Source organism: Quercus lobata, chromosome 8 (assembly GCF_001633185.2).
Source record: "Quercus lobata isolate SW786 chromosome 8, ValleyOak3.0 Primary Assembly, whole genome shotgun sequence".
Taxonomy (NCBI): Eukaryota; Viridiplantae; Streptophyta; class Magnoliopsida; order Fagales; family Fagaceae; genus Quercus; species Quercus lobata.
Genome location: NC_044911.1, coordinates 47,617,661 through 47,689,749, shown reverse-complemented (window position 1 = coordinate 47,689,749; position 72,089 = coordinate 47,617,661). Strand labels below are relative to the sequence as shown.

The 72,089-nt window shown below is 35.4% G+C and overlaps 2 protein-coding genes across 2 annotated transcripts; both read left to right on the top strand.

The window, feature by feature from the left end:
* Positions 1–24,054: 24,054 nt before the first annotated feature.
* On the top strand, positions 24,055–30,463 carry LOC115954999 (protein DMR6-LIKE OXYGENASE 2-like). The gene is made up of 4 exons (XM_031073017.1): positions 24,055–24,285; positions 24,399–24,646; positions 26,169–26,490; positions 30,212–30,463. The coding sequence occupies exons 1-4, from the start codon at positions 24,055–24,057 to the stop codon at positions 30,461–30,463; spliced, it is 1,053 nt and encodes a 350-aa protein (XP_030928877.1).
* A 12,271-nt stretch (positions 30,464–42,734) lies between these two features.
* Positions 42,735–63,291, top strand: LOC115954921 (caffeic acid 3-O-methyltransferase-like). Its single transcript, XM_031072920.1, has 4 exons — positions 42,735–43,242; positions 61,505–61,815; positions 62,012–62,076; positions 62,880–63,291. Exons 1-4 carry the CDS (start codon positions 42,812–42,814, stop codon positions 63,174–63,176), a joined length of 1,104 nt encoding a protein of 367 aa, XP_030928780.1. The 5' UTR covers positions 42,735–42,811; the 3' UTR covers positions 63,177–63,291.
* Positions 63,292–72,089: the final 8,798 nt, after the last annotated feature.

Here is a 72,089-nt window from a genome sequence, read left to right as displayed (position 1 = left end):
GAAAATTGTCTCCTCCGAGAGTAATTAATAAAGCCCAATTGGTGAGCTCCCTTCAATCCATACGGATTGATGTACATGCTCAAGCCCATTCCCAGACGGATGCAAACCCAAAGACGCTAAACGTGGATATTGCAAACTTTCGGGCTGGAAATGAAGTGGGCCAGGCCAAGCCCAATCATAAAGCTTCGGTTAAGGCCAAGAAGGCCCTTGCTCGTACCAGGTCATCCCAAGTTACTACAACAGGTGCCGCGGAGAGAAAACAGAGCAGCTCTGTTGTGCACGCCCAAAAGGTAAAGTTAAAGTCTATCCCTAGTGGTGACCAAGTGACCCATGGTGGAGAAGGCAAGATAAGATCAGGTGAAGAGTCAAATTCGAGAACTGCTTCGCAGATTCAGCTCTCAAGCATGCCATGGCCAGAGGAGGGGTATATGTTTGGAGAGGGTAGTAGTGGAGAATTCAGAGGTGGTGAGAGCAAAAATATGTGTAATTCTGGCGCGAGCCATGGGGCGATCCAGCAGCAATTAACGAAGGGCATGGAAGTGGATAGCTTCTCCGACAGCAGTGAGGGTAAGGATCGAAGGCATGATATTGACAGAACCGGTGTGGGTAGAGGTGGGGAGGCCATAGTGGCAACTCGCGGAGGTTGTGTCATTGATGGAGGAGGAGCAGCGGTTGTTTTGAAAATCTCCGTTACAGATTCCAACAGTACCTACGAAGCATTATCAAGTCGTTCAGCCAATTGTGATGGTCAGGGTGCTTGGAATGTTCTAGGAGATAGGGATGGGTGTGATTTAGCTCATTTAAAAGCTGATTACAGGGGAAGGGCAGATTCTGGTTATGCAGAAGCTGAGCGGATGGAATTTGAAGGAGGAGGCGAAGGCGACGCCTCCTGCTGACGAGTGCCCGCACCTTATCACTAGTTTTTAATGAATATCATAGTTTGGAATTGTCGGGGCCCGTTGAAGCCCTCCTTTCAGAGTCATATTTGAGAGCTGGTCCGTAATCATAATCCGGCAATGCTAGTGGTCATGGAAACTAAAGTGGGTGGTGACAGGGCGAGGGAGATAACAGACAGATTGTCCTTTGATGGTGCTATTCATACGGACACTGTTGGATATGCTGGTGGGTTGTGGTTGCTTTGGAACTCAGATAGAGTGGAGGTTACCCCACTCACGAGCACGGAGCAGGAGATTCATGTGACGGTCAAGGTAATAAATTCTAACCTGGACTGGTTATTTTCTGCAGTTTATGCTAGTCCTAGGAGTGCTGAAAGGCACATTTTGTGGAATAATCTTATTAAAGTTGCTGAGCTTCATAATATGCCTTGGGTCCTAGCGGGGGATTTTAATGAGCCTCTTCAGGGAGAAGATAAATTTGGGGGAAGGGCTGTTAGTGTAAATAGATCCTTATTGTTTAAGGAGTGTTTAGACAAGTGTAGCATGATTGACATTGGGTTTTCTGGGCCTCGGTTTACCTGGACTAATAGAAGGGAAGTGCAAGCTCTGATTCAGGAACGCATTGATAGAATTTTTGTTAATCCTAATTGGTGTCTTTTATATCCTGAAGCCAGAGTTGTGCACCTCACTAGGTGTCATTCTGATCATTGCCCGGTTATGCTTCAAGTTCTTCCTTGCATCCAAAGGCGAGGCAATAGGCCTTTTAAATTCCAGACTTGCTGGTTGTCGGACCCAAGTTTCCCCCATGTTGTTAACCAGGCTTGGAGGCATTCGGGTGCTCTTGAAGAGGCTATTAAGCACTTCAAAAGGGATGCCACCAAGTGGAACAAGGTGCAATTTGGTAATATTTTTGCTAGGAAGAAAAACATCATGGCAAGATTAGATGGTATTCAGCGTACCTTGTCAATTCGGCCTTCCAATTTTCTTTTGAATTTGGAAAATGCTCTTCTGGAGGAGCTTGATATGGTGCTGAATCAGGAGGAGGAGCTATGGGCTCTTAAGTCGAGAGTCAATTGGATGATACAAGGTGAAAAAAACACTGCCTTTTATCATGTTTCAACCTTAGTTAGGAGAAAGAGAAACCAGATTGTGGCAATTAAAGATGCTATGGGGGAGTGGTTGTCGGAAGAGGAGGAAGTCAAGGATTTTGTTAAGAATGGTTTTAATGATGTGTACACCACCTCGCTGCTTAGTGCCAGCAGGGCAGCCCCTGAAAGGTCTCAATGGCAAGCCAGCTTAACTGAGGAAGAGAAATTCAGCATTAGTGGAGCTGCTACAGAGGATGAGGTTAAAGCTGCTTTATGGTCTCTTAAAGCCTTTAAAGCACCGGGGCCGGATGGATTGCATGCAGGTTTTTTCCAGAGATTCTGGTTGATTGTAGGAAAGTCTGTTATTGAGGAAGTGAAGAAGGTGTTTTTTGAGAGGAGAGTTCCGGAATACTTAAACAGCACCCATATTACTCTTATTCCCAAGATTCAAGGCCCGGAAACCTTAGGAAATTACAGACCTATAAGCTTGTGTAACACCGGATACAAGATTGTAACCAAGATCATTGTTGCTAGATTGAGACCTTATTTGGATAAGCTAATCTCTCGCCTTCAAGCAGCGTTTATTCTGGGTAGGAAGGGAGTTGATAATGCCATAATAGTGCAGGAAGTTATTCATACGCTTAGTAAGAAGAGAGGGAAAGCTGGGTATATGGCTTTGAAGATTGATTTGGAGAAAGCGTATGATAAGCTAGAATGGAGCTTCATAAGGGAAACTCTTATTAGAGTTAACCTCCCTTCGGACCTCATTGATATCATTATGAGTTGTGTCTCAACGGTGTCAACGTCGGTGCTATTTAATGGAGAAGCTCTTGACCCAATATACCCCTCAAGAGGGATAAGGCAAGGTGATCCCTTATCCCCTTACCTTTTCATTTTGTGCATGGATTTCCTTGGCCATCTAATTGAGGAGAAATGCAGTCAAAACCTTTGGCAGCCTGTTAAGGCCTTTCGAAGTGGGCCAGCTTTCTCTCATTTGCTGTTTGCGGATGATCTTGTGTTCTTTGCTAAAGCGGATTATATTAATTGTTCAGCAATTAGAGATGTCCTTGATGATTTTTGTGCGGTGTCGGGCCAAACTATGAGTGAGGCGAAATCTAGAGTCTATTTTTCACCTAATGTTGATAGAGATACTAGAGAATCGCTTTGTGACATTCTTGGATTTGCCTCCACCCCAAAGCTTGGAAAGTACCTTGGCTTTCCTATCAAGCAGCTTGGAACGTCTCCACATGACTATAATTTCATCTTGAATAGGGTAAAGCAAAAATTAGCGGGTTGGAAAGCAAATATGCTTTCATTGGCTGGTCGTTCAGTTCTTATACAGGCCTCTTCAGCCACCATACCTGCCTATGTTATGCAGTGTACTCAACTTCCTGGGAAAATTCTTGAAGGCATTGACCAAGTAAATCGGAATTTCCTTTGGGGCTCTTCGGAGTTAGTCAGGAAGATGCACTGGATTGGGTGGAATAAGGTTACCAAACCTAAAGAGGAAGGTGGTCTGGGGCTGCAAATAGCAAAGGGGAAGAATATTGCTCTGTTGGCAAAGCTAAACTGGAGGCTGGCTACAGAAAAAGATGCTTTATGGGCTAAAGTGATAAGTCAGAAATACTGCAATCAGCAGAGGATGAATGCAGCAAATGCGGATAGGCTGCCATGCTCTCATATTTGGGCTGCGGTAAAAAAAGGAAAATAGGTGTTTAACAAAGGTAGCATGTGGACAGTTGGGAGGGAGAGTAATTTAAGCTTTTGGTCAGGGAATTGGATAAAAAAAGGGACCCTTCGGCAGCAAATTCAGGGGCCTTTAACTCAGGAAGCTTCTCAGTGGGCAGTGAAAGATATTATGGGGGATGCGGGATGGGATTGGGATCGAATTCCATTTGAGCTCCCTATGGATATCAAGTTGATGATTCAAGCTACTCCTATATCTATGACAGGTAGAGGTAAGGAGAGGTTAGTGTGGAAGGAGAATCCAAGGGGTGTTTTTGATCTGAAAAGTGCCTATCGTATTACTGAAAATTTTGATCCTTGTCCTCCCTTTGCTGCGGGTTGGATATGGAAAACTAAAACCCTTCCAAAAATAAAAACCTTCCTTTGAAGACGTGCCCATGAAAGTATTGGAGTTAAGGCTTGCCTGGTTAAAAGAGTATTGGGTGATGATGAGACTTGTCCTATCTGCAGAATGGAGGTGGAATCAGCTTTGCATGCCCTTAGAGATTGTGGCTGGGCTAAGGCCGTGTGGATGCAGCTGGGTGTTGGTAGCACTAACCATGGCTTTTGGATGACAGATTTACAAGAGTGGCTTACATGGAATGGAAAGATGAACCGTAGTCTAATTCCTAACCATCCCCCTTGGAAGATGATCTATCCTTTTGCCATTTGGAATATATGGAAAAGCAGGAATAATGTCATTTTCAATAAGAAGAATCCAAATCCAAGGCTGGTAGCAGACATCATTGCACAAACATGGGAGTTTATGTACTGTGTGTGCTCAAATAGAGGCCTAACCCGCTACATTGTGAAGGAAGTTAGATGGGAAAAACCGCCTGAAGGGTGGAGCAAATTGAACACAGATGGTTCAGTATTAGGCAGCACGGGTCTAGCTGGATGTGGGGGTATTGTGAGGAATAATCAAGGTGGCTGGGTTGCTGGGTTTTCTAGACGTATTGGGGTTTCTAATAGCTTTGTGGCGGAATTGTGGGGTCTGCGAGACGGGCTTATAGTGTGCTGCAACTTAAATATTACATCCATTATTGTTGAGTTGGATGCTAAAACTATTGTTGATATCTTTCAAAATTCAGACTATGAGAATGGTGTAGTTTCCCCTATTTTGGAGGACTGCAGACAGCTAATGGGCAGGTTTCAATGGATCCAATTCAAGCACTGTTTCCACCAGGCTAACCGCTGTGCTGATAAGCTTGCTAGGATGGCTGCTGATAGGAACTTAGATTTCATTTCTTTTGAAAGTCCGCCTGTGGACTTAGTTAATGTGTTGGAAGAAGATTCCAATGGCATGTATATGACCAGGCTCTACCTGGATCATGTTGTAGCTGTTTAGTCCTTTTGCAATATATCGTCTATGTTACCAAAAAATAAAAAAAAATAAAAAAAATAAAAAAATAAAAAACTGAAAAAAAAAATCTATATTAACAAAAAAATAAATAAACAATAATTACTATAAGTGTTGTGGGGGCCTTTTAATTAGGAGGTACTGTTAAATCTGTACTAATTGAGCCTATGGCCCAATCTGAGGACATTGGACTATCCAAAGATGTTTAGATGAAATTATAAAGGGAATGAAATAAAGAGAAGAGTAGAGATAATAAGAGATAAGTCCAACAAATGTCCGAGGAGAAAAGCCATCTCGGTAACAAGTGTCCGAGGTCAGTAAGAGTGTCATATCATCACAGACCTTCTTCAAAGTTGCATCACAACTAAGAGTTGGACATTGGACAAGAGGTAAGAAAAGAAAAGGGCAAACAAATATCTTCAAAAGCTGCTATCTCCGTATTAAATGCCTCTCAACCAACTCTTTGACCGCATTAATGTGGAAGTAATGCCTGAACAGTGATCAAGCAGCCTTACAGCTATTAGTTGATGGTTCTGGGAGGTGCTGGATAGGACAGGAAGGAGTTCCCTGAATCTAACCTACACGTGTGTCACAGGGTCAATTTTTCTTTTAGATTTTCTGTCTGTGATGGCACTAAGCCTACTGACTTAGTCTCAGCCCACTGACTTAGTCTCAGCCAATACTTCACACTCACACACAGCAGGAACACTATGAACAGAATTATCAAGAGAATGCACACACACACACACACACACACACACACAGCACACACAGTATTTACAGAGTACCAACCCCAACCTTCATTACTCAATATCAAGTACAAAGGAAGTCTGAGAATCCACACAAAATTCTCTAAGCAAAATAATACACTCTCTGCTGTTGACAACCCCAACAACCTAGGATAATATACAGAATAAACCGTCACAATAGTTACTTCCAAGTAACTGCCCCTTGTCTAGGACTTGCTGCCACATGTAGTTTGACTTAAGACACCTTCATTGATGCTGTCTAGGTCTGCCTTACACGTTTTCAGCCCTTGCCACTGCATGTTTGAAACACCACAAAGCCAGGAAACGTTGGTAACTGCCAATAATTGCTGCTACACACTTAGCACATGCCAGCCCATTACTCAGCACATCCTCATGGGTCTTCTGCCCATGTTCCAGCAACCCACACATGATAAGTTATACCACGTTTTTAGAAGCCTTGGCCCTCTGCCCAAGCCCTTCTCATCAGCATCACAGCTCACATAACATGTCTATCAGCAGCACACTAAGTAATTGCCATCAGCCCACTCATACAAGTCCATGCATTCAGCTAGCACCAACCAGCCCAACGTCTTGTACAGCATATCATCATCACAGCAGCCCAGCACTGCCTTGCACTCAAGCCACCAAGCTCACATACAAAGCAATCACTAACCAAGCCATCATGCCATGCACTACCACGTAGGGTCAGCACCACCTGCTGCTGCCCATCATCAACAATCCGTCTCTGCCCACCATGGCCCTCCTTTGCCATGACCTTGGGGCATCATGTGGAGCAAGGTGCCTCCACATGCTGCCCCTCATCATGCTCATCAATCAGCATCCAGCAGGGAAACTGGGCTTGTCCCCTTCAAAGAGCACTTAGAAGCTTTACTAGATAAGCATGAGGAGCCATTGGTGTCTTGAGAAAACATTGAGCCATGTGACTGGCCTGACATTGTCCAAGCACTCCACTTCCTCATGCCATCATCATCAACTTGTAAAACTCCTAACAATGTGTGTGGTAGGGATGATACCAAGATTGTAGTATATAACATGGGAAGATGTATTAAAAAAGGGGGATCGGGAAAAATCCAGTACTTTGAGAACAAAACTGCGAATTCTTGTATAATTTTATTGTTCAACAAGACAATATAATAAAAACTCCTCGAATTACTCCGAGGACAGATTTTCTCGTCCTACTTGTGTCTAACAGTCTTAAATTACCAAATTTTATCGTTTTTCTTTTGGAATAGATCTAGTTCTTTCATCCACGCTCTACAAATTTATTGTTTGGGCTGCTTGGGCTAGAACTCAATCCTATTTTGGGTCTAATCCGATTTCAGTCCTTACAAGTGTCATACAAGTTAAAATAAATTAATTTGAAAATATTAAAAGTGAAGCAATTTACTTGCAAAGTTGTATACACGTCTTATTGTCTTTTCTTGATTGTTTTTGAAACTATAGGTAAAATTCAACTTTCTATTCATTTTTCAAAGTTATTAAAATTTGTGTAAAATATAAGACTATCAATTTAAATGTCATGAGAAAGACACTAAAGAGCGTGATTATTATTATTATTATTATTATTGATTTATTGGGCATTAGGTAAACTTGCCATTTTCCCTTTATTTTTGTAGGATTAGGAAGCTTTTTTACAGATTTGTGTTTATTTTCTGCATCAAAGAGGGTAAAGCATTTAAAAAAATTTCTAATATTAGTATATATGAAATATTTTAGGAGGAATTAGGGGGGCACTTGCCCATTCTCCCCATCCACCCCGCACCCCCAAGGGCTCTACCCCTTAGTGGAAGTAAAGGTGGAGCCCCAAATTCCAACCACATACAAAGAGTATAAAAAAAGAAAAGAAATACCACTATCATTAGACTATTACTTGATCCTAAATTTGATTAGCACTATTGTTTAGTAAAATGAGTTTTTTTTTTTCTTTTTTCTTCTCCCTTTTGTCAGTTTACTCTCTTTCTCATCTTGTCTGTCTCTTAACTCTCACCCTTATCTTCATAAAAATTTTGTACCTCGTGTGCAAATCTCTCACTTTTGTAGGATTTAAGTGAGGTGATTGGTAAGTAATCTTACATTCAATTTATTTTGGAGAAGTTACTTTGCATGCATGAACTTTTGAGCTATTATTTTTGGTGGAAGACAGTTACCATTGCACTAAAGCCTAAACTCCCCCCCCCCCTTCTCTCTCTCTCTCTCTCTCTTTCTCTCTCTCTCTCTCACAATTGAAACATCTCTTTTTTCTTTCCATTGAGTTACGATTAAAGCCCCTCCCATTTCATGTTTTCTGTCTAACTTAAACATGGTTAAAGCTATTTGAGCTTAGTTATGACTGGCCCCCCCTCATCTTCTCCTTAGTTTCTTTGTCTAGCTCATCTTTAAACCATGGAACCGTGAGTTTAGGCATGAATAATTAGACATATAGGCTTGATTTGGATTTGTCTATGTGGGGGTTTCAATGATGAAGAATATAAGTCATAGGAGATGGTTGTTCAACCAAGAGGGGGCATTGATGACTTCTTTGTGGATTGGCCATAGTTGTTTAGGTTCAAGATGGGGTTTTAGCTGAGTTGTGGCTTGGTTGAGTAGGGTTTTAGATGGGGGTGATGTAGGATTGCTTGGGATTTTACCATCATCTATGGTGGCTACAAAAGTTGCTTAAAGTTTGTGGTTTGGTATAGATTGTGGCCATGGGTGGCAGTGGTGAATTTATGGGTTTACATGGCTAGTGACCATGGGTGGCATTGATGGTTTTGGGTGGTGGTTGCGGTGGCAGCAGCGATTGGTGGTGATTTTGGGTCTGTATTGCCAATAAGTAGAGAAAAAAAAATATATAAAACAAAAACTAAAAGAATATTTATTTAAAAATAAAGAAAAAATGAAGAGTTTTACGCAATTTAATGTGAAAACTAAAAAGTGGTTAACTAAAATAGATATAATGCTTTTTTGGGTTAAATTTGACTAAGGTTTGACACTTGGGTTTAGTGTGCTCTATTTTAGTTTAATATTTGCACAAGTATATTTACTCTTGTTTCAAGGATAAGTTTCTCTCTTATTCAATTTCATCTCAAACTAGATTATATATATATTCAAACTCATTTTTTCAGTTGAAATTACTCAATGGTGATAGTTAATTAATTTTTTATTTTTAGTTAAAGTAAATATCATTAATATATATTTTGTACTTTTTTTTGTTGTTGTAAAACTATACTAAGAATTTATTTATATTACATTGTTCGAATCAAAGATTCATTTTCAATTATGATTTTATAAAAACTAAATTGACAAATATAATTTTTTAACTAATTATATATTTTTGCTAATAAATTGAAAATTTTATCATTCTACAAATGAACATTCTGTAGCTATGATGCTAGCTAGTGTTGCCCTTGATATAAATGGAAAAGATCTACTATGAGATTCAGGTCTAAACCTAGCCATACAGCTTTGGTAGAATATAGATGGTACCAGTACATATGTTTCTCCTAGGCAGAACTATTTTTAATCGAAATTTTCACATAAAAACAATCAATTTATAAGGTAAGTAGAAGGACCAAAGATGCTTCCAATTGACACTTGGGATTCTATCTTCTCATCATTTTGCATAAAGAAGAACTCTCTCTCTCTCTCTCTCTCCATGGCAAATGCCTTTGTTTTGGGTTGATAGCTTGTGTGCTCAATGGACAATCTTAGTGTTGAAAATATTGAAAATGATCAAAATATAATGTGACTTTGAGACGTATTGGAAATGCTTACTTTAAAGTTATAATTACCCTCATTATAAAAAGTTAGTGATCGGATTAAGAGTAATTTACTTCTAGGATATAAAAAAGTAACCAATTGTAGACAACAAATGTAAATTTTCTTCCAAGAGAATTGCTTACTAAAATTTCATCTTTCATTTTTGATATTTGATTATGATTCAAGTTCTTAATTCATAAACAATGAAAAGTTATGACTCTTCATTTAAATTGACACATTTTCTAAATAATATGGCTTTTTAGAATAATTCATAACGTTTCAAAAAAATCAATTATCTTTTAAGTTCAGTTATTTTTTGTATCCAAAAATAACTTCCAGGAGTTTTGATCTAATTCATCTCATTTTATTTTAATAAAATAAGAATGAATTGTTTGATCTTCACACATTTCACACACACAAGTGTTAAGTGTGCTAGAGTACCACCCACCATATGTACTTGTGTGAGTGTTCTGGAGCCATACGTTCATAACTTCTATGGATTATTTTGTTAGGTAGTGTTTGTATTACTTTATAAACCCACAAAAAGCTTCTTAAACTTTCAATTTAAGACACCCCTAAAACAGCAACCCACTTCATTCCTTCCCTGTCCCAATCTATAAAAGATAGTTTTTTTTTTTTTTTTTCAAATTAAAAAAGATTAGTGGAGAAGGTCTTTTGCTTTCATTACGTCCTATTTGTTTGTTAAGCCCAGTACATACATGGGCACGGTGCACATGTCTCGTTACAATTTGATTAGAGCTTTTTGTTTCGGCCGCCTAACTAATGAAAGGCCAGGAAATTGCCATGCATGCTAGATGGTGCTGACTGCCAACTTTAAGTTAAGTGGGCTTGGGCGAGAGAAATAAGCCACTTGAATGGGCCAAAGCCAACTTGATAGGCCAGAAAAAATATTTCGGGTCAATTACTTTAACAATTGACCACTCTTGACTCTCTGAGTCACTGATCCACGGGAAAAATAAACAAAAAGAGGCTCCAAATTGAAAGAGATCCGTAAAAGCAGCTTGACCCAAAGAAAAAGGCCCATACATATAAATTGATTGGTTAGCAGGAAGAATAATTGTCAAGATATCCCTATTTTGTTGGTAACTAGCTTATAACCCCATGCATATACATGAATATACTTAAAAATATACAATAAAATACATAATATAATTCCTATATATATAATTTAAATACTATTGATAGTCATTTTTATATTTTGTTAATTCTTTAAAAAATTTTGTAAGGACATTATTATGTATAAAATATAAATTGTTCATGTTTTATTCTTTTAAAATTATTGTGAAGCTTTTTTTTTTTTTTACGATTCATTTATTCTAAACTTTTTTGTTTTTGTACTTAATAACTCACTTGGATGAATATTTATGATGTGGTCTTACATTTGATTTTAAAATTAAGAAATAAAACTCTTTAAGAATAAAAAATTTAGGACATATGGCATAAAATTAGAACTCTAATTTGGAATTCTAATTTGAGTTTCTCTCAATTTCACCTATTTTATATATATATATATATATAGATTCTCATATAAGATTGTCCTACAATTTAATCTCTTTGAAAATTCTAGTTTTTTTATCCAGTCTTTGAGATGGAGAATTCCACGTCCAAAAACAATGTAAATCCATATAAACACATAGAGAATAAATTCTATAAGGAATTGGTGTAAACCCTCTGGTTTACACCCTCCAATAAAGACATGTTACATTATTAAATTACTAAAATATAAATATATCTCACGTGATAACATCTCAATAAACATTATATTTTAAGTTTTAAGCAAAGGTCAAATGCTGTATTATTAGGTATCGTAGAATATATATTGATGTGACGATTTCTTATTAAATGGTATAAAATATGAGTTTTACACTTCATCCTTACAAAATTCGAACTTATAAACATATGTAGCAAATACGATCAATTTTAAATTTATAAAGTTTCTTAGCAAATCAAGTCAAACAAAGTAACATCGAGAGTAAGTCTAAGGTTTTATTAAAAATAAAACAAAAAATCAAGAGGAATAAACAAATAATTTATATGTTGTTTGACTTTGACCTTTCAAAATTGAAGACTTGCCACGGTAACAGCTTTAGTTGTTGCCAACTTGGCATTTCATAACTTTCATTGTAGCGTGAGAGATGCATGTCTTGGTGAAATTTAGGACCTAAATGTCAAGTGTTAATTGGTTTAGGGACTAAAAGTGGTAAAAACAAAATGTAGGGATCAAAATGGAAAAAGTGCAAAATGTAGGGACTAAAAGTGCATTTACGCCTTGATTTTTCCCATGCTTTGTACAAAGCATTTTCTTCCACACAGCTTGAATCAGTAAGAGTAGACGATTTCTCAGATCCAAGTGCTATATCAAGAGCCAGTACATCGAGGTGAAACTGAACCTGTTCTTTTCTAATTTAAGAAGTTTGTTCCATTTAGCATAGGAATAGACGAAGCATGCGAATGTAGTGAAACAAGAATTGATACTGCAAACAAAGTAATAATATATGCTCACTACATTAGTGCTAAGAGTTATCAATTAAGGAACAATAAACCAAAATGAAACACATATTTAAACAATGATAAATAGTATTACTGTGATCACCTTTGGGCTATTCTTATGGTAAACTATTAAATAATTATGGTGATTCCCTTTCACCTAATAGGACTAATTAATAAAATATTCATAATTAAGTTGGTCCGTTACCTTTGGGTATTTGTTCCAATCTCAACCATGAATATCCATCAACTATCCTATTCCAATTTATTAATCACTTGAAAGTGGTGCACCTTTGGGCCAACCTAATATTCTTGTGATTAAAAAAGTGTGATTTGCAAAGTCACTAATTTTTAACACCAGGGAATATGTGTTAAATTTCAGTTATTTTGACTTGTTATCTATGCGTCTTCCTGATTGGGCCACTTTGGTAACTACCAATACATATCAAAATACAGACTCCAAATCAAAATTAATGGCTTTACATATATAAACATTAAATTAATGGGATACATTATAGCAATACAGATATAAACATTTGTGCTATACATGTTTACATCAAAACAAATAAGTCCCTTCTTTTAAAAGACATCATTGAAATACTTGATAGAACAGTAAGTTATAGTCTTGATAATATTAGTAGTTTATTACAACATTAAATAAACAAAATTCAGCAATTCAACATTCATTGCATTTAAAAGAGTGAACATAAGGCGGAAAAATTAATAAAGGACAATAATTGACAATCTCAAAGTATAAAAGAGTTTGTACCATAACTATTCAAGAATGTCAGATGATATTATATTCTCAATTTAAGATTTGAGTTTTTAACATTAAACATTAAAGTTGTTAATCTTTAAATAAACAATTAAATAGGCTAGAACCAAATATCTCAAAAATTTGTAATGCCCCAAAGTTATTAACTAATGGAAAAACGAATTTCATATTATCCAAACATGAACATGATCATATAGAAGTCATTAATTGCTTTCACAAATCCAAAATCACAATCATGATAATGGAAACTATTATTATTTATAAATCTTTTAATGGAAAAATGTGATAATTCTAAAACACAAGCTCTGATACCACATGTAAATGTTTTCTTTATGTTGTTAGATTATAAACAACCATAATATAAATTCTAGGATCTTGAATTATCATGATTTCACAACTACACAAATTAATTATAAAACTTACCTTGATCCATTGTTGAACTTTTCTTAAGATCAAGTCTTAATATAAAAGACACTTAATTCTTATATAATTGGTTTCTCTCTCTTGACCATTTTTTCTCTTTAACTATTTAGTGTATGTGATGGGGTGGCTGAATGTCTCTTTTATAGGTAGAGAGATGACCAAATTCCTTGTACCCATAATCTCCACTTGCCCATCAAAGTTGGAGTTACTTAGGAAACTTACTTCTCCATTAACCAATGTTTTAAGGACATGTAACATCTTATTAAACCATAACATATATGAAGTTATCAAATGGATATGTTATCAAATGGGACAATTTTTTCCCACACACAAATCCCAATCAGTGGCTAATTACACATCAACTTGATTGTTGTTGTTGATGCAAAGTTCTTCAATCCACGCCTGTAGATTTGAAAGCGGCTTGGTACATAACCCTACGACGCATAAGAAGTCGTAGCAACTTCACAAAAGCGTGTATCTCAATATTTTTTCTTTGGGTGTATGATGACAACTATAAAATATTGCTTTTATATAGTCTGGAAACCTAGATCACGAAACCCTAGAAAAGCCTTGTCATCATGGGTCGAAAACATATTTGAAAAATCAAGATATGCATACCTCGATAGCTCAAGAGGTGTCGAGCTGGGTATTCAGACAACCTATTTTAGCTTTTCTTGTACTGTTTCTTGAGTAATATTTATGTCTTCAATAATACCACTTGTTATACTTCTTCAAAGTACTTCATGGTATTCTTGAAACCACTTAGAACTATTCAATTACAAGTAAAGTGCGTCTTGTTATAGGATATTTTCTTGTACTTTTTCTTGTGTAATATTTATGTCTTCAATAATACCATTTGTTATACTTCTTCAAAGTATTTCATTCTATTCTTGAAACCACTTAAAACTATCCAATTACAAGTAAAGTACATCTTGTTATAGGATATGCCAATTACATAAAAGTATGACCCTATCAAGCTTATGTTCATTTATGTACAAATTTAGGTTTCTTTATAAACTAAGCTTATAAATAGCACAATTACATGATCTCTTTTCACCACTCAAAAAAATAAGCTTCTTCCTAAGCTCCTTCCATAGCCACCCACTCTCCTACTTCCTTCAATTCATCAAATCAATAAAATTTAAATCCTTTTTATTTATGGGTAATAGGAGGTGGTTAACATTTGTAGAGCTTCTACCTTATAAATTTGTGCAAATTTGTAAGGTGTACAACGGTTGGTTGAGCTTATTGTATCCTAGGGAGGACATGCCAAATAACCTTTATGCAGCAATAATACTACCGATAGGATGCGAATTGTCTTAAGGGAGCAACTTAGTCTGCACCAATATCTATCACTTTTTGCAACTTATTATATACCATTTTTGTGGTATAGCTTATCCTATTCTCCAACAATTTGAGAAGAATCAATTGTGGAGAATATTGATACTTTGTCCTAGACATCCTCATCTAGCACTTAAAGTGGTGACCTCAACCATCCCTTTCATTTTCATGGTGAAAATTACAAAAGGTAGGTGACAGGGACTTAGGCGTGGACCATGTCGTTTTTTTGAGACAATTCGCACCCTCTTGGTAGTATTACCGGTGCAGAGAAGTTATTTGGCACATTGTTCTTAGAATACAACAAACTCAACCACCTGCTATAAGGTAGAAGCTTCACAAATGTTAACACCTCCTATATCCATATATAGCGGGTCCAGCGAGTAGGGTGCTACTATGGTTACTCTCAAGTGGAAGCCGCCCACTTAGGCCGCCCCCTACCCATTTTTGTTCATCAATTGAGGGTTTTTACACCCCCAATTCTAAAGCTCTAAAATTGGGGTTTAATTGATATTGTGATAGCCAAATAATAATGATATACTTAGTGGCGGCTCCAGAAATTTTTCCTAAGGTGGTAATGAAGAAACTTAAATTAAAAAAAAAAAATCTAATAAAAAGATAAATTCATATATTGACAACAACCAAAAATAAAGCCCCCCCCCCCCAAAAAAAACACCCAAATACATAAAGTCTTACAATTTCCTTTTACGAATATTTTTATTTTGAAATTGTTGCATGATAATCTCATTATCAATGCTGCAAGTTACATTTTTTTTTTCAAAATTTTAGTTAAATAAAAATTTTCTTGAAAAATTTAACTCTTAAATTGTATGTTCTTAAAACACATGTCAAATTTTATGTCAATCGAATGTTATTTACCATTTAATTCATAAACTTATTTACAAATCACCACCAAAAACCCAAAACAAAAAACCACCACAAACCCAAAAAAAAAAAAAAAAATCAAAACCACAACTAAAACTATAGAGAGGTTGATCTGAGAGAGAGGTTGATCATCCATAATGTCGATGCCAATAGAGAGATTGATCATCCAAAATGACCCCAATCATCCAAAAATCGGCAAAATGACGCCGATCTTCCTCGCCGTTGGCATTGATCTTCCTCGCTGTCGACACCGATCTTCCTTGCCGTCAACGTCAATGGAGAGATTGATTTGAGAGAGACACCGAAACATAGAGGGGGGAGAGAGAAAGGAAAATGAGAAATGAGTTGAGAGTGAGGTGATTGAAGGAGAGAGAATCAGATATTTTTAATTAAAATATTATTATTTTTTTACATCTTCTGTGAACAGTAGGTTCTATATATATGAACCCACTGTTCATAGGTTGCAAAAATTTTTAAGAACCCATACTCAGATGTTGGGCAGTTTTTGAGGATTTGGATGAAAAATAGCAATTGGGGGGTGTTTACACCCCCACTGCTAGTGCTCTTAGTGTCTTGGTTGGTAAAATAATAACTGAGGGTTTTTACACCCCTAATTCTAATGCTTTAAAATTGGGATTTAAGTGATATTGTGATAGCCAAATAATAATGATATACTCAGTGGCGGCTCTAGGAATTTTTCCTAGGGTGGTCATGAAGAAACTTAAATTAAACAAAATCTAATAAAAAGATAAATTCATATATTGACAACAACCAAAAATAAAAGCCAAAAAAAAAAAAAAAAAACCCTAAATACATAAAGTCTTACAATTTCCTTCTACGAATATTTTTATTTTAAAATTGTTGCATGATAATCTCATTATCAATACTGCAAGCTACATTTTTTTTTTTCAAAATTTTAGTTAAATAAAATTTTTCTTGAAAAATTTAACTGTTAAATTGTATGTTTTTATGTTCTTAAAACACATGTCAAATTTCATGTCAATTGGATGTTATTTATTATTTAATTCGTAAACTTATTTTTTGCATATAATTTTAAACTACAAAAACTCAAAATTTAAACATTTGATTGATGACATAAGCTATTGATCTTTGATCTTCTTGAAGTTTTGCAAGCATGGAGGATATAAGAAAAAAAAAATGTAATCTAATTGTGAATTTGTCAAAATTTATATCTAATAAAAAAAAATATTGGATTCTGAAAAAAAAAAAAAAAAAAAAAAAAAAAAAAAAAAAAAAGAGTGGAGTTGTAGTCTTAGTCTACAACCAAGTTAATTTGTTGCTAAACTTTATCCAAAGTTTAATTATATTGGGCTTAAAAAAATTTAGGGTGGTCACACATTTTTTTAAGGGTAAAAAAATCATAAAATTTTTAAATTTATATATAATAATAATTTTTTTTTCAAGTCAATGTGGTCTTGTGACTACCCTGGCTCTAACGTGGAGCCACCAGTATTGGATATATTGTATATTTTTTTGGGAAAAATGCCTTGACACCATTGAACTTTCAACTACTAGCTAAGATACCCCCTAAACTTTTATATTGGCCAATTTACTACATAAACTATTCACAGTTGCCAAATCAATATATTTGTTAGTCACCGTTAGAATACTAACAAAATAATCATGTAAGACTCAAGAATTACAACATTGGCTTCTTGCTTATCAAAGGCTCCGGCCCTTATAAAACCAAAAGAACAATCTAATGATGGACAGCTTGCATCAGTGCTTAAGCTTGTTCCCTACTCACGTTGACTTCAAAAAACTAAATATAATCCATGAACCTGATGGTAGAGGAGAGAGAAACCATGGGGTCATTTAGAGAGAACCTGACGGTAGAGGAGAGGGAACTTGCCAAATCAATTTTAGTACACTTAACTCAACTCACCTCATACCAACTTTGTTATGTTGTGTTTATGAAAAACAAGTTCAAATAAAGAAGGGTTTGATAATATCGGTCCTCCAAAAAAAATCTGATTATTTTGTTAGTATCAAGGTTATCGATTCCATACCGTATCGGTCGGTACGGCCGGAATATACTGTACCGGCTAGTAATTTAGTACATTTGACCCCCTATTTCGTACCGGAAAAAATACCGGGCGTACCGGCAGGTACAGAAAAAAGTTTTTTTTTTTTTTTTTTTTTTTCAAGTTTTGTAATTTTTGAATTTTTGTTATGACAGAATGGTAACTTATTTGCATTAACTTATTAGTATTATTTGTTTTCTTAGTATGCAATGGTAACTTTTAAGCTTTCTATTTTATTTTTTTTCCCTTTTAATTGATACTAAAGTCTAAAATCATGAATAATTAGTTCTGAATTGAGAAAATGTTTTATGGTAAACTTTTATATTTATTATAATATATATATACACAGACACATACATACATACATACATACATATATATATATATATATTTATTTATTTATAAATATAAAAAATAGCGGTAAACCTGAAACGGTACACCGGTATTGACCGGTATCCGAAATATATCGTACCGGTGGCCAAACCGGTACGGCCTCCGATACGGTATTGACATCCTTGGTTAGTATTCTAACGGAAGACTAACTAATGTATTGATTTGGCTGTTGTGAGTAGTTTATGGAGTAAATTGACTAATATAAAAGTTCAGGGGGTGTCTAGACAAGTAGTTGACAATTTAGAAGGTGTGAAGGCATTTTTCCCTTTTTTTGTAAATATTTGTAATATGCCTGTTTGGTGAGTTAGTTTGGGTAATGTTATTTGAATGCTTTTGATATATGTGTAGGTGAAAAAGTATGTAAAAATATGTATTACATTATTTAAAATGTGTAGTTTTATATTTGAGTAGGGCTGCCAAACAGGCCTTAGTGGTTTGAAATTTGAATCTAGCCTCCCCTAATTCCTAACGGGCCTTAATCTATACGATTAGAAGTATCATTCTAAAACAATGTGCATCTACCTTTCCGTAAATTTTTAATCAAATATTTCAGCGTCCTTTATTATCTTTTTATGCCCGTAGACCTTTTCGTTTCCTACTACACACTTCACAATATCTGATAGATATCTTTCTGAGATTAGCTTGTCGTAAAAAAGCGTTCATAAAAAAAAAAAGCTTGTCGTAAAAAAGCTACTTGTATTGAATTCTTCAACGTAACTTTCCGACAAGCTTTTTTTATTTTTTATTTTTTTTATTCATAAAAAAAAAAAAGCCTTGTCGGAAAGTTAAGTTGAAGAATTCAATAAAAGTAGCTTTTTTTTTTTAGAAATATTAGCATGATGTTTATACTTTTAGAAAGCAGTCTGAATTTTCTACCCATACTCTTTTGACTGTCAATATATACACATTTTTCTCTTTGCAATTTGAGATACTTTTAGGTGGCCACATAATGAAAATGTGAAAGATAACTTAAAAAAAAAAATGATTTAATGTAGAGTGATGAAAAAATACATGATAGATTCTATCGAAGAAAAGAAAAAGAGGGGTGAAGAGGATGGAACATGTATATAATTTCCCCCCATTGATAGTCAAAGGCGAAGAGCTAGAGCAAATTACTGATCAGCAACGTCATAAAAAAAGAAAAACGAAAATGTATAATACTAGTTATGTTGAATTGGATCATATAGCGCAACACATTGCGCAATGTGTGATACTCAACTTTTATTTTTATAGTTCATCAAAAAAAAAAAAAAAAAATTAAAGAGAATAAATTAAGGTATATAGATCATTAAAATAATTTTAAACAAATAGAAAGATTTCCTTTTACATTTATAAAAAATTTTGATAATAGAATTTTAATTAAAGTGTTTTTTTAAACCTTTTAAAATATTGGCAATGGATTTTCACTTAGAAAAAACTACATTAATAATTTTAATATACTATCATTTAATGCATAACATTAAATAAATCATTTTTAAGAGAATTTTAACTTATGGTGTTCACTTATGATGATAATTCTTTATTATTAGATTAATACACTAATTAGTTTTTGGTGTAGGTAGGAATTGAACCCCAAATATCTTATTCAACCATCACGAGACTTTACTAGTTGAGCTAACTGCAACTCATCATTAAATAAATCACATGAAATATCATACAAGCACGGCTATAGATCAAAATTTTTGTATATATGATATTATATTTATGGGACTTGTTAACTACCTTAAGAACATATATTAAAGTTTTCTTAAGAAAAACATATATGAAAGATTAATAAATGTTTAATTATAAGTTATAACACACAAATTTTACAGAATAAAATATACTTGTTAATAAGTCATTGGATTATTCTAAATTTATTATGGTTGTGTGTGCAATTTGACTTTATTATTTGAAAATGGTGTACAAATATTACTTAATAATAAAGTATCAAATGCACTTTAAAAGTTATCATCAGGAGTAGACGCTATTGGTTGAAACTTTCTTTCTAAAAAAAAAAACACTTTAACAACTATAGTTAATGTATTCTTTAGCAAAGGCCTATATATATTGGGTCTTGACGGATTCTTTAATGGAATAGAATAAGGAAGATAAAAAGTTCAATTATGAACAATAGCGCATGCTGCTTGAAGGTCAAAATAATATAAAGATGTCAAGAGTCTTATACATCGATTGGTTGGCATCTGTTGGTATTTTCAAGATATTTAGGATTTGAATCCCCCCTCCCCTGTTATATATAAATACTAGTATATATAAATATGTGATATTCGGATAAAGTTTAGTTACAAAATTGGTTAAAATCTTAGGCTACCACCTTACTTAATATTTTTTTATTAGAGGTGAATTTTGACAAATCTACATTTAGGTTATATCTTCTTCTTATATCTTTCATGCTTGCAAAATTTTTAAAAAATTAAAGATCAACTGCTATGTCATCAATAGATTGTTTAAATTGCAAGTTTTTGTAATTTAAAATTATATATAAAATATAAGCTTATAGATCATATCATAAATAATATCTGATTGATACAAAATTTAATGTGTGTATTAAGAGTGTAAAGAACACGCGATGCAATGGTTAAATTTTCAAAATATGTAGTAATGTTTATTTTATTGACTAAGGTTATAGTCTTAGGCTATAACTAATTTTGTAACTAAATTTTGTCATTTTTATTTATTTTTATTTTTTATATTTACAACCTATACAAAAAATAAATTGATGTGTTAGTCTAGTGATAAATAATAATCATTTTTTTAATAGAAAAAGAGTAATCATTGTGAAATGAACATTATAGGATAAAGTTTTATTTTATTAAGAAAAAAAAATTTATAATCGTTCACCCTTGACATGATAATCACTCCATAAGTACTAAGTTTTTGAGGGGTGAGAGGAACAAGAGCCGAGATTTAAGATTTTAGAAAGGAGTTTTACACATATATACACTTAGTATTTGATTAAAAGTGGAGAAAGGAGAGAAAAATGGTAGGGCCCAAGTGTTTTCCACTTAGGCCACCAAAAATAAATCTCCCTCAATCAAGGAGAAAACAAAGAAGAAAATTGTGCTTTCTTGTTCACAATTCAAAAAGTATTTTTTGCCCTTTAGTTCACTCTCGTAGTAAAAGTAACGCACGACTCTTTAACATCTTTCCTTTTTTTTTATTTATTTTTTTTTTACAACCTATACAAAAAATAAATTGATGTGTTAGTCTAGTGATAAATAGTAATAATTTTTTTAATAGAAAAAGAGTAATTATTGTGAAATGAACATTATAGGATAAAATTTTATTTTATTAAGAAAAAAAAATTTACAATTGTGTACTCTTGGTATGATGATCACTCCATAAGTACTAAGTTCTTGAGGGGTGAGAGAGACAAGGGTTGGAATTCAAACTTTCAGAAGGGAGTTTCACACATATATACACTGTATTTTGTTAAAAGTGGAGAAATGAGAAAAAAATGGTAGGGCCAAGTGTTTTCCACTTTGGCCACCAAAAATAAATCTCCCTCAATCAAGGAGAAAACAAAGAAAAAAATTGTGCTTTCTTGTTCACAATTCAAAAAGTATTTTTTGCCCTTAGTTCACTCTCATAGTAAAACGACTTTTTTTTTTTTTTTTTTGTCTGTCTGTCTTAAGTCTTAACAACTACCAACTTACCAGAATTAATTTTAATAATAATAATAAAAAAAAAACTTGCCAAAATCAACGCTTTTTTTCCATTATAAAGGTTCACTATTAGACCCACCCAAAAATAAGCACCAACGCCGGGTATTGCTACGTGGGATTTTAATAATAATTTGAATAAATTTTTTTTTTTTTTTGAAAGATACCACAGAAACTATTAATTTAAAGAAGCCGGCTAAATCAGCCTGAAAAAAGAAAAAAGAAAAAGTAAAGAAACATTCCCCATCTATGCAACAAAGTCTAAAATATGTAAAACATATCGTGCAAAACCATGAGCAACCTTATTATCTTCTCTCTTAACATGAATGACCTATTTGGAAGTTTAAAAAAGGAGGGGGAGTAGAGTAGAGGGAGGGAGAGTAATTCAATTACCTTATTTGGAAGTTTTTTAAGGAAGGAGGGGGAGGAGTTTGGAGGGGTTTCAACCACTTCTATCCCCTCATTTTTAATTCTCCCAAATTGGAGAGATTTGGAGAGAGAGTAGAGTAAATAAATTATTGACTAGGTAAATTTCCTAATTTACCATTTCTAAATTAATAATAAACTAATGTTGCAAGTTCATTTTCAAATAGGGGTAAATTTGTCTATTTTAATAATTTTCTCTCATTTCCATCCTAATTTTTAAAACATCTAAACAAAGTGAATGACTAATTACTCCATTCCCCCGTACTAATTTTAAAAACATCCAAACAAAGTAGAGGGGACCAATCCCCTCTACTCTCATCCCTCTCTAAACTTCCAAACAAACCAAAAAGTAATGTAATTGATTAAAAAACCTAGAATAGAGACGAACATCTTCAATTAGCAAACCATCCTAAGTCATAATTGCCTTCTCTTGTTGCAAAGCAGACATTAGGACCTGAGAGTCTCCTCCGAGTACGACATTCTCAAATCCTAACTCTGTTGCAAACTAGGGATCTCTATGGGCAGCTAAGGCTTCGATCTCACTCGGGCTGTATGCAAGATGTAGCTGTTGAGATTGGGATGCCAGCACTAATCCTTCTCTGTTTTGAATAACAACACCAACATCAGACCTATTCTCCTTGGAAAACACAGCACCATCAACATTTACTTTGACAAAACCATGTTAAGGAGGTCGCCAACACGACCGAGGAAGAATCAGTGGGATCTTCGGGGGAGGTTGCATCGCAATAAGCTAGCGAGACGGTCATTTGAAGCCTGAGCTAGAAGGTGAGCCGGACCTGATTTTGCTGGTTCCAAATTGACCATATGGTCATTGCGAAAATTTCTTTGCTCTTGTTTTTCTGCAATATCCAAACTTCAAGATTTTTAAAATCATCGAAATGCATACCTGACCGAAAACTCCATAGCTCCACATTTGACCAACTATATCAACCTCTCGGCATGACCACAAACCATGAAACACAGATTCTGGGCTATGTTGGCAGCGATCACAAATGAGAGAATCAATGATCATATGCCGAACCACATTCATCTTTGTAGGCAAAGAATTTCGGCAAGCCCTTCATACCATATTCTTAACCTTATTCGAAACTTTCAATGACCAAATGCCCTTCCACAAAACATTTTCCTGATTGGCTTCAACACCCCTAACCCCTAATATTACTCATTAACATTTTTATATTATAACTTATAGTGTTTGAGAGATATAATATAAAAAAAATTATATTGTTTTATGTAAGGGTATAAGTGTAAATTTATACCAACTATATTTTTTATCTTTCAATTTTTCTTCTCAATTAAATAAAAGGTTTTTTATTTTTCTACTTTTTCACCCTTCCAACTAAACAAAAATGAGGAAAATTAAAATATTTTCTATCTTTTTACTTTTTTACCATTTTTTCATTTCTTCAACCAAACAGACCTTTAAATTAATCTAAAATAGAATTTCCATCTTGTAAAAAGAAAAATACATTGACTGTTTTTAAAATTTTTTTCTTTTAATAAAATATTAAATAGCTCGTGCCTTGCAAAAGCTGGATTTATTTAATTGGGAGAATAAAATGTTGCACATGACTAGCAAGTCATTTATGTATTTTAAATTATTAATGCCCATGTTTTCAAGGTAATAATTACTATTATCTTATTGTACCCAAAGAAAAAATTTACTCTTATCATTCATTTATTTATTTATTTTTCCTCTCTGACAATCTTATTGGAACTTAGTTGGACTGGACCTACAAAGTACAAAAGCGTAGGGCCAACGCATTTTTATTTATGGTGGAAATTAACATTGGTTTAAAAATTATTTTTAAAAATGTTTTATGGAAAAAGAAAAAATAAATTGATTTTTTTTTTTACAACAAATGCGACTGTCCCCCACCGCTAACCACTTATATAAATTTGAAGCTTACCCCTATGGCCCTATCATAGGGGCATAGCAAAACTAGTAAGGAATACTCAGAAATCAAGCCGCAAGAACCGCTAGTTGTTGCCTGTTGCAATATGGCTTCCAAACTGAAACAGCCACAGCCACTATTATCTGACCTTGTCTCCGGCATGAGCTCTGTTCCCTCTAACTACATCCGACCCGCCAATGATCGTCCAAATTTTCATGAGGTTGTGTCATTTGATGGTGCAATTCCTCTCATTGATCTTCAAGACCTCAATGGTCCTAAGCGCTCAGATATAATCAAAGAGATAGGCCTTGCCTGCCTAAATTATGGCTTCTTTCAAGTATTTTCTCTCTTTCTCTCATATAAACATATTGCTACTGAACTTGAATTAGTGCATTTTCTTTCAATGAATATATATCACATCATTTTTTCTCTTTTCAACACCGTTCCAAGGTTAGCAACCATGGAATTTCAGAAGCAGTGATCGATAACATGTTAGATATATCAAGGGAATTTTTCCACATGCCGGAAAGTGAGAGGTTAAAGAATTACTCTGATGATCCAATGAAGACAATGAGACTCTCGACTAGTTTCAACGTAAGAACTGAAAACTTATCCAGCTGGAGGGATTACTTAAGACTCCATTGTCACCCTCTAGAGGACTACATCCAGGAATGGCCTACCAACCCTCCATCCTTCAGGTATTACCAAAAAAAAAAACCAACTCCTCTGATAGAGACGACTGAGGAGTGGTTCAATTTTTTTAGTCAGATTTTAATACATGAGTGAGTATCCTTGTACACCGACAATATCATATACTCATTTGGGGTGCTGTACAAAAATCGTGTGTCATGTTATAATTCTTAGAAATTGTTTGTATCACCGTGTTGTACGTGTACCTATTGATGGAACCAGAAAATTTCTTAGGGGGCTAAGTTGAATATTTACAAAAAAAAAAAAAAAAAAAAAAAATCTAAAGAATAACCTACACACATACCAAATATGTTTGTAACATGATTTGGGAAATGCTATTTTCTTACATATAACAAAGCATATATATAATATTAATAAAAACTAAAAGAATTTTAACTCCTAACAGTGAAATCAACATGTAGTATAATTTGCCTTACCCTCCTTTAAAAGTTACCATGGTTTTTGAGTGGAGTTGTTGTGTGCTTTTATATTAGAACCCTTTTCCCTCTCCCTTGTGTGTGTGTTTGTTTCTCAAAAAAAAAAAAAAAAAGCATGTACACTTTCTTCTAAAAGGAAAAAAATAATGACCAAATCTCTAATTTGTTAAATGAAAAAAAAAGAGAAAAGAATGTTTTTATTAAAAAGATTTACTTATATATTTCTAAGGTATGTGATTATGGTATAACAGTAATTAGAGAAAAGAAACAGTGTATTAATAATATATAAAATTTTATATTTTTATGAAATATATATATATATATATATATGATACGCAAGATAAAAATTCTACTTTAACTTAATCTAAGTGTATATGTGTGTGAAGCTTCCTTCTAGAGACTTGACACCTTACAAACACTTATACTTATAGAGTGATCATCACACCAAATGTGTGCGGTGGTATTTTTATGAAATATATTAAATACACTATGAATTAATAAGTTGTTTATGGTATGAGAGTAATTAGAAGAAACAAAAATGATGTATTAGTCATCTTAATAAATTACCACTGCGCACTCTTGGTGAGATAATCACTCTACAAGTATAAATATTTTTGGAGTGTGGGGGGTAAGGGTCATGGTTTAAGTCTTCTAAAAAGGAGCTTCACACACTTATGCATTTGTTTTATAAGACACACGTACATTTAGATTAGGTTAAAATAAATTTTTTATCTTATATATAAAAAAAAAAAGTCATCAACATAAATGTGTTACATGTTTTTAGTAAATAATTTGATGGGGGCATTGTTTAAATTTAAATTTTATTTTTAGCAAAAAATGTAAGAGGATTGGGGGATTTTTGAAAAGTTAAGGGGGTGATAGCCCCTCCTACCCCCTTCTGAAGACTTGACACCCTACTCTAGCCTAATCTAATGAACTTTAATCATCTTAATTATGTCAAACGTATGCTACCTACGTCTTCTGTTTTGGTTAATTATAATATAAATATGATTATAGGGTCTTGATCGATAGGAAATACAATTATAATTGTTCTAAATAATTAATCAAGTAGCAAATAATTTATGTTTTGCAGAGAAGTTGTTGGTGAGTACTGTAGAAATGCAAGAAGCCTAGCACTGAGGCTGCTTGAAGCAGTATCCGAGAGCTTAGGACTTGAAAAAGATTACATAGACAAGGCTCTGGGGAAGCATGGTCAGCACATGGCTATCAACTACTACCCACATTGTCCACAGCCAGATTTAACTTATGGATTACCTAAGCATTCTGATCCTAACGTCATGACCATACTTCTCCAAGATGACGTGCCAGGTTTGCAAGTACTCAGAAATGGCAAGTGGGTTGCTGTCAATCCCATTCCATCTACCTTTATTGTCAATATTGGTGATCAAATACAGGTAAGAAATATAAAATGGAATCTAGCTATTTATTATTCTACAGTTTTAACATAGTACTTGAGTCCATGATTTACATATGAAAAGGTTTTAAGAAACTTTAAATGGAAAATTTTATTGAAAAAATAAAAAAGTGACCAATTTTTTTTTTACAACTTTCTCAATTTTTTTATAATTTTTTTATTTTATTTAAATGAACGATTAATTCATATCATAATACATTAACTAGACCCTTATATGAATACTTAATACATTCAAATACAATTGAATAAAGGACATTTTATGTTTGGTTAATTATCAATAATTAATGGTAGTAGTTAGAACCGTTCATTTTTATACACATTTGATTACCAATGATTGACTGTATGCTATTACCAATGATTACCTGTTTGAAAGCTCGAAAATATGCTAAAAACACAAGAGCTGTTTAGACTCCCAAATTAAAATACGGCTTGATATATTTTACACTAACTTAATTCTAAGTGCGGAATAGTATAAATGCGAGCGGATAAACAAACAAGCTACTCTAATCCATAATCAAGACAACACAACAGTAAAATTGAATGTAAAAGAGTAGGGAAGAGAGATGTAATCACAAGATAACACGCCGATGTGTTATTGAAGAGAAAACTGAAAAACTCGGTGAAAAACCTCTCCGCTGCCCTCCAAGCAGTAATTGATCCACTAGACAATTAGTTGGGATACATGGGTCAGCAAGAGACCATCTAAGCCTAATCTACCTGATGTACCTAATCCTTCCAAGCTCCTACTCCAACAAGGCTTCTCGGAACCGTGTCTTGTCTAGCTCTCCGGATCCTACAACAAGCTCCATGTTGCATTTTCCATCCTTGGCTTCTTCCAATGTTCCCAGCAGCACCAAAACCTCACTTGACACTCTGAAAGGGTGTGGTAAGTGTTTGGACTATCAACCTCTCAATGGCATGGAAATGGACAGGTAGGAGTTGAGGAAAATCCACAAGCAATTGTGTAGAGGATTGTGAGTATAACAATCTCTAACTCTCAAGGTGTTTGGCTAGGATTTTCTCTTAGAACCACTTCTCAACTTTTGTGGGTAATGTGGGTATAAATAGTGTAGGCACAAAAAGTGTGTATTAGAATTGACAGTCTGGCAAAATAGAATGTCTTATGGGTGTTTCGCGGGAAGGCCTTACCCGCGAGATACTCGCAAGACACAGCTGTCTCCATCCTGTCCTGATTTTTCGCATTCCAACATGTGCAATAACATGAGTCACTTCGTGGGATGCTTAGTCGCTCTTCAGTCTTCAATTGCTTGAGTCTTCACACTTTCTCTCTATCACACAACCCTTACAGTCAAATCCCACAATAGATACAGGGTACAAAAGATTGAGTAGAATTACAATCAAATTTGGCACGGAATTAAAGCCAACAAAACACATAATTGTAAATCACAACTTTACATTGTCTATCATATCAAAAAACTTATTTATTTTTCTCTGCTATTCGCTTTCTGCCACAAAAATTGTATGTTAAAGTGTACGGTATACTAGTTAATTAATTTTCTTCTGTATCAAAATGATGTAGGTCAAGGCTAAGGGTGGCAATTCATGTTTGCATGTCGGGTTCGTGTTGTGTCAACTCATTAGTATTCGACGATATAGGTCAACACTAACCCGATATGTTTATTAAACGGGTCAAGATTTCTTAACCCTAATATGACCCATTTATTAAACAGGTCAGTTGTGTCGACTTGTTTCTTAGATTTTATCAAAATGAAAAAGAAAATTATGTAAAAACAAACAAATAATTTTTTTAAAAATATAAAATTCAAAACTAACGAGTAATTGTATTACAAATATTCATTCAAAATTAAATCATATATCAATATCACAAATAATCAATCACAATATGTCAAAGAAAATAAACCACAACAATTAATAAGTTTATATACCTAAAGTTCAAGGATATATTGGTAAAATGTCATTTAATTAAACGGGTCAGATGGGTCAAACAAATTCTATATGTTCAACACTAACCATATCTGTTTATTAAACAGGTTAACCGTGTCAACCTGAATATGACACGAACCTGTTAAACCTCAACTTATAACCTGTTAATTTTATATCATATCGTGTCGGATTTGTGGATCGTGTCTAATTTTGCCATCCATAGCCAAGGCTTTAACTAGGACATGAGATCCGCAATTTCCAAAATCAGATCTAAAATGCACTATATTCATGTTTGTATTGTATGGGCAGATGTGTGAGTGTGAGTGTGAGTGCGAGTGTGAGTGTGCGTGAATGAGATCACTTCATGATATGACTCTTCTGTTCTGAGTGATCTACGCATTCTTATGTAACGTGTGTCAACTTTTGTACTCAAAACCAAAAAAAAAAATAATTCTACAAAGACTGATGCATATGTCACTCATGTTTATTATAGCTTTGTCATGCATGCGTTGCGCCATTTTCAAAGCTCAAGATTTGACCGTCATTAATTGATTCGAATGGCAGTCAATTACAAATTTACAATGGTTGAACGCCTTTTACTTTTCTGGGTACCCCTTTTAATGTTTTATTTTTATTTTTTTGCTGAACAGTACCCTTTTAATGTTATGACTCAGTCCAGTATTACCAATTATATTTATCGGCATCTAAATACAATATATATATACATGTGTTAAATACAATATACATACATATGTTAGGATATATGTGAATTATGTTAAAAACATATATTATTTAGATTGGTTAATCTTTTGACAAAATGTATTTTACTTGTAATTGGGTAGATTTAGGATGAGTTTAGTACTTCAAGAAACATGTTTTTCAAGTCAAGTATTGAAACCATGAAGATTGGATCAAGAAACAAGTGAAGAAAAGCTGTTCATTAAAACTGGACAGATTCTCAATAGCTGTAGACAGATATTTATTGAGGATTAATGAATCTCGATAGATATATCTATCGAGGTCTCGACAGATAGTTCGACAACTGTATCTATCGAGAATTAGGAAATCAGAATTTTCAGATATGATTTTCGGCCCATGTTGACATGTATGTATAGGGTTTCTTTTCTGACAACCCTAGGCATATATAAGACTTATTTTAAATGCCGTTACATATGAGAATACAAGGAGAACACATGCAAAAGATGACCGATGCCTTATTCTCTCTAAAGAAGCTACTGCATTTTTGTGCATTAGGGTTTTGTAACTAAGTGCTTCTTGATCTTCATTGTTGATGAAGTGAAAAACTTTGTAACCAACAATATTCTTCGAGTTGGTGTGTTAATCACATATTGGGAGTCGTACATCTTTGGTAAGTCATGTACTGAGATCCGTGCAAAAGAGTGGTGTTCATATATTGAAGAGTTCAGAGGTTCTGAAGCGATGGAAGATTTCTGCTGTAAGTTCATTTATGGGTATTATAGAGACAAAGGACAAAAGTTTTGTATTAGATCTGAAATTTTTCTTTATTATAGTGGATTGCTTTTTGGGAAGGTTTCCCTTCTAGGTTTTATACTATGAAATTAGTTTGTTTCATCGATTTTCCTGGGTCATCATATCTTATCTTATTTATTTTTCCGTTGTGCATGATATTGATGTTAGTTTGTTTTAACAGGATTTATTCATAATAAATCTAATTAACAACTTGGATTTAAAACTTCTTAATTTTATTAACCAGGGTCTAAATTTCTCAACAACATAAATTGATTAACATGAAGCCATGTACATATATAATGTAGGTACTTAGCAATGATCGTTACAAGAGTGTGCTACATCGAGCAGTGGTGAATTGTGACAAGGAGAGGATCTCTATTCCAACATTCTATTGCCCATCGCCTGATGCTGTGATAGGACCAGCGCCACAGCTGATTGATATTGATTCTTCTACCCATTATAGGAACTTTGTTTATAGTGAATACTACGAAAAGTTTTGGAACCGAGGCCTCACAACTGAAACTTGTTCCAACCTGTTCAAAACATCCCATTCTTAATCATGATGAGAAAGTCTCTAGACACGACACAAGTCATCCTGCGATAAATGGTGTGTTCATAGAAGAACTAAATCATGGTGATATAATGATCTTGTTATGAGATTTAATGTATGACAGAATCTACAATTTAATATTTGTAATTCATCAATTTTAGTATTTTATGTTATTTTAGTTTTAGGTATTTATTTTCCTGTTTTAAGGTATTTTTAATGTTGTTTAGTTAAATTAGGATTTTTTTTTTTTGAGTGTTTTCCTAGCCACCCTAGGTTTTCTAGCTATCCTAGGTTTTCTTTTTACTATTTAAATGCATTGTAGCCTCTAAAGGCAGTTCAATTTTCCAGATTAGTAAAATATAGACTTTGTCTATTGTTTTTACTTATGGATTCTAGACTTATCAACTTGTGGGTTTAAGGAACTACTCATGGATTCGAGGTTTACTAGTAGAAACTAACAGTTTAGTTTTTGTTTCCATCAAAGAGAGTATTGTATGTGCTTTCTTTAGGCTTCAGCAACATCAATTGGTATCAAACCTTGACTTACCCTAGTCTGGAGGCTAACCGTCCAGACGGTAACTACCACAACAACAACAATGAAGTTGAAGACACAATTCTCACTAGGACTGAGTTCCACCAATTTTGTTAAGAGAGACAACAAACTATGTTCGAAATCCAGAAAGGAATTGCTACTCTTCTTGCTAGGAAACCAGATCACAACAACAACGATCAATATATTCAAAGACATACTCCTAGCTACAAGAAAATTTCATTCTTTGATGGAAATATGTGTAAGTTGGATTTTATTAATTGGATTCTTGATTTGGAAGAGCATTTTAATTTTTGGAAGATTTGTGAAGAAGAAAAAGTATGGCTTGCATCTAATAATTGGACATAAAGCAGAGGAATGGTGGAAAGACATACAAATTGATAGAAAGCGTTGAGGTAAACATTTGATTCGCTCTTGGCAAAGAATGAGAAAGGTGTTAATTGATTTATGGTTTCCTCATGATTATTATGAAATACTAGATTATACAAATGTTGATTATAGATCTATATATTCATATGAAAAGCAATATTGACAAAACATAAAAGGCCAAACAAAAAACCAAAATGATCACAACCAAGTCCATGTATCAAGAAAAGAAAAGTGTTTGAAGATTGACAAGATGCAACCAATTTCTAAAGAAAATTTCGAAGTGGTTGAAAAATATCAAGACTTGCAACAAGTTCTTGAATTGAAGTTTAAAGATAGCACATTTCAAAAGTTCAATGAAGAGGTCAAAGAAAAGAAGATTGAGTTGATTGTGGATAATGGCAGAAATCAAGAGATGGTAATTATTGAAAATATTGTAGAAGATCCAATTGAGGATGAATCCATCACCCACAATCCCCAAGTTATAGTTGATTTGTTGAAGATGACTACATAATATATTGATTTTCTTGGAGTAGAAAATTTTAATTTTATTATCAATCCTTTGTTGATTGATGTTGCAAATGAATTGAAGGTAGATGAGAAGAAATTTTATGAAGGATTCAAGTTTCAAAACCAAATCAAGCTATTAAAGCATTCAAAGTATTTGTTTATTTGGAGTGAAAGATTTTAGATTTTGACTATCAACTTGAGGATGAGTTTTTTTTCAAGAAATGTAGGACATAATCTACAATTTAATATATGTAATTCATTAATTTTGGTATTATGTAATTTACATTATTTTCAGTTTAGGGTATTTATTTTCTTATTTTTAGGTGCTTTTAATACTGTTTAGTCAAATTAGGGTTTTGCGTGTTTTCCTAACCATCCTAGGTTTACTAATCACCCTAGGTTTTACTTTTACTATTTAAACGCATTGTAGCCTCCAAAGATAGTTTAGTTTTTCAAATTAATAAAATACAAACTTTGTCTTTTTTTTTTGGTGGATTCCAGTCCTATCACCTTATGGATTCAATGTTTTACTACCAGAAAACTAACAGCTTAGTTCCTGCTCCATCAAAGAGAGTATTGTGTGTGTTTTCTTCAGGCTTTCATGTCATCCAAATTCTACTTGAATGGAGCTTAAGATGCATGGTATACATAAATTCAATGTACTTCCTCTATAGAGAATTTCAATAAAGCTTCTTAATGGGACAATAGAAGAATGTTCTTATTGTAGAAGCCTCACAATGGTAATCAATCTAGGGGCAAAATTGTAATTTCCAAACACTCCATGAGTAAAAATGTTATTTGAAATATTCAATGAACATAAATTTCACTCTAAAATATAACTGAGTTCACAAAAATCAAAACAATATGTCAAACATGATAACCATGTGATCAAAAGATTGAGCCACATCAAGATTCAACAATTAATATGCATTCTTAGACAATATGACATAAACCATGTGATTATGAGTGATTAATTCTGATTGATCCTTAAGTAGGATAATTAGAATTAATTATATAAGGATGTAATTAATAATAATCATTAAATTCCACAAGATAAATCTTAATTTTTTATTTTATTTTCCCTCCTTGAAGAAGGGGAAAAATTAAAGATTATAAATTAAAAATCGTTGTATAATATTTTGATTATGAAATGGCTTCACAATAGCTTTAAAACTTGTAATTATATACTTAAACAAACCCATCAAAAGTTAAAATTGGAGTCAAAATAGCCCATGACACAAGTATTGATTGACACCTCTTCCCAGAAACATGGGTGTCGAATGACACTTTTGTCCTGATTACCACCAAGTTTGAGTTTGTGCATAAGGATAAAAACAATTTCAAAAACTAATGGACAAATGGAAATGAGGGAAGTTTGAACCCTTTAATCCATTCCCCTTTATATACATTAAAAAAAAAAAAAAAAAAACTCATGAACAAATTAAAGGACTATTTTTTTGTGGCTTTGAAACTTATTATAAAGAGTTGAGAGTAATGAGGGGAAAAAATTGGAAAATAACACCAAGTTGCAAACAATTTTGTTAGTTAGCAACGTTTCCAAACTATTTAGCAAATTAACATCTCAAGTCTAAAAGACTCAAGTTCGTTGTAGCAAAATGAGTCTTATAGACTTGAGTTTAGTGGAACTCAAGTCTCTGAGTCTCAAGTACATTAAATGAAATCAAGAGAAAACGGAGAAAAAGAGGAAACTGACCTTGAGAGAAAACAAAGAAAAAGAAGGAGAAGAAGAAGAAGAAGGAAGAAGAAAAAGCCACCTACAAAAACCAAACCCAATTCATTAAATGAAATCAACAACCTAGAAACCCAGAGAGAAAACGGGGAAAAAGAAAGAAGAAGAAGAAGAAGAAGAAGAAGGAAGAAGAAGAAACCTGCAAAAACCAAACCCACCCACGACAAAACCAAACCCACCCACCTATTGTCATCTTAACGACGAATCGGTGATGGCTTTCCCAATTGGGAAGGTGGCCATTCTTCTTAGTGCAGGTATGTCTTTTCTTTTCGTTTGTTCCTTGTTCTTATTCTTCTTTCTTTTCTCCTTCTTCTTCTTCTTCTTCTTCTGCTGTGTGGGTTTGTTCTTGGGGTTTGATTTGGGTTCGGTTGGTCTAGAGAATGAAGAACGAAGGAAGAAAAGGAAGAATTGGGGTTTGATTTGGGTCTAGTTGATCTAGAGAATGGAGAATGAAGGAAGTAAAGGAAGAACAGTGGGTCAACAAGAAAGGAAATCGAGTGTGTAAATCTCAAGTTCCATTGCCAGCACATAGATCTCGAGTCTTTTAGGTTTGAGTTGTTATAGTGAACTCGAGTTTAAAAGACTCGAGATGTTAGTTTCCTAAATAGTTTAAAATCGTTGCTAACTGAAGAAATTGTTTGGAGATTGGTGTTAGTTTGCAATTTTTTCCATAACTAGGCACTGCAAAAATTTACTAAGAAAAGATATTAGGTTGCACATTTATGCAACATTATTCTTCTTAGATCTTTAAACACAAATCCAACTTACACATTTAAACACTTCAATCATCTACATAAATCAAGCTACAACACACATCACAACATCTTGCACTCATCAACACGCACAACTCCCTCCACTAATCGAGTGAAAGATTTGTGGATTGAGAGATTCAACACATCAAAGAGACATATCTATTTAAAAATCCACTGTCAAGCCATTTGAAGGAGGTAGTGCACGAAGGTATAAAAAACTCCACGAATTTAATTAATAAAATAAACTATTATATGAGATGAACATTCCTATGTTTCTGAATTGCTTAATGGTTATTCCCTTATAGCGATAGATCCTCATAAATAGGTTATAGTCTCTAGCATTTTTTAAAGGACAAAATTTAGCTACAAAAATTGGTTGCAGTCTTAAGGCTACAACCTTACTCAATAAAATAAATATTACTACATATTTTAAAAATCTAATCGTTGAATTGTATATTTTTTATGCTCTTAATACACATGTTAAATTTTGTGTCAATCAAATATTATTGAATATATAATCTATAAGTATATATTTTATACATAATTTTAAACTAAAAAAACTTCTAATTTAAACAATTTATCGATGACATAATTATTGATCTTTAATTTTCTAGAAGTTTTGCAAGTATGAATGATATAAGAAGAAGATATAATCTTATGGTAAATTTGTTAAAATTCACCTCTAATAAAAAGATATTGAGTAAGGTTGTAGCCAAAGGTTATAACTAATTTTGTAACTAAACTTTATCCTTTAAGAAAATCTATTTTCAGACACTTTTTATGTATTAATCATAGTTTATCATCTCAACAATTTTTATAATGTTATTTTCATCTTCAAAATTTTAATGGTGTCAGTTTAGTCTTTATTATTCTTTCTCACTCACAGAAATAATCGATGTATTTGGAAATATGTTCATGTGGTCCATAATAATAATAAAAAATTAAAGTTATTACCAAATGTTACTATAAGAAGTTTAAAAACTAGCATAAGAGTTAATATTTAACAGTTTAATAAATATTTTTTTAACTATTTTTTTATTCAAAAGTTGGCATAAATTAATTTTTATTGTAATTAAATGACATGTAAGCATTTCACTAGTCATACCATTAGTTTGAACCTTTTTTTTTTTTTTTTTGGGGGTTAAGAAAAAACATTAGTTTGAACTAGAAGTGTGAAAATGAATAAAATAATATTAGGACTGAGCAAGTGTCGGGTTAGGTCGGTTTAGAGCCCATTTGCAACCCAACTCGACAATTCAGTTCTGTTACCTGCACTTGCCCGAAAATTCAGATTCCGTTTTTGGATTGGGTCCTTGGGTCTCAATTGGATCCGTGTGTTTTTTTCCTAATTGTTTTGGACATATAATAAGATAAAAATTCTATTCTAAGTGTATATGTGTGTGAATCTCCCTCCTGGAGAATTGAACCTCGCCCTTGTCCCCCCCACATCCCACAAGCACTTATACTTGTGGAGTGACCATAGTGCTAAGGGTGCGCAATGGTGGGTTCTTTTCTTTGATATTGACATTCATGATCTCTTTCCAATTTGAGAGCTTGACCAAATCTTAACACTTAAGACTCAAATATATATATATATATATATATATTATTACTTCTCAATTGTCAAGTTTCATTTAAATTCAAATTAAAGTTTCAAGAGAAAATCAGCATTAATGACCTAACTCATTTAGAAAACACAATCTGAATTTCTTACCCCTCTTGATTTATTTTCTTCCAAAGAAAAGTTTACATTTAACTCATTTAGCCAAATTCATAATCTATCATGCACGTCCAAATTCAAAATAGGATATAAATTTGGAATTAAGCTCAAATTGAGGAAGAATAGTTATGGAAACTTCAATTTTTTAGATTAGATTTAATTTTCAAACTTTCAATACATTAGATTTAATGCTACAGACACAAACTATTTTACAACATTTTTACAAACTGCTGATGTGGTTTAGTAATTTTCAAATAATTATTAGTAAACATAAATGTGATGTTAGTAGTGGACCCATATTAGAACTAATAAGAACTTGCCACATCAATAGTTTGTAAAAATGTTGTAAAATAGTTTGTAGCTATAATATTACTCTAGATTTAATTTGCTACGGTCATAATTTAAATGGAAAGTAATTCAGACCTTTTTTGTTTATTTATTTATAAAAAAAGTGATGGTGTTTAGATGGAATATAAGGGGTTGTTTGGATTTTCAGTTTTCATCACTCATAACTTTGTTTCCATCACCCATAACTCAAAATTGGTGGGTCCCATGGCTGAGTAGTGTGTTTGGATGTGTTTCTATCACTCAATTTTCTGATTTTTGAGTGATGAGTTATGGAAACTGAAAACACATTTTGAGTGTTTTCAAGTTATGGAAACAGAGTTATGTGGCCTTTTTGTAATTTTCCTCAACCGGATGGGACCTACCTTATGCCTTGTCTCATCAATCTGACTTCATGCACCCGTGCTCTCCCCTCCTCTCTCTCTCATCTTTTTTTTTCCTCTTCAAACACACATGAATCAAACCCAATTTATTTAAAGAATCCACTGTTTATCAAAACCAAACCTATTCAAGAGCTAATTACAGTAATCTAAAGCAAAGTCCAACTCGAAAACACAAATTTGGTCCCAGAAACAGCTTAATTAAGCTCCAAAATTTGGAAAATTTGTAAAAAAAAAAAAAAAAGGGAAAAAGATTGTTAATCCTAGAGAGAGATCGGAGCCTTCTCAGATATAAGAATTAGAAGAATGAAGATTCAAACATTGAAGTCACTGACTTCGATCTCAGATTAAACCAAACCAAAACCCAAAAAAGAAAGAAAGCAAATGGGATCTCGGCACGACAGTGGAATGAGGAATATTGCCATCAGCCATGTCCAGCTTGGCATGGAAAGAAAAACGATGGAGAGTACCTTGTCATCAGCCATGTCCATGATCACAGATCTGCGCTGCTGTGGCACGACAGAGGAGATCTTGCGGCGTTGGGTGATGATGCCCACGAGGTAGGTGATGCTAGGTGACGGTGGAGATTGGCGTCGTAGGTCTAGACCTTGATTTCTGTTGTTGGGTTCGTGGAGGGGCAGAGAAAAATGAAGGGGAGAGGCAAAGAAAGATGAGAGGCAGAGAGAGATGAGAGTTAGGGAAAAAAGAAAAAAAAGGAGAGAGAAAAGTCTTTTGACATTAGGTTAATGTGTGGGTCCCAGTTTTTTTTAGTTTTTTGGTTGAAAACATAACTGAGTAATGGGTACGAAATGTGTGGGGTTTAGGGAATTGGGGCATTTTAAGTCATGAGTGATGAGTGACAAAAATTGAGTGAGGAGTGATGAGTGATGGTTTTTTAAAAAACAAACAGCCCCTAAGTCATTATTTATTTTTAAGCTATGAACCTAAGACATACAAGTAATTTCTTAAGCGGTGAGACAAACTGGACGCAATTTAACCCACTTAATTTCCATTTTAACTTAGCTTTCTTTTGGGGGTTGAGTTGTATAGATTATAGAGGACTCAGTTCTTGTTAGTTTTCATCCACCTATAAAGGCTTTCGGGTTTTTTTTGGGTAAGTTGTTTGAAAAGTGCGTTTTTAGAAATGACATTTTTAAAATGTACATTTGGAAAACACAATTTTGAAAGTCACAGTAAAACGTTTGGTAAAACTTGTGTATAGTATTAGTTTAAAAATGTGTTTTGGTGCAAGTTACCAAAAAGGACTTAAAGACTTAATTTTTATATTGATGTTATTCTATCATTTTTGAAGTAGCTCATGATGATGATAACAACAACAACAACAACAACAATAATAAAAAACTAGCCTTTCCTAAAAAAAGGTAATATTTTTTAAAAGTAAAAACTAAATAAAAATAACCCCCCATTACTTTCCCTTCCCCAATGCTAATATCAACCTCAGAGAGAGAGAGAGAGAGAGAGAGAGAGAGAGAGAGAGAGAGAGAGAGAGAGAGAGAGAGAGAGAGAGAGAGAGAGAGAGAGAGAGAGAGAGATTTCATTCACACGGACATGCAGGTTGTTCCTTCTTATTTCCATTTATGATAGTGATATGGTTGAGCGAGTTCTTGTTGTGACAATATTCTCCATTGCTACTGCAAATTCCACCTGAGAACTTGAGCAGTGCTGTTGTTGGAAAGTCAGGGAGGTGAGTTTATTGGTTGGCTGATGATTTTGTCATTAAGCAAATGCTTGAGGGTGTTTTAGGTATTCAAACCTTAAAAAGTATTCCAAATTTTAAGTAGCTTTTTTCAAAAAATTGGTTGATATTTTAGTTTCAAAACATGATGTATGGCATTTGAAAGAATGCAGTTTCTAGTAAAATCGCAGTACCAAACACACACATGGAGAGGGTTTGGATGCGTTGCTATCCGCGTCTGCGTTTCCTTGGGTGGGTCCCGTGCACTGTTCATGGAACCCATAAGTGCCTCTTTCAGCAAACATAACTTCTAACCCGAGTCCCACGGCTCTATTCACATATTTAAAAATTATCTTGCTATAGTATTTTCAGTTTTCAGCAGTAAGCGGTATCCAAACAGACCCACATTTGTGTTTTTGATAAAAATGCGCGTTAAGAGTTCTAGAACAGCCTATCCAAATGGGCATGTTATTTACTTGGTTGACTTAGCCATTTTAAGTCCTTCAGTTCTAGACATCTATCCCAAGTTTCTATGTTTAACAATTTCAAAAAAAAAAAAAAAAAAAAAATTAAGACATCCAATCAACAGAACAAAGAAATGCAAAGATAGAGTGGTGTGTAAGGAAATCAAATTGGTAGTTGCATATTTCCTAATTCAAGTTTAATGCACTAAATTCCCCCCCCCCCCCCAAAAAAAAAAGTTTATTGCACTAAAATCTAATATGTTAACTCAATTGGGTCATTAATGCCAATAAATTTCCTTTTAAAGTTTAATTCAAATTTGAATTAGATTAAAATTTTGAAAGTATAAAAGATGTTTGGGTTTTAAATGAGGAGATTTGGTCAAGGTTTTAAATTGAAAAAGGAAATAAGAGGGAAAATGCGAATTTCTTTTATATTTATAATCGGAAATAAAAATTTTCAAAAGATGATTTTTTTTTGGAGAGAGTTTCAACCTATGGCATCTGCTCTTAATAATAGCTCTTTATCATCGAATTAAGATACCAATCAGTTTTTGGTGTAGACGGGGATTGAACCTCAGATCTCTTATACAATAGGAAAGAAGCCAAAGGTGAAAAACTCAAGAGAGGATTTATTTATTTATTTATTTTTATTTTAATTTTTTAGGAACGGACGGATCGGGTTAAACTTGAGACCAACCTGAAAATTTCTGAGCGCTAGACCCAAACCCGAACCGAACGTTTATTGACCTACCTAAAACCCTTCGGGTCAGGTTGTTCCTTGCTCACCCCATTTTTATATATATATATATACACACACACACACACACACACACACACACACACTAGTGTGTAGTCCCGTGCATATGCATGAATACAATTAAAAATATTCACAATTATACGGATATAAATTATGCATCTTTAGACTCTTCGATGTTTGCACCCAATAATTCATTTGTCACAAAAATTAAAAACTTAGATGGACATGTGGCAAAAAACTAGACTCCAATTGAAATCCAATTTAGAATCTAATTGGATTTAGACTCTTTGATTTTTACACTCATAATTCACTTGACACAAAATTAAAAATTAAATGGTACACGTAGCGCAAAATTGAGAATTCAATTAAAATCTAATTGGATTCTCAATTTTGCACTACGTGTCCCACTTAATTTTTAATTTTGTACAAAGTAAATTATTGAGTGTAAAAAATAAAAATCAAAGAGTCCAAATCCAATTAGATTCTAAATTGGATTTCAATTGGAGTCCAATTTTCTGTCACGTGTCCATCTAAGTTTTTAATTTGTGGCAAGTGAATTATTGGATGCAAAAACCCAAGAGTCTAAAACTAATTAAACTCTAAATCATATATATATATATATATATATATTTATATATATAATGAGAAACCATTATATATTTTAGAAATGTATGGTTTTAAAAAAAGTGTAAACTAATACCATGTATAATTTAAACATCTTCCAAAAAATATGTATAATTTGAACCATATAATTGTGATTGTTTTTAATTGTACTTGTGCATATGCAGAGGATTACACACTAGTTTATTAAAGATGAAGGTGAACATAAATTGAAATAATTGAACTTGACTAAACGCAACCTAAATTGAAATTGAAATAGTTTATCCCGAACGCAATCTAAATTGAAATAATTGAACTTGACTAAAATGAAATCGTACCATATTTAAAAGTCTTAAAAGTGATTTTTGGCCAAAAGTTTGGTAGCTTGGCTTTAAGGGTGTGTTTGTTTGGAGGTGAAATAGGGAGGATGAAAAACTTAGAGAGAAAATAGGAAGAAAATTTTTTTTAGAATGTGTTTGGTTAGGTGGTGGAGCCCAGGTGTTTTCTCTCCTGGCCCATCAAAAAGTTTTCTCTCCAAAATGGAGAAAAAACTGTGAGGAAGAAACTTATGAAATGAACTTCCAAAAATACCTGTAAAATTCAACTTCAAGTCTCCAATGTGTTGGCTTTTTATTTTTTCCTTTCATTTTTTCTTCCTTTCTTACTGACGTGTTGACTTCTTTTTCCTTTTTTTTCCTTGATTATTTTTCTTTATTACTGACATGATGGTTTTCATTTTTTGTTATTATTTTCTTCTTTTCTTTTGTCTGAATGTAGCTTCTTTTCTTTTCTTCTTTTATTTTCTTTGACTTTTTCTGGATGTGTAGCTTTCTTCTTTTTCTTCTTCTTCTCTTTTTTTTTTTTTTTTATTTTTTTTTAATTTTTTTTAAACATTTTGTTATGCTTTTTTTTTAATACTTTAATTAGTGTCTATCTGTACATAATTTTTTTTTTTAAAAAAGTATAATGTGTTACCTTTTATTTTATTTAATAGGGACATGATGGTCAATTTTTACAAACTTTATTTTCAACAAAACAAAAAAGTTTTCCATTCATCTGCTTTTCCACCCTCCCAACCAAACATAAACGAGGGAAACTAAAATCTTTTCTATCCTTCCACTTTTCTATCCTCTCTTCATTTTCTATCCTCCCACTTTTCCATCCTCCCAACCAAATGGATCCTAAGTCTTGGAAACGAGGGGGGGAAAGAATACACACTTTCATTGACGTGTTGGAGATAAGATATATTTCCTACAAATAATATTTTATGCAACTTTAGTGTAACATCATGCTCCTCATGTTAAGCGATCACATTTTGGATGCGAAAGTTGTTACAAAAGTTAGAATTACCTTTTTTTTTTGGGTAATAATAAATGGGGGTTAGCTAAGCTATGCTAACCCTCGGTCAGGGCGCTCAAGTTAAGACTTGCGGGCCACCCCTTATGGATGCCCATTAACGAAAGACTACTGGCAGTGAGACTTGAACCTAGGTGGGTTAAACGAAGTGTTTGAGCCTTATCAACTAAACCATCCCCTGTTGGCAAAGTTAGAACTACTTAATTCAAGCGGATCATATGCAAAGTTGTTGCAAAAGTTAGAAGTACTTAATTCATGTCAATGATTATCGAACACACCAATTATTGCATGCTTATTGTGCATACATTAATTGTCGTGCTGAATTGAAATTATATTTTTTATTTTAGTTAAGAGAATATTATATTCACAACATTTTTACAACAAAACTTATGTGACAGCCTGACCAGTTGTTCTGGGTTGTTATTGGTAGGGTAGAAAAGTAATTTTAGTGGTAGGTTCAAATTAGAATCAATAACAACTAATCACCTATGATTTATTGTAAAAATATTGTGAAAATGTTATGGACGTAACATTGTGGAATCATTTTTTTTTATGAGATGTGAAATCATATTTTAAAAACACATTCCGATTGTTTAAGGAGTGTGTAATAAAAAGTGTACAAAATTTAGCTTTCTTTCTATATTCTAACAATTACGTTGGTAACATTTTCATAACAAATTTTAAGTGTAAGGTTATAATTAGTTCTAATATGAACTCTTCATTTATCGTGAGAATGTCCAAAGCAATATTTCTATTATTATTATTTTTCCACATATGATGTTAGTGATTCACATGAGCAATAAAACAGGAGAAATTATTTCATGTGGGAGGGAGGAGTACATGTTCATGGTACTATGGTACTCTAGAATACCTAATAATTTTCCATAAAACGGGAGGTCTTGCTATAACAATAATGGTCCCGACCAGTACTCGAATTAGTCACCATAGGTCGATAGCTTATCGTGGAAAATAAAATATAAGTTGGTAGCTAGTTGTTGTCTACCAGTACCTTGTCTACTAGTAGCACTATAATTCAGTCTCTATAAATCCACTAAGCAAAACTTCCAGTTTGTGAACACAAAAGAGGTTTCAACTTAAAACTTTCTGCAATGGCCTCTCCCATACAATCCCACCAAAGCATTCTTGATGGTAATTTAAAACAAGAAGAAGAAGAGAGCTTCTCCTATGCTATGCAGCTAGTGAACTCTTGTGCACTTTCCATGGCACTGCAATCAACCATTGAGCTAGGCGTTTTTGACATCCTAGCCAAAGCGGGTCCAGGAGCCAAGCTGTCTCCCTCACAGATTGTAGCTCAGATGCCCACCAAGAACCCTGAGGCAACCGTGATGCTGGACCGCATTCTCAGAATGCTCGCCAGTCATTCTGTGCTTGGTTGCTCTGTGGTTGCTGATGAATTTGGTTCTTACCAGAGACTCTACAGTCTTTTTCCTGTGTCTAAACACTTTGTGCGTAATGAAGATGGTGTGTCATTGGGCCCATTAATGGCCCTGCATCAAGATAAGGTCTTCTTGGGTAGCTGGTACGTTGTTGTCTTTTTTTACTCTTTTATTTACCTTGCTATTATTGCTCAGTTTTTTTTTTTTTTGGAGAAGGCATTATTGCTCAGTTGATTATGATTATCAAAGTTCTTGAAAAAATTGGACCCTCATGATTGAACTTTTGACGTTTTTATTTTTGGGGCCCATTAGGAATAGTGGAATACAACTACACAAGTACTTTATACCATGTTCCACCAACGTTGGAGCAATTACGTTAGTAGTTGCAAAAATGTGCAAAATACAAAAATGCTTAATTTTATACATTTTAACTTAAAAATCACCCATATCAATACTTATAAAAATGTGCAAATATACACAATTGCTTTGCAAATGAACAATAACCGTGCATATATGCATGGTTACTGTTCATGTGCAAATGATTTTTTTACTTTTTTTTTTCTCTCTCCTCTATCAAACTACTTCTTTTCCTCCACATCTACAACAACCAGTAGTTTCCCCAACGTCTAGAACAACCCAGCACGGCAACGTAAGAAGAAGGAAGAAGAAATTAACCACCCAACCACCAAACCTAGCACCACCACCAAACACCGCAACCTAGCACAAAAAATTAACCCAAAATCAATGGAAAAGCAATTAGAAAACGCAACTCAAAATCAAGACAAACCCACTAGAAAACCCAACTCAAAATCAATCAAAAATCACCGGGAGACCCAACCCAAAAATAGTTCAAACTCACTAGAAAACCCAGCCCAAACCATACTTAACGAAAAACTCACGTGAAAAACCTAACGGACCTGGATTTGCTGCTCGACCTGCTGCCACTACTGCTGCCCAATCTGCAGCCATTGGGTCTTCCATTGTTGCCACCAGATCTTCCATTGCTATCGTCGGTTAGGGGTGGGAGGTGAAGGGTCGTTGGTTGGGGGCGGGAGGCGAAGGGTCAGTGGTCCAGGAGAGAGGGAGGCCAAATTGGCAGAGGGTTGAGGAGGCGGCAGCGAGCTAGATTGGCGGTGACAGTGGGCTTGGTGAGGCGGTTGTGAGGGAGAGAGTGAGAGAAAGAGAGAATCGGGTGAGAGAGCTGAAAAAAAGAGTGGGATGTGAAAATAATAATAATAATAATAATAGATAGGTATTAATAAATAATATTATTTAAGTAGAATAGATTTGTAAAATAGATAAACTGATGTAGGTATTTTGGAAATGTGGTAGTGTAAAATAGAAAAAGTACATTTTTAGTATAAAATAGACGGAAAAATTTGGCCGGACTGATGTGAATGCTCTTATATGTAGGGGGGGCCATGCCCTCAAAAATCCCAACTTTTCACCTAAAAACAAAAGAGGTAATCTTGTAAATAAGAAAGTGTGTGATGGCATTTATAAGACAGACAACTCTTAAGAAACTTTCTTTTTGTCAAAGTCTTCCTTCCCACGTGCCACTTTATATTGCCTATGTGGTTTGACTTTAAGGGGTGAGTACATGCGTTCTCCTGCCCAAAACTCAAAACACGTGTTTGGTAATTTTTTTCAAAAGTGCGTTTTCCATCTCAAAGGATTTCTACGTTTTGGTGCCGGCAGCTTTAAATTGCAGTTGCAAAATGCAACAAATGTGTTTTCTCAAAATAAAAATATTACCGTTGGTGGGTTTCTCTTTTTCCTAAATTGCCCATAGTTTTTTCTGCTCCTCTATGCTACTGTGCTATAGCATCTTGTCTTCTTCTTCTTCTTCTTCTTCTTCTTCTTCTTCTTCTTCTTCTTCTTTTGTGCTGCTACTTCTTCTCTTCTGTATTTTTTTTTTTGATTTACATCTTACATATCTAATCTCAAAAAAACTTTTTGAATTCAGTTGATAAATGGAAAATATGGAGCAGAGAGAGGGAGCGAGAGAGACCTCTGTGTGTGTGGGGGAGGGGGGGGGGGCTTTGTGTTGAGGAAAGTAAAAGAAAAGGAAAATAAATATGAAGATGAAACCTGTGTGTGGTTGTATGTGGAGGAAAGTAAAAGAAAAGGAAAAATAAGAAGATGAGGAAGAAGTGAATGAGTGGATGAGAAAAAAGAGAAAGAAAAAAAGAAGAAGAGTTTTTGGGTTTGGGTAAAGCAACGTTGGAAGAAAGTATAGGAAGTAAGAATACAGATTATTTCACAATTTCTTTTTCACAATTGTGATGTAGAAGAGTACGTGGTAGTGGAGAAAAAATTGTGGGTATATGTATAAGTGAAAAACAACCGCTCAAAGACGTGGGAATAGTCTGTCACGTGAAAGACGTGGTAAAGAAGTTGTGAAATAGTTTGTAATCCTAGAACAACTCATTTAAAAGATAAGTGTTAATAAAATTTTATTTTACAGAGATCAATTCTACCAAAATTATTGGGTTTCAACTTTTAAGATAATAATTTTTTATTTTTCGTGAAAAAGAGAAATGTTATTTCCATAACATTCTCACAACAAATTCTAAGTGACAGGTTGTTATTAATAAGTAAAAAAATAATTTAAGTGATAGGTTCAAATTAGAACTAATAACAGCTTACCACATAAGATTTATTATGAAAGTATTGTAAAAATGTTGTGGATGTAAAACTTCTTGAAAAGAGAAATGCTAAAGCCAAATACTTTTATACAAAATCTTTTATTAAGAGAGTCGTTCATTATTAACATAAAGTAATTATTATTATTATTAAGAAGTTAATACTAAGTATGAAATAAACTTTCTTATATATACATTTTGTTATTTTTGGAAATTTATAACTCAAATTGCCACTTTTGTAATTGCTAGCCAAATATTCATTTTTTTGAAAAAAACACTTCTTAACAACTTTTACCAAACACTCTGCTTTTCAAAAAAGCTCAATTTCATACCACACTTTTTGAAACCGCCACTTTTTCAAAAAGCACAGTATTAAAAAGTTGAACCAAACTCATCCATAATTTTGCTATATATTGTACACTTTTTACAAATATGTACTACATTTACTATATTTTATATGTTTACAATGTAAGTTTACGTTGCAAGTACAATGCAAACCAATAAAAGTATTTTTTTTTTCTTTTTCCTTTCCCATTCTCAATCTCATACCATTCCTTCTCTTCTACAATGCATTCTATGTTACAAAATTATTCTTCTTCTTTGTCTTCTTTTGTGCTATTTAAGTATAATTTCTATTTATTTTATTATTTTCTTTTTTAGTTCAATTTCTACTGAGAGCTATGAAACTGATTTTTAATTTATTTACTATAGTTGTCTAATCTGGTTGAACTTAAATTCAATTTATTTTATGGTTCTTATAGTGATTTTATTATATTTAATTTCTATGAATATCATTTCTTGTAATTGTAAATGTAGTCTAGTTTTGTTATATATTGATATTTAATTTCTATGAATGTTGTGGACTCATGGTTTTTCATAAAAATAAGAGAAACGCAAGATAAAAAATGACATTTAGATGCTCAATCGGGTGTTTAGCTTGTTAATATGTGAGTTATGACTAATACTTTAGATTTAAGATTTAAAAAAAAAAAAAATAGTGCATGTATGTATGTATATAATATGTCATGGTTTACGTTTTTCTTGAATCACAAATCAATAGGATAGTTTTACCTTGGCCCCCCAAACAAAAATTCCTGACTTCGCCCCTAGCACCAATTACAACTTGCATTGTGTTCCACGTTATGGAGTTATGGAGTATAAGTTATTATTTTTGTTATCGTAGGTTCAATACCATGTTTTACACCTTTTTAATTTTTTTTTCTTTAGTTAAATAATTAATGATCTAAAATAACATTAAAGGGGGCGTTTGGTTCGCTTGATGATGTTACATTATACTGTAATGTTATATTATTATAATGTTACATTAATGTAATCTCAATACAAGACATGGGAAACCACATAGTTCTCTTCTTTGTGTTTGTTGAGGAATCCGACATTGATAGAGTCCTCATGGGGGAGTTGTGGAGTTTTGACAAATGTCTGATTTCTCTTCAAAAGATGGACAAGAACGTGCCGATTAAAGACCTTACTTTTACCAAAACCCTCTTTTGGGTTCAGATTCATGATTTGCCACTAGGAGATATGAATCCAAGTGCTACTTGTGCAATTGGTAGCAATATCAGCGTAGTTCAAGAGGGTCTCAAGGAATGGGGTACTCAGGATGGAAGCAGTTTCATGCGTATTAGGGTCTTGGTGGATACGTCGAAACCTCTATGTTGGGGTAGTAAAATTTGCGGTGATAATGGTAACGTGGGTTGGATTAGATTCAAGTACGAATGACTGCCTAATCTTTGCTACTGATGTTGACTCTTATCACACAGTGACAAGGATTGTGATTTATGGGTGCAAAGCAGAGGCACACACACTGAACAAGACCAGCAATTCGGTGGTTGGTTGAGAGCACCTCCTATCACTGCAAAGATGCGAAGGAGCAACAGGTCGAGAGGAATGAAGAGGAACCAATGGATATGTCCAAGGTGTAGGTTTGTGGAAATTCAGGGGTACCACGATTTGATGAAGAGCAACCTTGGGTTGACAATGGTGACTTTGGCATCTCGGTTCAGGGTAGTGAGGATGTTAGGGAACCATTGTATACTAGCCCTGGGAATTTTGTGGGGCAAGATGTTTCTTCCAATGATTAATTTCAGGAAAAACTTAAGGAAATAGATGCAAAATTGGCTAAGTTTGACTCCCCTAGGTCAGGTGTCCCTTCTTCGTTTCTCTCTAAAGAACAAAATATGTTTCCAGAGCGGGTGGATCCACATCAAGTGTAGGAAACTGAGGAAGAGAGTGAGGCTCCTAGAAGTATCACACGAGGATGGAAATTGTTGCTTAGGATTAGGGAAGCTAGTCAGGCAGAACCCTTTCTTGGTCAGCCAAAATGTAGAATGCAGGAGATTTTGGGGGATGATGATGATTTGGTTCCCTTGAAAAAACGTTATGCTAATGCTAAAAGCAATGAAACGGAATGATCAGCCTTGCCGAGAGCAATGAGTTGCCTAGCTTGGAATTGTCGTGGGCTTGGGAACCAGCATGTAAGGATAAAGCTTGACGAGTTGATTCAAGCAAAAGTTCCCCTAATTGTGTTCTTGTTGGAGACTTGGTCAGATAAGGATCAGTTAGAAAAATTCAGTGCAACATTAAATATGCAGGCCTTTTTGTTGTTCCGAAGCACTTTAACGAGAATTTATTCACAGATGAGAAGAGAGGAGGTAGGGTTCGGCCCCATAATCTAATGCAAGCTTTTAGGGACACCTTGGATGTTTGTGGTTTCGTTGATTTAGGCTACATAAGTTCAGAATTCACTTGGTATAGTAATAGGCATGGGCACATCATTTGAGAAAGGTTGGATAGAGGGGTGGCGACTCATGATTGGTTGGAAAAATACCCAGCAGCTTCAATTCGGCACTTGCACTGTGTAGAATCGGATCATAGGCCTATTTTGTTGATTTTGGATCCAAACGGTGAATCTCTTCGACGGAAATGGAAGCCGTTCAGGTTTGAGGAGATGTGGTTGGCGGATAGAGGCTGTAGTGACACGGTTCTTAGGGCTTGGGTGTCTTGGCCTAGGGGTCATCCTGTGTTCAAGGTTTCTTCCAAACTTAAGAAGTGTAAGAAGATGCTGAGTGCTTGGAGCAAGGACCATTTTGGTAGTGTTAAGAAGTAGATTGCGCAAAAAAAAAAAAAAAAAAAAGCTTCTTTGGAAAGCTTTGGAAGCTTCAGCCAAGGGTGGTGGTTCTCATGAGGAAGTGCTTCATTTGAGGCTTGAATTGATTGTATTATTGGACAAGGAGAATCGTATGTGGGCACAAAGATCTCGTATTCAATGGTTAAGCAATGGGGATAGAAACATAGGTTATTTCCATGGAATTGCTACTTAAAGGAAACACAAGAACTTCATCAAGGGAATTCATAATTCTTCTTGTGAGTGGGTAACGGATGAGAATGTTGTGTCTGATATTTTTGTTGATTTCTATTCCAGGTTGTTTACTTCTTTAAGGCCGCATGACATTGATAGAGTTTTGGAGGGGGTGCAATCGGTGGTGAGCTCCTCCATGAATGCCGAGCTGACTAAGCCTTACACTAGGGAGGAAGTGGACATGGCTATCAAAAACATGGCCCCGATGACTGCCCTTGGCTCCGATGGGATGCCTCCTATCTTCTACCAGACTTTTTGGCCAGATATTGGTTTGGAGGTTTCAGATGCTGTCCTTTTGTGCCTCAATTCAGGTACTTTGTTAAATCAATTAATCACACTTTCATTACTCTCATCCCCAAGGTAAATAATCCTGAATCCGTGACAGAATTCCAACCTATTAGTCTTTGCAATGTCATCTATAAAATTCTTAGCAAAGTAATAGCAAATAGGTTGCAGCCCATTCTTAATTCTATTATCTTTGAAGCCCAAAGTGCTTTCATTGTGGATCGATTGATTACAGATAATATTTTAATTGCATTTGAGTCGTTGCACCATATGAAGACCTAATGCTTAGGGAAGGAAGAGTATATGGCTTTAAAGCTCGACATGAGCAAAGCCTATGATAGGGTGGAGTGGCTTTTCTTGGAAAAAATTCTATTGAAAATGGGATTTCAGGAGTCTTGGGTGAGAATGATCATGGAATGCATCACCATGGTCTCATACTCTATTCTGATTAATGGAGAGCCTCAGGGTTTGATTCGACCCTCTCAAGGTCTTCGCCAAAGGGATTCTTTATTTCCTTTTGTCTTTCTTTTTTTGTGTCGAGGGGCATCATGCTTTACTATCCAAAGCAGCCAATGATGGGGAGATTCGAGGGTATTCTTTGTGTAGAGCTAGACCAAAAATTACTCACCTTTATTTTGCGGATGACTGTCTGCTATTTTGCAGGGCCAATTCTTTGGAGTGTGGCAAATTCTTCAACTCCTTTCATGGTATGAAGTGGCTTCTAGGAAAAAAGTGAATACTGAGAAAACTATAACCTTTTTTAGTCGAAACATCTCGGAGGAGACAAATGAGGCATTGAGAGTGATGTTGGGTGTTCCAGTCATCAAAGACTACGAGAAATATTTGGGGCTTCCTTCGTTTGTGGGTTGTCAGAAAAAAAGCTTACTTTAATAAAGTCAAGGAGCGCATTTGGGCTAAAATCCAAGGGTGGAAGGAAAAGTTGCTATCTCAAGTTGGAAAAGAGGTGATGATCAAAGTCGTGGTCCAATCGATCCCTACATATTCCACGAGTGTGTTTCGCTTACCTGTTGAACTTCTAAAAGATATTGAGGCAATGATCCGAAAATTTTGGTGGGGATGTGCTGAGAATTCTTGGAAAATTCATTGGGTGCGATGGGAGAAGCTGTGTTCTTCCAAGTCATTAGGCGGTATGGGGTTCCGAGATCTTCATCAATTTAATGATGCGTTGCTTGGGAAACAGGTGTGGCGTCTATTCCAAGAAAAGGAGACTCTATTGTACAAGGTGTTTAGCGCTAAATACTTTCCTTTTGGTGACATTTTTGGGGCTGTTCTTAATCCGAGATGCTTCTTTGCTTGGAAGAGTATCATGTAGGTGAGGGAAGTGATCTCTAATGGTGCCAGGTGGAGGATCGGGGATCGAAAAGATATTTGGATTTGGCAGCATCGTTGGATTCCATCTTCAGAGGGTGGGAAGGTTTTGTCTCCTTGATTGGATCATTCTTTGGAAGTAGTTCAGGATTTTTTTATCCCAGGCACAAAAAATTGGGATTCCAAGCTTATTGATAGACATTTTCTTCAGTGGGAGGCAGATTGTATTAAAAGCATTCCTTTTAGTGCTCATATCCATTCTGACTTATTGATCTGGCCTTACACTTCAGATGGATGTTATTCGGTTCGATCGGCGTATCATCTTTTGGCAACGGCTTAGTCTCAAGACCTGCCTAGTTCTTCTAATGCTGATGTAAGCAAGAGGTTGTGGAAGGGAGTTTGGAGTATGGAGGTGCCTAACAAAGTGCATCACTTCATTGGAGGGCTGTTGGTGAGTCTTTGCCCACAAAGAAGAACTTGTTAAAGAGGTGTGTTGTTTTAGATGGTCTTTGTTAACGTATATTATGTTATGGGTTTTAGGCCCAGCTAGGTTACTTGTATAGCACACTTGTACTTGTACTATACTTTACTTGTATCGCACACATAGGTCTCCTATATTAAGGCATTGATGTATATTCTTTGACTTATGAAATACAATACAATTATTCTATATTTCTAACATGGTATCAGAGCCACTGCTCTGACCTTTTCTTAGCAGTCTTGTCTTCATTAGTGTGACTTCCTTTCTTTTACTAACGCTTTCGCCATCATAACTGCCGCCGCAGCCTCTCGCCGTTGAACCTCCGACGTCATCCAGCCGTCGTCCTTGGGTTCCGGACCTGCAGCCGCCGTCACACTGCACAGACCACTGCTCTTTGCATCACTGCTGCGAATATTGCTCCGATTTCATTTTTGAAGGTACCACTGAGATCGTCCTGCGCCGATCTACACACTCGTGGAAGCCTCGACGCCATCGGAGATAGCACATGCCCCCATGCGCCGTTCAAAGCTGCTGTGACGCTGATCACGCGCCACCACGCGTCGCAGTTTTCTTGCACGCGTCGTTCACGTGCAACCACGCGCCGGAACTTGATCTGCTGACGTCATCACATCTGCCACGTCAGTCCTAGTTGCGTCAGCATCCACTTATCTACTGACGTCATTGCCATGTCATCCTGTGACATCATCTGCCTGACCGTTGACTTTGACCGTTGACTTTTCGGGGTTGACTTTTGCTGTCCAGGTTCTCCTTACCCAGTTTTTCGCGTAGATTTCATTTTTGCAGTCTATTTTTGCATATTTTGCTTCAAAATGATGAATAAGGACAAGTCTTCTTCCTTTTGTAACAATCATCGCCGACAATCCAACAAACGTTTTTGCAATTTTTGCAAACGTTTTGGCCATAATATTAAGACTTGCTATCAATGCAACAAATCAGCTGTTTCCATTTTTGCTGCTATTGTTCCTAACACTGAGAGTGTCTAACCTATGGCTTCTGTCTCTACAAAGTTTCAGTCTTCTGGATCCACTTTCACCATTTCCAGAGATGACCTTATAAATATCATCGCCAATGTCATTCGTATGGTTGGTAATGCATCTTATTCCTCTTCTCTCTCAGCTTTATCTGGTATATCTCCTACCTCTTGGCTTATGGATTCTGCTTGTTGCAATCACATGATACCTCACTCGTCCTTATTTTCTGACTTTAAACTTGCACCGCACCCTCTTAATATTCGCACAGCAAATGGTTCCACAATGTCTGGTCATAATATAGGTTCCGTTGCGACCTCCAATCTCTCGGTTCCTAGAGTCTTTAATGTTCTTGACCTTTCTTATAATTTACTTTCTGTTGGAAAATTAGCTGAGTTGGGTTATCGCATTATCTTTGATTATTCTGGGTGTATTGTGTAGGATTTGAGGACGGGATGGGAGCTTGGGACTGGTCCCAGAGTTGGGCGTATGTTTCCCGTGGACAACCTTCGTCTTCCACTTGTTGCTCCTGTTTTTGTTGCTGCAGCTGCTACAGCTTCTTCAATTCCTTCCCTTGCACTTTGGCATGCTCGACTTGGTCATGCATCTTCTTCTCGGGTACAACAATTAGCTTCTAGAGGTTTGTTAGGTTCAGTGTCTACAAAAAATTTTGATTGTGTTTCGTGCCAATTAGGAAAACAATCAGCTTTGCCTTTCAATATTAGTGAATCAATTTCCACTGATATCTTTGACCTTATTCATTCTGATGTTTGGGGTCCTTCCTCTGTCTCTAGTATTGGTGGGTCTCGATATTTTGTTGTCTTTGTTGATGATTACTCTCGTTATAGCTGGATTTTTAATATGAAACATCGTTCTGAATTATTGCAAGTATATTCTAATTTTGCAAAAATGGTTGAAACTCAGTTTTCCAAACGCATCAAAATTTTTCAATCTGATAATGCTCTTGAATATACTCAATATGCTTTCCAAGCTGTTTTACATTCCTATGGCACTGTTCATCAACTAACTTGTCCAGGTACCTCTCAGCAAAATGGTAGAGCCGAACGGAAACTTCGTCATATTCTTGACACTGTTCGTACTCTCCTTCTCTCTGCCAAAGTTTCTGCTCCTTTTTGGGGCGAAGCTGCTCTTCATGCTGTTCATGCTATTAATCGCATTCCGAGTCCGGTTATCCAAAATCAAACTCCATATGAGCGCCTTTTTGGGTCATCTTCAGACTATCACCACCTTCGCTCCTTTGGTTATGCTTGTTTCGTTCTTCTTCAGTCACATGAGCATAACAAACTTGAGCCTCGGTCAAGGCTTTGTTGTTTTCTTGGCTATGGAGAAACTCAAAAGGGGTATCGGTGTTATGACCCTGTCTCTCATCGTCTTCGTGTTTCCCGCAATGTTGTCTTTTGGGAACATCGCCTCTTTGTTGAGCTCTCTCACTTTCGTGCCTCCCTATCTTCCTCCTCTGTTTTAGATCTTTTTCCAGATGAGGCACATATTCCTCCTGTAGTTACTCCTGATTCTCTTGTAGACTTCTCTGTCCAACCACCAGATATCACTGATCCCTTTCCTAGTTCACCCTTTAATGAACAGGTGGAAGATGAACAGGTTGAAGACGAGCTACCCAACCTTAACCCTAAGCTTGGGTCCCCTGCTCCTGCTCCGCCTGAAGATCTTGCACAAGACATTCCACCTCGTCACTCAACTCGAGTAAGATCTATTCCTGCACATTTACTTGACTATCATTGTTACACTGCTCTTGCTACACTACATGAGCCTCACACCTATCGTGAGGCTTCCACTGACCCTTTATGGCAAATTGCAATGAAAGAGGAGCTTGATACATTATCTAAAAACCATACTTGGGATTTGGTGACACTCCTTCCCGGGAAATCTGTGGTTGGTTGTTAGTGGATCTACAAGATTAAGACTCGCTCTGATGGGTCCATTGAGCACTACAAAGCTCGTCTTGTTGCAAAAGGTTTTACACAAGAGTATGGGATTGATTATGAAGAGACCTTTGCTCCGGTTGCTCGTATCTCATCTGTCCGTACCCTCTTAGCTGTTGCTGCTACCTGTAAATGGGATCTTTTTCAGATGGATGTCGAAAATGCATTCCTTAATGGGGATTTAAATGAAGAATTTTATATGCAACCTCCTCCTGGTCTCTCTGTTGACTCAAACAAGGTTTGTTACCTTCGACGTGCACTTTATGGCCTTAAACAAGCTCCACAAGCTTGGTTTGCCAAATTCAGCTTTACCATCTCTCATTTGGGTTACATGGCCAGTTATTATGATTCTGTCTTATTTCTTCGTCGCACTGACAAAGGCACTATTTTACTTCTCCTGTATGTGGATGATATGATCATAACTGGTGATGACCTCAGTGGCATTCAAGAACTTAAGGATTTTCTCAGTCAGCAATTTGAGATGAAAGATCTTGGACATCTCAGCTACTTCTTGGGTCTTGAAATCACTCATTCTACAGATGGACTTTATCTTACTCAAGCCAAGTATGCTTCTGAACTCTTGTCTCGAGCTGGACTCACTGATAGCAAAACTGTTGACACTCCAGTTGAGCTTAATGCGCATCTGACTCCCTCAGGGGGGAAACCATTATCTAATCCCTCTCTTTACAGACGATTGGTTGACAGCCTAGTTTATCTCACAGTTACTCGTCCAGACATCTCCTATGCTGTTCATCAGGTGAGCCAGTATCTGTCTGCTCCACGATCAACTTACTATGCTGCTGTTTTGCGCATTCTTCGATACCTGAAGGGCACCCTCTTCCATGGCCTTTTCTACTCAGCTCAGTCTCCTTTTGTACTTCGTGCATTCTCTGATGCTGATTGGGCAGGAGATCCCACTGATCGCAGGTCCACTACAGGTTATTGCTTTCTCCTTGGTTCTTCTTTGATTTCTTGGCGAAGTAAGAAACAAACCTTTGTGGCCCGCTCTAGTACTGAAGCAGAATATCGTGCTCTTGCTGATACCACATCTGAGCTCCTTTGGCTACGATGGCTTCTTAAGGATTTAGGTGTGTCCACATCCTTTGCTACTCCCCTTTATTGTGACAACTAGAGTGCCATTCATATTGCTCACAATGATGTCTTCCATGAACGGACTAAACACATCGAGATTGATTGTCATTTTATTCGTTATCATCTTGTCCATGGTGCTCTCAAGCTTTTCTCCGTCTCCTCCAAAGATCAACTTGCAGATATCTTCATCAAATCACTTCCTAAGGGACGCACTCGTGATTTGGTTGACAACCTCAAGCTGGTCTCACATCCACCTTGAGTTTGAGGGGGGCTGTTAACGTATATTATGTTATGGGCTTTAGGCCCAGCTAGGTCACTTGTATAGCACACTTGTACTTGTACTATACTTTACTTGTACCGCACACATAGGTCTCCTATATTAAGGCATTGATGTATATTCTTTGATTTATGAAATACAATACAATTATTCTGTATTTCTAACAGGCTTTGTGGTCTGTGCAAGGTCGGGGTGAAGGATAGCATTCATGCCTTATGGCTTTGTGATAGTGTGAAGCTGATTTGGATGTCAACACCTTCCTTTGCGTTTCTTTGTGCTCAGAAGTTGCCCACTTTCGAAGAATTGGCTTTCTACATGCTGTAGAATGCTTCTCCCAGTAAGGTTGCTCTCTTTTCCATGATAGCTTGGGCTATTTGGGAATAGCGGAATAGATTAAGGGTGCATCAGTTTGTATGGGATGTTGGGGATGTGGTGGATAGAGCTTCAACTCTCTTGCGGGAATTTCATGGCATGCAGAAGCTGCATCCGAGGAGGAATGTGCCTAGGGAGGTTGTTAAATGGTCTCCGCCAACTGAGGGTTTGTATAAAGTTAATTTTGATGGGACTATCTTTGAAGACCAAACTTTTGTAGGGTTAGGGGTGGTGATCAGGGACTATGCGGGTTTAATTATTGGTGCGCTTAGTAAGAGGATTAGGCTCCCAAGCTCGGTGGTGTTGGTGGAGGCTCTAGCTGCTCGTAGGGCTGTCTCATCTGCTAGGGAGATCTGTATTCTTCGGGTTGTGGTGGAAGGTGATTCTCTACAGGTTATCAAGGCCATCAACACTTCTAAATCCTTTAAGGCTCCCTATGGGCATATTTTTGATGAGATTAAATTGTTGTCTTCTTCTATGTCTTGCTGTAATTTTATTCATGTTAAGCGCAGGGGTAATAAGTTAGCTCATACCCTTGAGGGATTCTAGCATTTTACCCTTATTTTTTTTTTAAATTTAGTAATATGCCATTGTTTTGAAACTATATAGGTAAATGTCCCTATTTCGATACTCGATTACCCTAAAATCGAGTTTCAATGAAATACTTAATTTGTACAAAATCGAGTATCAAAATCGAGTTATGCCCGATCAAACTAAAAAAAAAAAAAATTGCATGGAACTGGAGTTCATGGAACTTGAGTTCCATTAAAAACTCCACTATAGGACAACAAAAACGTAGCTATAGGTTATGCCCGATCAAACTTATAAAAAAAAAAATGCATGGAACTGGAGTTCATGGAACTCGAGTTCCATTAAAAACTCCACTATAGGACAACAAAAACGTAGCTATAGGTTATGCCGGATCAAACTTATAAAAAAAAAAAAAATGCATGGAACTTGAGTTCATGGAACTCGAGTTCCATTAAAAACGCTACTATAGGATAATCAAAACGTAGCTATAGGTTATGCCTGAGTTCTATGCAATTTTTTTTTGATCAGCTATAGCGGTGTTCAGGAACACCTATAGTGGCGTTTTGGAACTCGAGTTCCATGAACTTGAGTTACATGCAATATATATATATTTATAAGTTTGATCGGGCATAACTCGATTTTGTACAAATCGAGTATTTCATTGAAACTCGATTTTAAGGTAATCGAGTATCAAAACAGGGAAAACCTAGATGGTTTGGAAATAGGGGCATATTGCCAAATATTTTAAAAAATAGGGGTAAAAGGCTAGAATCCCCCATACCCTCACGTCGAGCAGTTTTATTTGCAGATAGTGATGTGTGGTTGTAAGACCTGCCATGTGATTTGGATGATGTTTTTCAGTTTGATTTACCTTAATAAAATTTCCTTACCGGTTTCTCAAAAAAAGAAAAAAAAAAGTGGTGAGATTAAAATGATTTAATATATTTTGTAATCTTAGATTATGGTAATGTTAGAAAAAATAAAATGAATCAAACATTTTAATATCACACCACTGTAATGTGCATTGCATCAAGTATACATCACAATGAACCAAACGCCAATAAATCTCATCATTTATGCGTTTCGGTAAGCAATGTAGATGTCATGACTCATGAAAACTTTGGCACTGGAAGCTCCTTTAGATGGGTCACTACTCTGTAGAAGAGCTAACTACTAGGCATGCCTGCTGTCTCTCTCAAACATATTCACTCATATATAATACTCCCATAGTCCCACATCATGCATTAAGGCTTTGTTAACAAGTGTCATGAAGGCACAAATACCTAAACTGTGCTTACTCTACTAAGTAGTTAAAAAACAGCACGCGCGCACACAAAAGCATCTTTTATCATAAAACATCTTTAAAATAAAATTTCAGCGTCTTTGTTCTTTTATACAACCTTTAAAAAAAAAAAAAAAAAGAAGCCTAAAGAAAATTAAGGGCAAACAGAAAAAAATAAGAGACTAAGGGTTTTCTCAATTAAGATTACTCTTTCATTTCTAATCTAATTTAGTATTTTGCTTTTATATGTGTATGTGCGCATATATATATATATATATATTCTTGAAAATGTTGATGGGGGAAGTACATCTAAAGTTCCCATATGTTTTTATTATTATTATTATTTATATTTATAATAATTTGTTCTGAATTAGGCCAAATGGTTGATGAGGATTAAAAAATCAACAACCTATCAACTTTTTTTTAAGAAAGTCCTTGTGTTCCTGAAACTCCAAACTTGATTAGACATCCACACCTCATCAAGGCAAGAACACGACCACAGAGCATGTAAAACATTCTCGGGTTGCATTTTGCACTGATCACAAGTCTCCTCTGTCAATACCTTCCTCTGAACTAAGCTGGTCTTGACTGGTATAACATTCTTTACTGCCCTCCACAAGAAATTCCGGACCTTACTTGGGATAGACAAGCTCCAAATAAATTTCCAAAGCTTCTTTGGAGGGATAGGAGTATAAGATCCACCATCCAACAAGTCTCGGTCTCGGGAAAGGAAGTAATAGCCTGACTTTATTGTGTATATCCCAGATTGAGTATGAGGCCAAATCACCTTATCTCTGGCCGAGGCACTTCCAAGTGGGATGCTGTTGATCAGTTGCGCCTCCTTTGGTCTAAATAAAGCCTTTAGCAAATCCACATCCCAGCTTCGTGTATGTGAATTGATCAAAGTGCTGACTTTGATTTCTGGGAAATCAATTCCCATAGGGTTATTAACTTTTGGGTCAGAGGTGGATGGAAGCCAGGCAGTACCCCAAATGCCAATATCCTCTCCATTACCCACTCGCCACCTTGCTCCATTCTTCAGCAGTTCTCTTCCGTGCAAAATACTTCGCTAAGCATAAGACCCCTTAGCAGAGTCCGAGGCTTCCAAGATTGAGCAATGCGGAAAAATTTTTGCTTTAAAACCCGGTAAAATAGTGACCGGTCATTATGTAGCAGCCGCCAAGCTTGTTTCGCCAAGAGTGCATCATTAAACAAAGCTAAATCTTTAAAGCCCATACCTCCTTCCCCCTTTGGTTTACACATGGTACTCCACTTCACCCAATGTATCTTTCTTTGATCACCCCTTTGTCCCCACCAGAATTTTCTGAGAAGACTTTCAAGCTCATTGCAAATTCCTACCGATAATTTAAAACAACTCATCGTATAGGTAGGAATGGCTTAAATGACAGCTTTAATGAGAATTTCCCTCCCAGCTTGTGAAAACAATTTCTCCTCCCACTCTTGTAATTTCCTCCATACTCTTTCCTTTATATAGTTGAAACTTGCTCTCTTCCTTCGACCAATTAGAGATGGTAGCCCTAAATATTTCTCATAACTTCTAATTTCAGGAACATCAAGAGCCTCCTTAATATGTTGCTTCCTCTCTGAGGTGGTAGACTTGCTAAAGAAGATTGTGGTTTTAGTCTTATTTATATGTTGCCCCGAGCATTTGTTGTAAGTATCCAAGATCTCCAAAACTTTCTCACATTCCTGAGGAGTGGATTTGCAAAACAACAAGCTATCATCTGCAAAGAACAAATGGGTTAGTTTGGGGCCGTTTCTACAAAGGGAATAACCAGTTAAATCTCCTTGTCTTGCTGCTTGGGAGATAACACCATGCAACCCTTTGGTACACAACAAAAATAAGAAAGGAGATAGGGATCTCCTTGTTTGATTCCTCAGGAGGGTTTGATCAAGCCTTAGGTTCCCCATTCACCAAAATAGAGTAAGATACCGATGTTACTCCCACCATCATCAATTGTATCCACCTTTCTATAAAACCCATTCTTCGCACGATAGCCTCTAGAAAGGACCACTCCACTCAGTCATAAACTTTGCTCATATCTAACTTTACTGCCATATAGCCTTCTTTATCGGATTTATGATTCTGCATGCTATGAAGACTTTCAAAAGCAACTAAAATATTATCTGAAATAAGGCGATTCTTTGTAAAAGCACTCTGATGTTCAGTGATAAGTGTAGGTAAAATTTTCTTCAACCTATTAGCCAATACTTTAGAGAAAATTTTATATAATACGTTGCATAGGCTAATAGGCCAAAATTCTGATACCAACTCCGGATTTTGAACTTTAGGGATTAGGGAGATAAAAGTATGATTCAAGTGGGGTGGGAAGGTGGCTGTGTTGAGTAGATGTAGGATAGAGTCAGTTACCTCATTGCCAATCAAAGGCCAAAATTTCTGAAAAAAGACTGGAGGCATTCCATCCGGGCCAGGCGCCTTCAGAGGAGCCATCTGCTTTACTGCCGCATGAACTTCCCATGCTTTAAACTCCGCTGACAACTTTTCATTCATTTGGGCACTGACCAAAGTGTGAATAGAGAGCAACGTTTCTTGGGGATCAATAGGTGCTGCCGGAGTATACAGCTCAGTATAGTATTTAACAAGGATATCAGCCACCTCTTTGTTGGAAGAACTCCATTGTCCTTCCGGCCTCCTCAATCTGTGAATATAGTTTTTACGGTATCGTTTTGTGACTAGAGTGAAAATAGCGTGGGTTTCGATCCCCTTGAGCGGCCCAATGAGTTTTAGACCGCTGTAGCCACATCCTATTCTGCTTGTCCATCAACGTGTCTATCTCTAGCTTCAGTTGTCTAACACATTCATTACGACCAGATTGCATGGCTTCTATCTCAGCTTTGGCTAGCATATTACGTTTCAGCTGCAACTCCTTTTTCACACTCCCAAAGTGCTCACGGCTCCACTTCAGTAATTCTACTCCACACTTTTCTATTTTGGCCATAACCCGAAAATTTGAGTGATCAAAATTCTGAGACAGCCACACTGATTCTACCGTTTCAGCACAGCCCTTATCGGAGAGCCACAACTATCAACTTATTTATAGGGTGATTTTACTTGTATTTACCCTTCCTATTTCTAGTACAACTACAAGATTAACATTTTCAATCATGAATATAATATCATTAAAACTAGGTTTTGCAACAAAAATAAATATAATTTTTTAAAACTATTGACTTTGTAAATTGAATAAAAAACTTTCTACTAGCTAGTATATATAGTGCATAATCAATTATAGATTATTTTTAGGATTTAGAACACTAAATAATTCCATTTTTATAAATGATTGATTTAAAATGTATAAAGAAACAAATTATGTGTGCCTTTAATTTTGTTAACATTGAATGGATACTAATTTTTCATAGCATATCTAGTATGTTTTCATTGAATTCTTTTTTTTTTTTTTTTTGGTTTATGCTTTGCTCATACCCCCACCTCCCCTAAAGCTAGAATCTTGGCCCTGTCCTTTCTACTCTCTTTTCCTTTCAAGTTTCTATTTAATTATAATTAAAAAAAAAAAAGGACAACTTTGGCACTGCCTGGAAGTGAAATTTGTTATGAAACGCTATTAATGCATGAGTGGAAATCCTATGTAAAGAAATTTTTATTTAAAGAAAAAAACTGAAGAATTAATATAATATAATTAGACCTAAATTTATTAAGCTAATACTCCAACTAACTAATTCACATGCTACTAAAATTTTTAATAAATGATATGTGGTATCTAACCTGAACTTGTTCACAGGCCCCAATTGAAAGACGCTATTCTTGAGGGAGGAATTCCATTCAACAGGGTCTATGGCATGAATGCCTTTGAGTATCCCTCCGTGGACCCCAGGTTCAATCAAGTTTTTAACACAGCGATGCTCAACCACACTACTATTGTTATTAAACAAACCCTTGAGTCTTACAAAGGTTTTGAGCAACTCAGACAACTGATTGATGTTGGTGGTGGGCTAGGAGTTACTCTTAACTTAATCACTTCCAGATACCCCCACATCAAAGGCATTAATTTTGACTTGCCTCATGTTATACAACATGCTCCACCTTATCCTGGTATTATTTTAATTCATAGTCTCCTTTTTCATAATGGCATTTTCTTATTTCACTAGCTTAAAATGTGATCAACATGTGGTTTTTGTGGAATAATAATGTGTATATGATAATTTTAAAAGCCTAGATAGCCTATGGTGTATAAATAGTTAAAAACACAATATATGTAGATAAAGAGAGGTGTTAACTTATGTTGCAGGTGTGGAACATTTAGGAGGAAATATGTTTGAAAGCATTCCTAAAGGGGACAACATATTTATGAAGGTTAGTTCCATATTTAATTTGTAGGCGTCCTATTTTGATTGACCTATTGCCATGATTTAAATCCAAACTTGTAATTCTTTTATTCCCATTGGATTGTCTCAAACTCTCAATTAGACCTTATCAAAAAGTGGAAAAAAAAAATTTAATAGTTCCTAAGGCCTCATGAGATTCACGAGGTCCTAGCTTTGAAACCTCTCTAGCAAGCCTCTCAAAGGATTTCTCCCTATAATTATGTAGTGTGTGTGGGAAGAGGGATTATACACACTTGGTAAAACAATCAAGTGCTCAAAAAACTTTGTACACCCTTGACAATAGTAAATAAATAAATAAATTAGATCTCTTCCAATTGATATGGAAATGGAGTCAAATTACAAGAACTCGATAGCCACATCAATTGGGATAGGGATTAAGTTATGACATATAATCTCACTTTATTAGCATTGTGGACAATTTTATTTATATAAAAAAATAAGTATGGACAATTTCTTTGATTTTTTTTTTACAGTAATGCCCTTTAGTATTAAATGTTTCGTGCAAAAAATAAAGAATCATGCTAACGGATGCCTTTTCCACACTATTTTTGACTGTTCAGAAAAAAACAAAAATTTATTAAAAAATTTTTTTTTAAAATAGAAAAAAAAAAATTCATACATTTAAATTTTTTTTTTTTTTTTTTTTCTATAAAAATTTTCTTTAAATGAATTATTAATCATACCCCTAAGGGCATCTGTTAGCATTTTTCAAAAAAATGAATATGAATTCAAAAAAAAAAAAAATGATGCCATAATTGGTTAATTTTGTAGTGGATACTTCATGATTGGAATGATGAACATTGCTTGAAACTGTTGAAAAACTGCTACAACGCTATTCCACATGATGGAAAGGTAATAGTCATGGAAGCAGTTCTTCCAATTACACCAGATATTAGCAGTTCTACAAAGTTCACCTCTCAAATAGATGTGCTTATGATGACTCAAAACCCAGGAGGGAAGGAAAGGACTCGACAAGAATTTACTGCCTTGGCAACCAAAGCTGGATTTAGCGGCATCAAATATGAATGTTTCGTCTGTAATTTTTGGGTTATGGAGTTCTTTAAGTAAGATTTGCTTGTAATATTTAGGAATGCATCCTTCATTTCTCTGAACCTTAAAATAAAGATGCTCACAACAGAAAAATTTGATCCAAAATTTCTAAGTTCAAGTTGTTAGTTGTTCATGTTCAGTCGTAAAATGAAATCCTAGCATGCATCTAGAAATGCCTAAATTTTGCACCTGCTGAAGGCATGAAAAATCAATGTTGTACTTCTGGAAACATATTTCTGTGATACAATCTACAAAAATCGTGGGACCAAAACTAACATTATCAGACCCCAAAACCAATTTGTGAAGAGCTCAAACAGCTAGTGAGTGAGCAGCTCTTTTAGCACTTCTACTGACCCATCTAAAGGAGCAACCAGTGCCAAAGTTGTCATGACAGCTACATTCCTTACTCAAAGACGTAAATTATGAGACTTAGTTTTTATTTAGATCTTAAATTATTTAACCAAAATTATATTGTTTGACGGAATTTATAAATTTACTAATAAAAAGCAAATAGATGTGTTTAAACAATCCCATGCCAGAACATCAGGTACATGCATTTGTTGCCAAACTATAACAAGCTCACTAAACACATAGGCATTGTATCTTTCAAACATGAGACCAAAAGCTGAACATGAAATCTCATTTAACTCTAGGCTTGGGTCGTTTCTTCATATATCACTGGTAACTGATGCTGAAGTCTGCCATGAACCAAAGAGGATTTTATGGATGACGAGGGGAAGTGGAACAGGGAGTGAGAGAGTGGTGGGTTTGGGTTTAGCCACAAATTTTGGACCTTGTTATTGTGCTTTTGATTTTTTTTTTTTTTTTTTTAGCCACGATTCGAAGCCCTAGACTTCGTTAAGTGTAATTGGTTTTTCCATATTTTCATAGCTAAATCATGTCATTAGGGTATGTTTGGTAACTGTTTTTTCCTCTTATTTTTTTTTTCCAATTTTTTTTTTCCATTTTTGAGATATAAAACATGTTTGGCAACCCAAAATGGATAGAAAACGAAAACTTTTCTCAAAATTCAATTTGCGAAGGAAATTGAAAATAAGTAAAAAGACTAGCTTTTCTTAACTCCTTTCGGAAATTTGAGATTTGAAAACCCCTTTTTTTTTTTTTTTTGAGTTACCAAACAAGTTTTTTTATCCAGAAAATACCAAATAGTTTTTGAAAATAGAAAATTAGAAGAAAAAAAAAATAGTTACCAAACATATGATTTGTCTTTATACCAAAAAACTTTACCTTTTCAACTTAAAATTATGAGGTGATTTCTTTTAGTAAAATTTTTTTGAGGTGATTGATTTATAAAACATCATTCGGCACAGTAACGAATAATGCATAGTCTACAATTTCAGACATTAGTGGTGGGACATGCGAGAGCGTGGCAGATTCTATATCCCCCCCACCCAAAAGAAAGAAAAAAAAAAAACAATATCCCTTACTTTTTTGTTTGTTTCTATATCCCATACCTTTTAATAGTGCCTTTGGATGTACGCTAGGGAAATGGAGATGGCCATTATTTCTAAGAGCATTCGCATCCGGAATGCTAAATGCCATATGTCGCCTTTATTTAGCATTTATCCCTCAAAAACCTATCACATCTAGAATTGTAAAAGTGAGGAATGGTATAATTTTATCCAATACTGCTACAGTGCCATTCTACCAGTAGAATGGCACTGTAGCAACTTGTATCCAATTTTTATTATATTTTATTTGCCTTCTCGATCCCTCTGTGAAGCGCTCTCTCTACGAAGGTAAGATTGCAAAAGCCTCATTTTTCACTCTCTTTCTTTGAACAATCATGAATGCTTGCTTGCTTTTTTATTCATTTTCCTCTGAAAAAAGTTTTCTGAATTTCCCACGATTTCGATATGATCTCTTCTTCCATGATTTGAAATTTTTTCCTGTGAATTTTTTCCATCCGGTTTTGTTTTGGATTTTCGCTTCATTTCTAGGGTTCAATTTGAAAGTTTTTTTTTTTTTTTTTTTTTTTTTTTTTTTTTTTTTTGTTGATTTGAAGGTTTTGTTGTGAAATTCATTTGGATTTGTTGTATTTTAGTTCTGCATCTTCGAAAACGGAATCGATTTCGTTAATGGTGCTTGATTTGGTGATCGATGGCGACGACGTGGGGTGGCCTCAATGGTAGTGGTGTGGGTTTGGGTCGGTGGGCCTCGATGTTGTCACACCGATGGTGGCAGCAGTTATTTATAATCTACTCAGAAACATGAATGGTGGGTTTCGGGTGATATGGGATCGGTGGGTTTGGGGTGATTTGTGATGGTGGGTTAATCTGATGAGTTTGTGTCTAATGGGTTTGTATTTGATGGTCGGTTTGTATCTAATGGGTTTTTTCATGGTGGTGGTGTGGGGATTCTTGTGGCAGAGGTGGTGGTGATGGGTGGCTGAAAGAAAGAGACAATGAGAAAGAGATAAACACTGATGGAGAAGAAGGGTGGGAGAGAGATTGGATTAGTATTATTTTATTGTGTAGATATATTATTTTAATGAGTAGAATAGAAAAATAAAAGTTGGGATGCTGAATGTATTGTAAAATGGTATTGTATAATTGATAAAGTGGCTTTTTGAGATGGTAAAATAGGATAGAGTAGAATTTCTTGATGCGAATGCTCTTATTTTGATATTTAGAGAGAATCGGTTTTTTCAACTACCACTATAGCATGCAACTAGGATGCAAGGATTTTAAACACCAAGGCAGTATCTTCGTGTTGGGAGCATTTATGGTTAGATGATTATCCTATATTTCTCCCATTTTTAGTCCATAGAACTAGGTTGACAAACTATAATATAAGAGTTTGGGTAAATTCCATTAACCTCCCCTGAGGTTTGAACAAATACCACTCAGGTCCAAGATATTTTAAAATTAACCAATTAGGTCCTTAAAAGACTATTTAATCCCTAATACCCCTAATTCCGTAACCCCTTCTGTTACTCTTTTTTCTTACCCGGTCTCTTCTCTCTCGTTCCTTTCCCTCAGACCACTTTTCTATCTTTGTCTCTAACCTTAAATCTGCTCCAATTTTACCCATACCCAATCCCAACCAAACCCACAACAATAAAAACCCAAATCTTACAACAAAACTCAAATCCAAAAAATTCAAAAAAATCCCAGCCAAACCCACAACAAAACCCAAATCTTACAACAAAACTCAAATCCAAAAAAAAAAAAAACTCATAACAAACCAACCACCACATCAGATTTGGGTAGTGCTTCTTCAAAAGACAATGAAGTAGATTTGGTTGTGAGGTCTGTGGCACTAGGGCCTCTATGTCTTCCTTGTCCAGCTTTAAGGATTTGAAAGAAATTGATGTTGATGATAAGGGTTTGGATTATGGGGTGGGGTTAGTTTTCTTGCCCCTACAACATTGCAACAAGAGGAAGGTGTGGGACCCAGTTGTGGTTGATGAGGATTCTGCTGAATTTGGTGGGTTTAAAGGGATCAAGGCTTCCAATAAGGCCAAGGCTATGCTAGGTGAGTTTTGATAATCTTTGGTTTGAGAAAGTTTGGATTTATTTTTATATTTATTTATTTATTATTATTATTTTGGCTTGTGGGTTTAATTGGGTTTGCTTGGTTTTGTGTTTTCATGGTACAAATGTGGGTTTTTGAACTAGGTGAAGTCCAATATGGCTGTGACTATGTAGTGTGGCTTTTGTGCATCGGTGTGGGTATGAATTGCGGCGATGTGGGGTGAAAGAGAGAAATAGATGGGGCAAGAGAGAGAAGAGAAATCTTAGAGAGAATGTGTGGAACGAGAGAGAAGAGATATGACTGAATGAGGGAAAGAAAAATAGTAACGGAGGGGGGTTTAAGGTGTTAGGGATTGAGTTGTCTTTTGGGGACCTAATTGGTTAATTTTAAAATATCTTGGACCTGAGTGGTATTTGTCCAAACCTCAAGGGAGGTTAATGGAATTTACCCTAAGAGTTTTAATGTGTTACAACCAATTTAGATAGAATTTTGACATGTCTAGAATCGTGGCAGAATTTAGTTTTCAAGCCTAGCCTGCAACCCAAACTTCTAGGGTTTTGTGCTATTAAAGCCTAGGTATATAAGAAACCTTATAGGACATGATTACAAACTTTGGAGAGATGTGCCTTTGCATCTAGAATTTGTTTGTACAGAGTTCTTTCAAAGCATCAATCAAAGATCTAAGTTCATAATTCTGAAAATCTAGTGATCAAGATTGAGTTTCTACAGTTTAATTACAACAATGTTTCTAGATATCAAATCTTCAAGTGGGTATTTGAAATCATGAGCGGTATATTCATATTTAACAGAATTCACTAATAGAAGAGTTCATAGATTTGGAGTTGCGTGTGGTCATATTAATAAGTACTAAAGAAAGTACCAAATTAAAATAATATTGTAGTAGTGACCAAAAAAAAAAAAAAAATGAGCCATTAATTTTTCAGATAAAGTAGTACATATTACGGGCATTTTAGACTATCAACCAAAGCGGACACCAAGACTCTCTAATTTATATAAATTTTAAACAGTGAAATAAAATTTAGAATTTTAAATATTGTTACTTTCATTATTTAACCCATTACTTGAAGATTTCCAAGGTATTATATAATTATAAACAAAGTGGATACAATTAAAAGAGCAATGGAATAATGTGATTTGAAAACAATGATGTTGCAATATGTCAAAAATTATATATATACATATTGATGGTGAACAAGTGTGATTAGAGAATATTCCTCCGATTTTGCTATCCAATGTCACATTAGCAATAGCACAATAATTGTCACCATAGATCCATAGGCACGACGAATCATGAAAAACAAAAACAGAAAAATTGGTAGCATTAGTTTTCGTGGTTGGGACACACCAAGGATGAGCTAATCTGAAAGGAAAACAAAAAAGGCATTTTCTCGGTTAGAACGACTTACCAAGTCGCGGTTCGTCAGCAACAACAGGAACAAGGGGAGCATTCATTAGCCCAGAGTGATAGGAAATTCTGGAACCGTATATGGGAATTGTACATACCTCCCAAGGTTCGAAACTTTGCTTAGAGGGCATGCTCTAATATACTCCCTACCCGCGTAAACCTCTGTCAAAGAAAGGTGCTAGTGGACCCAGCTTATGGAATATGCCAGCAACATAAGGAAACGGTGGCCCATGCACTTTGGAGCTGTCCTATGGCTAGGAACGTGTGGGCACTAGTGGCAGGCAAACTACAAAAACGTAGCTCAGAGGCGGAGGACTTTTATTTACTGGTGTGAGAATTATTGGCTATGCTCTCGACCAAAGAACTAGAGGTTTGGGCTATGGTATCATGGTCCATTTGGAATGTAAGAAACAAGTGGCTCTTTGACAAAAAACAAACTCAACTTAGTGACATCTTGAGAGGAGTGATGAACCTATTGCAAGATTACTAGAGACACTGCTAATGACTGGATCGAACAAAGTTTTTGTGGTTGGGAAAAATCATATATGTTAACGTACATAGTGTTGTGGGTTTTAGGCCTAACTAGATTACTTGTATAGCACACATTCTTGTACTACACTTTTGTTTGTACTGCATACATATGCCTCCTAAATAAAGGCACTCGTGTATATTCTATTATGGTGTGAAATACAATACAATCATTTAGTATTTCTAACATGGTATCAGAGCCATTGCTTTAACTTTCTTGTGTCTTGCAGTTTTGTCTTTGTTGGTATTTTATGCTGCCTCGACTTCTTCGGTTAGTAAACCTTTTCCGTGCCCTCTTTTGACTACTCTACTGCCGTCAAAGGTGCCCAAGGTTGAATCTTCACCGCCAGAAGCTCGATCACCGCCACCAAGATCACTTCCTCCGTCGGATCTTCCACATAGGACCTCAAATTAGGACATAAGACATATCACCTTGTAGATTTTCAACCGATCTACACAACGCCATTGAAATCATCATCATCTGACCCTCTATGCGCTGGTCAAAGATTCGGCAGTTTGTTCCACGCATTTCACCTGCCTTCAGTATTGCTCCGATCATCTCACCGCTGCTGTTATCTAAATCGTCTTTCTTCGATCTACATCATCGGAAAAGAATCGGCCTCATCGGACTGTCCATATGCTCTCACGTATTGTTGAAGATTTCTGACACATTGTGTATGCGCCTCACGCGTTACACGCACTACCATCCCTATTGCTGTTGACGTCACTTTGCCATATCAGCCCTAGCTGACGTCATCTTCCAGGTTGCTACTAACGTCATCAGCTGACGTCATCGCCCAATTAGCTTGTTGACGTCATCTGTTGACCGTTGACTTTGACCAAGTTTGACCGTTGACTTTTTGGCAGAGTTGACTTTTTGCAGTCTAGGTGCTCCTTATCCAGTTTTTTGTATAGATTTCATTTTTGTAGTCCATTTTTGCATATTTTTCTTCTAAATGAAGAATAAAGATATATCTTCTTCTTGTTGCAATAATCGTCGTCGACAATCCAGCAAACGTTTTGGCCACAATATTGAGACTTGCTATCATCGCAACAAATCAGCTGTTTCAGTTTCTACTGCTACTATTGCTAACATTGAGAGTGTCCAACCAATGGCTCCCGTCTTTGCACAGTCTAAGTTTTTAGGCCGCATTTTCACCATGTCCATAGATGACCTTAAAAACATCATCGCCAATATCATTCGTATGGTTGGTAATGCATCTTATTCCTCTTCTCTCTCAACTTTATCTGGTATGTCTCCTTCCTCTTGGCTTATGGATTTTGCTTGTTACAATCATATGACACCTCACTCAGCCTTATTTTCTGAACTCAAACCTGCACCACCTCTTCTTAATATTCGTATAGCAAATGGTTCTACAATGTCTAGTCATAATATAGGTTCTGTTTCGACCTCCAACCTCTTGGTTCCTAAGGTCTTTAATGTTCCTGACCTTTCTTACAATTTGTTTTCTATGGGACAATTAGCTGAGTTGGGTTATCGCATTATATTTGATTATTTTGGGTGTATTGTGCAGGATTCGAGGACGGGACAGGAGTTTGGGACTGGTCCCAGAGTTAGGCGTATGTTTCCCGTGGACAACCTTCGTCTTCCACTTGTTGCTCCTGTTTTTGTTGCTGCAGCTACTACAGTTTCTTCAATTCCTTCCCTTGCACTTTGGCATGCTTGACTTGGTCACGCATCTTCCTCTTGGGTACAACAATTGGCTTCTAGAGGTTTGCTAGGTTCACTGTTTATAGAAAATTTTGATTGTGTTTCATGTCAGTTAGGAAAACAACTAGCTTTGCCTTTCAATACTAGTGAATCAATATCCATTGATATCTTTTACCTTATTCATTTTGATGTTTGGGGCCTTTTTCTATCTTTAGTATTGGTGGGTCTCGATATTTTGTTGTCTTTGTTGATAATTACTCTCACTATAGCTGGATTTTTAATATGAAACATCAATCATGAATTATTGCAAGTATATTCTAATTTTGTAAAAATGGTTGAAACTCAGTTTTCCACACACATCAAAATTTTTCGATTTGATAATGCTCTTGAATACACTCAATATGCTTTCCAAGCTGTTTTACATTCCTATGGCACTATTCATCAACTAACTTGTCCAGGTACCTCTCAGCAAAATGGTAGAGCCAAATGAAAACTTCGTCATATTCTTGACACTCTTCTTGCTCTCCTTTTCTCTACCAAAGTTCCTACTCATATTTGGGGCAAAGCTGCTCTTCATGCTATTAATCGCATTCCAAGTCCTATTATCCAAAATCAAACTCCATATGAGCGCCTTTTTGGGTTAGCTTAAGACTATCACCACCTTCGCTCTTTCGGTTCTGCTTGTTTCGTTCTTCTTTAGCCATATGAGCATAACAGACTTAAGCCTCGGTCAAGGTTTTGTTGTTTTCTTGGCTATGGTGAAACTTAAAAGGGGTATTGGTGTTATGATCCTGTCTCTCATCGTCTTTGTATCTCCCGCAATGTTGTCTTTTAGGAACGTCGCTCCTTTGTCGAGTTTTCTCACTTCCATGCCTCCCTATCTTTTTCCTCTGTCTTAGATCTTTTTCCAGATGAGGCACATATTCCTTCTGTAGCTACTCCTGATCTTCTTGCAGCTGCTCTTGATTCTCATGTAGACTTCTCTGTCCAACCACCAGATATCCTTGATCCCTTTCCCAGTTCACCCTTTAATGAACAAGTGGAAGATGAATTGGTTGAAGACGAGTTACCCAACCCTGAGCTTGGGTCCCCTGCTCCTGCTTCGCCTGAAGATCTTGCACAAGACATTCCACCTTGTCACACAACTCGGGTAAGACCATTCCTGCACATTTACTTAACTATCATTGTTACACTACCCTTGCCTGCATGAGCCTCACACCTATTGTGAGGCTTCCACTGACCCTTTATGGCAGATTGTAATGAAAGAGGAACTTGTTGTATTATCTAAAAACCATACTTGGGATTTGGTGACTCTCCCCCCCTGGGAAATCTATGGTTGGTTGTAAGTGGATCTACAAGATTAAGACTCACTCTGATGGGTCCATTGATCGCTAAAAAGCTCATCTTGTTGCAAAAGGTTTTACACAAGAGTATGAGATTGATTATAAAGAGATCTTTACTCCGGTTGCTCGTATCTCATTTGTTTGTGCGCTTTTAGTTGTTGCTGCTACCAGTAAATGGGACATTTTTCAGATGGATGTCAAAAATGCATTCCTTAATAGGGATTTAAGTGAAGAAGTTTATATGCAACCTCCTCCTGGTCTTTCTGTTGAATCAAACAAGGTTTGTCACATTTGACGTGCACTTTATGGCCTTAAACAAGCTCCACAAGCTTGGTTTGTCAAATTCAGCTCTACCATCTCTTGCTTGGATTACATGGCCAGTCATTATAATTCTGCCTTATTTCTTTGTTGCACTGACAAAGGCACTATTTTACTTATCTTGTATGTGGATGATATGATCATAA

Coding starts and splice junctions, on each gene's coding strand:
- LOC115954999 (XM_031073017.1), top strand. CDS start 24,055: ATGGCTTCCAAACTGAAACAGCCACAGCCACTATTATCTGACCTTGTC. Junction 24,286..24,398: donor TAAATTATGGCTTCTTTCAA/GTATTTTCTCTC, acceptor CACCGTTCCAAG/GTTAGCAACCATGGAATTTC. Junction 26,491..30,211: donor ATATTGGTGATCAAATACAG/GTAAGAAATATA, acceptor TATATAATGTAG/GTACTTAGCAATGATCGTTA.
- LOC115954921 (XM_031072920.1), top strand. CDS start 42,812: ATGGCCTCTCCCATACAATCCCACCAAAGCATTCTTGATGGTAATTTA. Junction 43,243..61,504: donor AAGGTCTTCTTGGGTAGCTG/GTACGTTGTTGT, acceptor ACTTGTTCACAG/GCCCCAATTGAAAGACGCTA. Junction 62,077..62,879: donor GGGACAACATATTTATGAAG/GTTAGTTCCATA, acceptor TTAATTTTGTAG/TGGATACTTCATGATTGGAA.